Source organism: Ylistrum balloti, unplaced genomic scaffold (genome assembly GCF_031769215.1).
Source record: "Ylistrum balloti isolate Yb309-2 unplaced genomic scaffold, AGI_CSIRO_Ybal_v1 Utg371860, whole genome shotgun sequence".
Classification (NCBI taxonomy): domain Eukaryota; kingdom Metazoa; phylum Mollusca; class Bivalvia; order Pectinida; family Pectinidae; genus Ylistrum; species Ylistrum balloti.
Window position 1 is genome coordinate 79178 of NW_026782921.1, and position 62774 is coordinate 141951.

The 62774-nt window shown below is 34.1% G+C and overlaps 2 protein-coding genes across 2 annotated transcripts; both read right to left on the minus strand.

The window, feature by feature from the left end:
* Window positions 1–39832: 39832 nt before the first annotated feature.
* Window positions 39833–41491, minus strand: LOC132563786 (5-hydroxytryptamine receptor 1D-like). The gene has a single exon (XM_060228537.1). It carries the CDS (start codon window positions 41489–41491, stop codon window positions 39833–39835), a length of 1659 nt encoding a protein of 552 aa, XP_060084520.1.
* Window positions 41492–47545: 6054 nt separating this feature from the next.
* Window positions 47546–50096, minus strand: LOC132563787 (TRAF3-interacting protein 1-like). The gene is made up of 2 exons (XM_060228538.1): window positions 49997–50096; window positions 47546–48192 (listed from the first exon to the last, which is right to left on the minus strand). The coding sequence occupies exons 1-2, from the start codon at window positions 50094–50096 to the stop codon at window positions 47546–47548; spliced, it is 747 nt and encodes a 248-aa protein (XP_060084521.1).
* Between the last annotated feature and the right edge of the window lie 12678 nt (window positions 50097–62774).

Genomic DNA, 62774 nt, shown 5'->3' on the forward strand with positions numbered 1-62774 from the left:
TGCACTCAGGAAAATTAGGAGAGAGATGATAGAACTGTACAAAATAATAAGAGATGTTTTAGTAATGAATGTTTTGATGCTATCAAACTATGGAAAGATGCAGCTGATCGTCAAAGTGGCATTGGCACACAAAAACATTCCCTAAGTGATCCATAAACTAAGCTCAGAAACAAAAACAAACTGTTTTTTTCAAACAGAAGAGTAGGAATTTGGAATGAACGGTCAGAAAATGGTCTATCAGCTTCAGATGTTCTTGAAATATAAGCTAGATGATCACTTTATAAACCAAAAACTTCTCTTTAATTACAATTAAATATTAGACATCAAAGATCATATAACAGATAGAAGTGTTTAAAAATATATATCTATTTGCTTATTGCGAGTCTGGTATAGAGGATTCTGATAGTCCTGAACCACAAATAAACTGATGTATCTAACTGTACATGTTCTCATCACTTGTGTGACTTTTGTTAAATCTTCATATATCAAGGTAGAGTATTTCCACTGACATTTTGTCGATACTTACAAAGCTTCCCTACCCTCTTCATCAACCAGCGTCTCACGAATTCCTGGTATGTAGGTTTGTCTACTGTCGATATCTTACACAGAAACCGTGATATTTGTACAGAACAAAGCACAGGATGACTTGAAAGTTCTGTTATGACTTACCGTTAAAACCGCGCCTCATGTGCGCATTTACGTAACATGTACAGGTACATTATTGGACTGAAAATGGTAAAAAAAAGCTTCTACTTACACAATGTGCGCACCCAAAATTCCAGTCAAAATCGATATCCGAGAGCCAAGCAATAGATCGCAGAATGGTCAGCTAACACGTCAGACCAATGATGTGAAGTCCAAAACTTTCATTCTCATTTACTGACCTTAAATAACCTTCTGGATAATAATAGATACAATGCAAATGAAGAAAAAAATGCCTGATGTTTGTGCGTTTTGCTAGTTTTCTTTGACATCAGACACGTCTCTCTCAAATAATCCCTTATTTATCCTACGTACACAAGCACTCTCACACTAGCCCTAATCAACAGTGTTTAGTGTTGAAATCACTGGTACAAGTCATTATCTACCTATCCATGACCAAACCCAGTAATTACGATCTCCGCGAATCAACTTTTCTTTCATGTCTCCCTGTCAAGATTCTAGTTTTATCACATCTTTAGGCCTTAGACCCATCAGTATATATTACATATACATTACATGATACAACATAGAGAATGAAGACCGTTGGTACACATTCTATATATACATGTAATTAGGGATTTCGCAATTTACTAGCTTCATAAATAAATTTACCTAACACACAAAGTCTTTTTAATATTGTGGATACTCAATAATCCAACTAATATAAAGGCAGAAGATTTTCAGCTCGAATGGCTTAGAATTGTCTACATATTAGTAAATCAAAGTACTGAAAGTACTGAGAGGCTAAACGTATTGAAAAATGTTCACAAATAACCGCTAAGCTATATTACTTTCCCCATACTGCTACACTTTGGAATGCAAAAATTGCTAAAATAAGAGAACCAGAGGCTATTTTTCTTAATTTTAAGCAATTTTATAGCCTCTTTAATTCTTATTTCAAATTTGACGACAATAATGTGAATAAATCAAAATAGGTAAAAAAAAATTAACAAAATACATACAACCATATATTTATCGCCAACAAGCCGAATGATAAATAGCACTATGATGAAGTTGACTAAATGAAACCTTTGAAATACCCAAGATGTTGCAATTACTATCCTATCAATATGAGAATTTAAACAAATCGAAAGGACTTTATACCTACTTCTTTATTTTGAATGTAATGCAAAGTAATAGTCCTTACTTATTATAATTATATTTGTAGTTGAGGAAAGTAGATAAGGTATACACAGCATTTCAGATAGATAAAAGTGTAAGTAATTACATTAAATGTATTTAAATGCCTGTCTTCCATGAAGTATCATTGTTAGACTTTTCTTCCAGTAATTATGTCTATAAAGGCATAGTTCTATGAGATTAAATCAGACTTCCATATATATACAAAATTTACAATATTTTCACTATAGCTACCACTATTTCTGATCTCCAATGCATTAGATAATGTCACCATGACACACTAAATGAATAAACATGTTATGGAAATATTTCGTTTTAGTTCACTGATAATAATAAACATGAATATTTTGGGGTTTTTTTTCCGCGCTTTGTTTGAAGGAATATTTTCATTTCAAGGAACTTTGATACACATTAACAAACCTTGAGAAATCAGCACAATCAACCTTCATCAAATAAAACTAAAAGACAAAAAATATAAGTTATAACAAAGTCAACATCATGATCAGTACAGTATTAAAAATATAATTCATAAATCACGAGCACCAAATGTACCTTGCCTACGAAGCGCAAACTTTTTATCTTCAAAAACTTGAAAAGTGTCGTTGCGGTGGATGTGAAAATCCTGAACAAATGTCATATGGGCGGGTATGCGCCAGTCCAATTTTGTGACGTCTAATGAGGTAAAATGATGTTATATATTAAGACGATCTTTCCACAACGACAAGGATTAAAGCAAAATTGATGTTCTGTTTGTAAGTTTTGTTTGTTTTTAAGTGCTGTTAGTTGATAATTGAAACCAAGCTCCCAGACTAGCTTCTTATCATGGCGCCAACTCGCTCATACAGTGTTCTGTACGCTTACGTCATGTCGAGAATTCCGTAAAATATATTGTTCAAAATTTACCAATAGTTCAACCACACTGTGCTTCTTTTTTGAAATATATAGAAATCGTATTGTTATCAAAAAATAAACTAATTTTGGATGCTTTTAAAATAGCGATTTGAAACATCGCGGCATTATTTACGCAGAAAATTGCCACTAGAGGGCTCTAACTCTTTTCGATATTTCAGCCAATGAGAAGGCCAGGATCGGTAAATTTTGTCTGAAAGGCCGTCGCAATAGGCTATGCGTACTGAGTACGTTTAGCCTAAAAATGGAATTCATTCTCAACTTCAGTAACAGAGTTACACTGTTTACAATATATGTGTGCCCTTGGAATATTTCTATATCGTCCTGCCTCTATGGCAAGAGAATGACAATACCTACGGTTTCTAGTCAAACATATATAGTAGTTCTTTAGTATATATTCACTAACGTAGAACTGCAAAGAAAACGTTCGGACTACGAAATATTTATACATAAAGCATTTCGTTGAATCTTCCAATGAAGTCATGATCGATTGTTTTGCATGATCAATTATTCTTTGCTTAACCTCCAATAAAATTATATCTGGTCGAGTAACACTATTCGCATTTATCAATATATCACAAAAACCTAGATTATCTAATTCTTCCTTAACAGAAGTGACTCAATTGAAAACATTTGTTACACAGATTTTAGATTATATGATTTGGATACAATAGAGTTATCAGAAAGTCTCATCTTAAACCAGTACTTTATCTTTCTATATTTTCTCAAAAATCGTCCCAATTCACAACAAACCTTACTACTACACGCTGACTTCTATACTTTCAACAGATTTTTAAAAAATCCAAATGCACATGTTCTACATCAGGCAATTTACACGAACCCCATATTTCGCTTGCATAATAAAGAATACTACCCACATAAGTATCAAATAAATGGAACATGGTTTTTAAATTAAGGTTTAAACAAGAACACTTAGATAGTAAAGCAAACAAAGCTTTATGTCCTTGGACAGCCAGTTGCTTCTAGATACAAATTAATATTTATCGAATTGTTAGTAAAATACCTTAATATGATCAACACCAGAAATCATACAACTCTTGTAATACTGTTCCTCTTTACCATGTAATATTCCCCCTTTATGGAAAAATAATAATGTTAGTTTTATCTAGGTTTACAGTAAGATTCCATTCATTACAACAGATATTAAGATTATCAAGCAAGTCTTGACGGCCTTCCGCAGATTCAGAAAATAAAACAAGGTCACCGGCATACAACAGTAGATATAAGCTTAATTTTTTCAAGTCGTAACTAGACTTACATATTTAAATATAAAATATTACCCTGCAAGAGTCCGACATTATTAACGAAGAAATCTGACAGATAACCATTTATACACATATATATATGTAGATACATAGACGTTACAAGTTTAAGAAGTCTTCCTCTTAGTTTTTTGAGAGTTTATACACGACTTACTCTATCAACTTTATCAAAAGCTTTGGGAAAATCGACAAAGCAGCAGTATAATCTTTTATTATGATTCAAAGATTTAAATATCATAGAATAAGAAAATAACATCGACCAGGTCTTAACCGAAATTGAGCATCAGATATTATATAATATGTTTGAGAAAATTCTAATAATCTGATATTCAAAATAGATGTAAACTCCTCTCTTATGTTCAGGGTAATCACAGCAATTAACCAGACAGTAGGAAGAAATTCAAATGTTGTTAACAAGAGTTCACAAACTAGAAAATAAAATATGCTTACCCACCAAAAACATTCATTAATGATACCATCCAGGCCATGAGACCTCTTTTTTAAATTCTTTATAACATTACTTATTTCATCAAAAGTAATTGGAACACCTAATTCATCATATATAGGTATATCATCAACATGTTAACGTATCATCTGGGACTTTTCATTTTCATCAGAGTTATCGTTCTTGGTTAAAGTTTTAAAATGTTCATATAGTTTGGTTATATCCATATAAGTTTCTTTTAGATTTTTTAGAGAAAAACATTTTATGAAATCGCTTAAGAATATTTATTCTCATTTATTCCATCATGGCACCTTTATTTCTTGTATATTTTCTCTTTAGTGGATCCATGCAATTTATACAACCTTTCTTCTCAATCAAACTAGAATGATTGACAAAAGTTTTATCCTGATTGAGCGAGCGCCATCTGACATGCATTAAGGCCCCAACTCTGTATATGTGAGCAATCAGTATACGGAGCACGGAATGCAATCGCACAAAATGCGCTGTAGACATGCATATGCATTGTCAAAATAAAAACGGCGTTTCATCACGCATTATGGCAAGATAATCGTGCCATGCCTATTTCCTCTTTATCATTAGACGATATATGCTTCGTAAGCATCAATATGATCAATATTAATGAATAGTGTATTAAATCCACGGTCCTATGATAAGTCTCAATCCACACCCCGCATACTAATATGTCCAAGCATAAAACAGTTTCACTTTAATCGAAAATCACTATTTCTTTATGTTTTAATTGTTTCTCCACATTTAAACGATGGTTATCATTTTGTAAGGATACTGATATGACTTCAATATCTGTTATGTTTTCTTTAGAAATTGCCGCTCTAACATTTTCGTTATATCTCCTTACAAGCCATAATCGTTCATAAGTTCTTTAATGGACTTATTTCTCTTTGCTCGACTACTTTTAGCTTTGCTCCCACGCCTTACTTACAGCGTATCACATTGAACTTCGCAGAGGAAGCCATGATATACCTGATCAATAATATATATTTTTCACTACCACTGCTTGGTTACCCAATCTCATGGCCCAGCGTCCTTTGTTAGATTTCGACATTGCGCAGCTTTTACAGTCTCGCCTAACCGAGATCACTGACTTCTGCATACACGATCCAGAATCAACACTAAATGAAATAAATGATAAATAAGAACTGAAATAAGAGGACATATAGCAACAGAGACTCATGTTAAAAGAAAACAACAAGTTACAGGTAACAAGTCTTATCAAAGACTGAGATTTTCGAACCGTCGGAATTTACGTGAAACGACCCTACTTTGAAGAACAGAATACCATGTCTGATAAGTTCATTCTGCAATTGAATGGCATATGAACCCAACTGGAGAACCATCTTTAAAGGCTTAATTCAAAAATATATCTTAAATATTCGATTATGTAGAAATCTGAATATTGCTACTGTGTGTTATAGAAGAAATCATTCCACCAATAAAATTGTGACATTAATCATAAAATGCTTTAGTTGAAATTTTCTATACCGTTTATCAATATAGAATTTTCAATTTAAAACAAAAAACAATACTGAGACATATTTCACTTCCTGTTTCCACATTGGCAGGTATTAACAAGTGTTAATCTTAGAAGACGCCCTCCACTTGTATATCATTCAGATATTTCAATTTTTTTGCAAGGACAATCTCGATTAAGGAATTGTTCAGGTTAGTGGCACAGGTTCTCTTTCCTAGATAGGAAAGTACATTATGAAATAGGTATGACGCTTTTCCGTGACTTAGCATATATTTCAGTTTGTCGCCTTGGTCGGTATAAAAATACATTAATAATGACTAATGACGACAGGTAAACGTGCATTCAGAATCATCGTGTTTAAATATAGAACATCATCGCATGGTGTGTTGGCTATATATGTCGCTTGCGCTATTAGATTAAAACTGGGAAATGTACAGGCAGTAAAGGCAAGTTCAAACGGATTACTCCTTAATATGTGACGTTTATAATCCTGTAAAAGCATTGAACACTGAGATAAAATTCTACCACGTCTCCAGCATTATCAAGTAGGACTCTATGGTACTTCCACTGTCACATAACTCATAGATTGCGTTCATTATCACCGAAGATAACAAGTCTGGATTTGGCAAGCGATTGCCAAAATTCATAAGCATAGGAATAATCAAATTAAAAGAGAAATGCTGTTGACACTGATGCAAAAATTATCAACGTTTTAATATTTATTTTCAATATTGAAAGCATAAGCACCTCACATTTTTTAATTACTTTTTTTTTTTTTTTTTTGTATTAGCGTACATTTGTAGCAATTTTTGAAGATATGATTTACATTGTATATCAAATCTCATCACACTGGCTTTAGTTGCATTAAAGTTGGTACATAAATGCGTTGTTGATCAAAGTTGTATTTGAGGCCATGGAAACCCCATATTCTAGTTCATGCTTCTTCAGGAGGTAACTTTGACGACCTATTAAAAATAACACGACACATATCCAAGATATTGTTTTTGATATTGGTGTATTTCTTTGAAATTGTCCACCCGAATTCATTGAAATGCAAAATAAGTTCTTCATTTTATTGTTGGTCACATTTATTTCGAATCAGGCGGTTACACGTTATACCTCATTTCATGAAATGTTTCAAGGATTTACTTAAATGACAGAGATATATCTGGTTTTTGTCGGTGTGTAGGAGGGAAAGGAGCTGCTATATTGCAGATTGTGATTGCGTCGTCTCCGGTGACCCCTATGACCCCAGTGGTGGCAGCGACGTCTGCCGTTACCAGACCAATAATAAACCAGAGAAACAGTTGATTTATTTATGTTTATCTATCGCGACAGTTTTGTCAGACGATTGCAATATCAATATACAGTTCTCTGCGTCCCAACGGAGCAAAGTCTCCCAAAGGAAACCACTTCTAAGTGGCGAACGTTACTGATATATACAGTAGTTTACATCTATAGGCTCCAGTAATTCATCGGTCGATACGTGGTCAGGAATTATCAGTTTCTAAATCACAGAATGGTACTGCTTGGTGAAGCAAAGCTTTTTAGAAGATGTTTAAAAGAAATGTGTTGGGGCAAGAAATGGCATACACATGTTCTTATAAATGCCTCATTATTAGGTAAATACACGAGCTTTGTTGTTGTACTTTTAACCGTGTACCCGATTACCAGACATATTATGGGAGCTAGATTAACTCGACAGAAACATTTACAGTTGACTTTGCAAGGCAGGTTTGTATGCACCTAGGTTACTTTTACTATTGTTATAGTACATTCTGGTAAAATATAAGAAATGAATCCATTTGTAATATATGTAAATATACTATATATAACTATTCATCTAATATTCGAATCTTTGCAAAGCCAGTAACAACGAACCAAGGAACATGTCTGCCGTCGTGTTATGATTGAATATTTACCATTGGTCGGCATTACTACGGTATAACATTGCCAAAGTCAGTTTTACCAGCCCATGAACTTCCAACAGTAAATGAATATTACAAGAAGCTTGAGCAAATTGAGGTTGTATTCCCTTACGATAAGACGAAAATTGAAAATAGTAAATATAAGCATAGAACAGCTTTCATTTGACATTCGTAGGTTATGAATGACGACAGGATATATGCAAATTCAACATGAAGCGGTTAATTGGATTTGGCCTTATCATGTTGGCATTCATATGCCCGTAAATACCAAATTGAAAACAGCTCAAAGTTAATTTTATCATATGTTCATTAATAATTCCGTTGCCATATGTACTAGAGGAAATTCAAAAATGAGTATCATTTAATTATTCTATAACTACATTGTTATTTGTGTAAGAAACTCCATTACATATCTTTTGTTATGACCACACGTGGAATAATTTCATAGCAAAGTTGTATTTGATCGAACGATCCACAGTTTTGACGTGATAATTTCATGATGTCCTATGCATTGTGACGTCCACAAAGGATCATGATGTTAAAATATAGCTTATTAAGAGGTTTTTAGGCGATCAAAATACAGTTGTCGCGAGTGCTCGCCAAAGTATTAAATCAATATAACATAAAAAAATCTTACATAACATTTTATCATAATCTGTTCCCGTCTCATATATCTAATAAATTCCCCTATATTTTCATATTGATACATAAAATGGGTAACCATGTTTATATATCCTTGGCACATTAGTTTCGGAACCCTAGAAATCGTGCAAGAGATAGTGTTCATTCTATAAAATTTTTATTAAGAAAAAACTGACCGGTGAAACACCAGCATTTGTCTTAAAACACTCTCTACAGATTTGACCTCAAATTCGCTCATATGAAATGGCCAACATGTACACGTATTACATAAAATCATCATTTTCGTTTTATTGTTTGGTTCTTTTTTCTCAAATGAGCCATATTACAATCATAGATTATTTTCTCAAAAGCAAACTATTTGAATAAAATCTTTTTTCATCAAAAGCGATAGTTTTAAAATTATCATTTTTCTAATATAAGACGTGCACTTCCGAAGCAGAATAATTGCAAGAAGGTGTGGTCTATTATTCGTTGTGGATTTTGATTCATTTGACAGTCGAGAACAAAACACTCAAATGCAGCTATTGAAGATATGTGCAGATTTCTCCCTCAAGGGGAATTATTTATTTTACTATAGATTATATAAAGGCATTTCAGAAAAATATTAATATATCGTTTTGCAGATAAAAATTCCAAAATGTATGCCTCTGATCATTAGATCGACATTTTTTCGTTTCTAACATAACTACTTTTTAAATGTTTAGATGAAAATTAGTTGTGTTACTTTTAGTTGAAACTTGAACATGAATCTCCATCATGTCTTACCAAATTTTTAACAAAACGATTTTTTTTGGCAATTTCAGTGTGAAATAAAAGCAATATTACGTATAAATTTCCAAATGTATGCCTGTGACTATCAGATATAGTAACTGTCCAACACATTGATATAACTATGACAAACATTAATTAAAAATTAGTTTTGAAAAATCATTTTAGGTGAAAATGGCACATAATTTCGGTTCATGGAAATTTTCTTAATACCATCAGTGTACAGGTAAAAACGGCATCAATGTACATGTTGTATGTGTATCGATGAGACATTAAGACGGACTGCTGTTTATATATTTAGTAAATAGTTAAATTGTTTTTTTGTTTTTTTTTTATCAAAGTACATTTGATATCTTCGAAATAAAGGATTTCATACGTAATAAAGGAAATGAAAAATAAAACATAAACACATTTCCATATAGCGACAAACCTATAGCCAAAACATAGTTCAAAGTACGTAAATATCAACAATTTCTTCTGTTTATTCTAATGTTTCGGTTTTTTTTTTCTTTTTTGGGTTTTTTCCGCTTATTTATCTATAAGTTAATTACTCTATTCATTCCGTTCGTATATATGTAATGAAATTTCAAAGACATCTGTACAGTTTACGACTGTCATTTGTAACCATTGGTGTGAATATGTACTGACCGATTCATTTACAGTAAGTAAAACAATAATGACGAGTGTACAATGTATGTACTAGCTTGACGTTGATACTTACATTTTTAACGAGAAGTATACGTTTTCAGAATATTTTATTGTCTTGATGTTGGTGACAAATGGAATTGGGCAACAGGAAGAGCCTATGAAAGCCCTCTCCATACAACTTAAACAAGTACACAGACACATCAATCAAAATTTAAGATATTAAATAATAATGATAGCATTCCAGGAAAAGAATTTAGAATATAGATTCAGTTGAATAATTATCTAACAGAAATGTTAGGCAAGCATTACCATAATTTAAATTATAGTGTTAAAGAATATTAAGATTAGATAGGTAATATAATTATATATAACAAGATGGAGTCAAAGTTTGTAAATTGATCACGGCACAGGCTGCAGGTTCAGAAGTATACGATGCAGACATGAAAATAACAGAAACATTCATTCTTGATTTCATTTAATTTAGTTTCGTTCAGAATGCTTTTAGATACTTTCAGATACTTCCGAGAATTTTAAAGAGATTTGAATGATTGTTACATTATTTTTGTATGATAATTAAACATTTATATACATATAGTATCAGTATCGGCGCGTCACCAGCTGGTTGAATATCAATCCGACATACGTCTACTTACTAACTCCTTTCCTTGATCCCCTACTCTCTCTACCCCTCTACTCTGAACTGATAACATGATTTCTCTTGTTTTTCGATATCCATATGACGTTATTTCTTTAAACATTAATAAATGCTTACAGTGCTGTTAAGTAGAATCACATCAAGGAGACAGATTTATATAAGTGTTCATCACTTGTTTCTGAATCCTTTTCTTTTGCATACCTAAGTACTCTGTAATATGTTATGTAATAAGAAAGAAATAAAGTTTAAACTAAACTAAACTAATTTTAAAGAGGTAGGACGAGACGTCCATATAATACAATAATAAATGTAAGATTAGATTTTCAGAAAAAAAAGTGTTCGGACGTGAATACGAACAAGTTACGGGTAATGCTTTGTTGTCTGTTTGCTTTGTTTGTTTTCCTGTGAACCTTAGGCAAAGGCCGTAATGAGAATTGTTGTACTGTGCATAAGTACACAAACATTTGTACGTATACTAACTATGTAGGTAAATACTCAGTAAAATCTTGACAAAATCATTATATACCATATATATTTATGTCCCCTCCTATGAACATAGAGTATTAATTTCTCACAATATTCTCACCATCTGTGCACAGCTCATATTTCAGATGTTTGTCTACGCCACCTCAAAACGGCCCATGTACCACTTGGCTCATCATCATTAAGTTTACCTGTGTCCTGGACATAGGCACTCATTGCTATATGCCCCAGGGCAGTTACCTTTCACCCGCTCCCCATCCGTCCGATCAGAAATTACATGAGAGTGAATGGCCAATTATAAATTCACTATTAAGTGGTGTTGCATTTGGTAATTTCATTATTGCTACATTGTTTCAATTATTTAGGTAAACCACGAATTATCAAGTGGTACGGTTTCCTTCCAAATAAAAAAATTGTCCAAGGACATATTACAAGACAAATTTTTGCCAAGACAAGATTTATTGCTTCATCTCAAACACACAAGGTGTGTAACAAGAGGTCAATACAATTTTAACTTTTAAATTTAACTTTCAGGAGCATGAAAAACAAACGTATATAATACTAGAAACGTTACATCATTGCTAACTTAATATTATAGACTTACTGCATACATTGATGTCACTAATTACCATGACATCGATACATTAAGTCTAGATAATTATAGTAGTGTCACTAATTAACAACATATCAAATAATACCAACGATATCATAACATATCAAACATTTTTGTACAGATTGACATACATTCACTAAAATCGTGTTATTTAAAAATGTAAACGTACCTCACATACCTCCCATTTTATGCTAATTTGGCCTCGTGTAAAAATACGATGGAATAAAGATACGTCTTAATCGTACTACGTTAACACTATAACAGACATATAAATAATAGTATTCATTTCCAATACCTGCAGTACACACTGGGCATGCTTTCTCTTGCTGTTGGATCCCTGATGCATCAAAACAAACTTTAGTGCAACATTATTTAATATAATTTACCATGAATAATCCACTTGAACTCGATCTATCCAGATTCATGAAGGCTGTATTCCAATTTATACATTTGGCCAGACAGCATAGTTTCATTTTGAATTATTTGAATACCAAAACTTAATCATTCTTAACTTAATGTTAAGTTCAATCGGGTATCTTCCTGTTTCATAATATACCATAGAATTTGAGGTATTTTTTTGTAATCCAAGTACTAGTTTGCGAATTTGAAGGTGATATGTTTCCATATGACTTACATTCTCAAATCCCCATATTTCACTTGAGGATAACAAGATAGGAGCAACTAAGGAGTCAAATGATATTAACTGAAGGTCAATCGGTAATTTTATATTTCTAATTTTTCGTTCGACAGCAAAAAGTGTTTTTTTGGATTGATCGGACAAATGCTTTATCATGGTTTCCATTGTAATTGAAGAGCACGCCAAGATATGAAGAGGGATTTTGGTCGTCTGATTGCTGATTGTACAATAAAAAAATCTTTCTTATCGTTTCCTCTCTTTTAGAAAATATAACGATTTTATGATTTTTTGTGTTTACAATTAGTTTCTATTTCTGACAATATTCTTGAAATTCATTTACCATTGTTTGCAACCTATTAGCTGTCTCCAATAAGAGGACTGTATCGTCAGCATATGAAATAACAAACATTTGTACATACATATCAATATGATCATGACATAATACATCAATTTAAAGCACGCAAGCCACATTTTTTCCAATTCAAAACTGTTTCAAGGTCATTCCTTTACAAGGCAAATAAAAAAAGGTGAGCAAGTTTCTCCTTGTGACAATCAGGTATAAGATATGAACATTTGAGGTCGTTTATCATCTCCATTTTTCACACATGATTTGGTATCAGTATACATACCATGTAAATCCTTGAATACCAGTTATATTGCTTAAAAGGATCTTTTGGTATAAACCTACACGTTACACCGAGTCAAACGCTTTTCTAAACCCATTGAAGGCGCAATATAGTTTTTTACTCAAAGACAATGATAATGATATCAGTACATGTAAAATAGAAATATTGTCCATTGTCGAATGACTTTTCCTGAAACTCGCCTGAGCTTTACTAATAAGATAGTAGACATTACCTAGTAATCAAAATTGATGTAAAACCTTTACCTATTCTTGAAACATTTTTTACTCTGTAATTGTATAAATCACCTTTGTTTTTGAATACTGATTTAATTATTCCAGTACTCCAACTTTCCCGTATTAACCCAGTATCTACAGTAATGTTAAAGCGGTTAATGTATATAGGTAGCATAATATCCTCTGTACGTTTTATATCCTCATTACATACATCGTCTATACCGTAAGCTTGATTATTATCTAGTTAATCGATATTACAACTACTTCGGGAGTGATTGGACCATATAGTATATTGTCATAGATACTTTCGGTCTTAGTCGGTGTTTTAAAGACTTCGTCTCCACAATCTTGAAGATTCAATTTGCTACGATATTCACACTGTTCATCGACTGTCAATGAAGTATTTAATATTCCATTTATCCAAAACAATTTTGGTTCATAGGTAGAAAACTGTTAAGATTTTTACGGTTCGCATTAGTTTTAAAAACATTGGATCTATCCTAAGCCTAAGATGTTCATTCATGCAGGCAATTTTCTTATCTATTTCTTAAAACATTTTTAGAGACAATAAATTAATCACCTACACCGACATTTGTACATGTATTCGTTCCGATAAACCTGTCTGCAGTTAGTAATATTACATTATTCTTCCTACAAATTTTGCCTGACAAGGTCTTGACTGGTCCTTTGTAATGGAATCTTTTATAGCTCGTTGTTAATCAACATTATCATTTCAATCTCAGGAAAAGCTCCGTTACATTGTGAAAGCGTATTTTGGCGTTTCCGGTGGCACTTACACACAATATAATAGCATAGTAGAAGATTTATTACGTGAACTAACCTCTAACCACTGAACAGACTCTGATGAAGTTTGGGGAAATACAAATAAAGGTTTATTTTTGTCCTTATAGATATTAATTATTCCACATGATTAACGTTCAACATTTAATATATACTCTTAACTACATAACTTTATCCATCAGGTAACTCAAGTACGTCGAATTCACCAATTTCGGTTTCAGTAGAGAGTAGTGGAGGTATATCTGGTGTTAGCTTTTGTGTTTGACCATTTAGCAGTGAAAACCGCCCATTTGTTAATTACATGTGCCCCTTTCACTACAAAATATATGCTGTCTTTGCACTGACCCGCCCGAGAGAACCAGTTTATCGAACACTGAAAAGGGAATATCACATATCACATCAAATAACACTGATAATTAAAATGACGAATCATAAAAATTACATAGTCTAACAGAAAATTATTAAGATTTTCAATGCCGCGGATTTACAAATTACTTGCTTTGATATAGGATGATATTTCAGTTGTGAATAGCTCAAACGCGTTTTGTGTAAAAGCAATCTAAAATGATCAGAAAGTATTTGTCACACAAGTTAGTTAGAGCAATTTGAAAATTGAGATTTCTGTACTGAAAAGATTTATTAGAAACTTTTGGAGAAAAATGGTATTTAAACACGTCAACGCCAATCAACTCTAAATGATACCGTATTTCAATTCGGTATATTCCATAATACAATCATCGTACAGAAAATATCAATCTATACATTATAATTAGCACATTTCGAGACAATCAAAATGATCAGATATCAAAATAGATACAAATAAGGATTTTCTATCATTTGAAACAACTAGGAAAAGTTTCGAATCTCTCTATTACACGTTTTTGATTTACTTCACATACTTTCAAGACTTGGCTAAAAGAAGATTTCATTAGGTAATAAAGTGTACGAGTTCAATGAATTCGAGATTTTCTCTGCGCTATGTATTTGTATTGGATAGAAACATTGCCACGGTAGAGAAAGTACGTCTTTTTAAAAATGCTGTGTTTAATAGATTTCTAATCATTGTAATACTTTTCCTTAGTATAATTGATTATTTTAAGATAAAGATTATAGTTGTTAATCTTTAAATTTGTTCAATTCAAATGTATTTTCAAATTCTAGATCTTCTCGGAGTTTGATTTGTTTTCATAAAATCCAGGAGTGTCTTTATCATACGGTCCAGACCTAATTTCTTCCTATATTGACTGTAGAAATGAGTAAAATCATATAATACATAGAGTCAGATGATGAGAAATTAGCCCATGAAAGAGATGGCTATAGTTCACACCTGTCCAGATAAACCACAGGGGATCTCAGTTGAAGTTTTACTGGCGCGTCCTTCGAAATAACTGACCATATGCACTCTTTGTCTGTATAAGTGATTTGATAAAATAACTCGCTCATGACTGGCCCCATTCTACCTGTGTGCTCATGTGCCTACGACTCGACAAACACTAAAGTGACGTAGCCCACGGAATCCTGTAAAAATAGCTGCATATGCGGAATCTGAGGATGGATTGATGGGTAATTTCATCTTATCTTGTGATAGGTTTGACATGTTAAAAACTGTAAAAGGAATAAAAACACAAATTTTATATTGCAATTCATGTTTACATTATTTTATTTTGAACGGCGTTAATCACAATTTTTATTCTCTCTGAAAGAGTGACATGTTACAGCAACGAATGGCTCGACAAACTGGTCAGTTTGAAATACATAACGGTCCGGAACCAGCGTCGAGACGATATATATATATTGCGATTCAGGCGTTGATACCACGTAATGGAATATTTTTGCCATTATGGCAGTGTTGCTAATTTCTAGCTGAACTATTTGGTGTAATAGATCGTCAGTTTGGGGCTTAGATAGAGCACGACTCATTATTGTCTTTCGTCAGTTGTGTTAAAATGTTAAAAATTAAAATTTTAATGAATTAACACAACGAATCATATACATTGATTTCAATTACATGTCGTAATTTTACCCGAGTTTGATATATGTTCTTTGTACAGTTCGTATATATGTTTATACCTTTCGTGAATTCCTAGCTGTCTCGTCACAACTTCCAAAACATCAAAAATGTTTTTATGTCGCGGTGGTGTACGAGTAATTGTCGAGTTTATGGCAGGGCGATTTGGTACTCTGATCGTGAGTTCTAAAATGCTTTATCCTTTCTTAGGACAAAAGCACAAAATACAACTACAACATCACAAACAATCTGGAATCGATATAAACAGAATAACATAACATAAAATGTTCGAAACATTACACGTTTTATACCAGAACGACAAGGAAAAGCTTAATTATTTTTCTAAATTGATAATATTAGATTACCCTCTATCGAAATCCACAAATTATTTGCAAACAATACTGTCGAAGTGAGTGACTTGGTATAAGTCTCCTCGAAATGTTTGAAAACAAAAGTGATGCGTGTGATTTTTCCTTTCGTTTGCTTAAACTAATTTGAAAAAAAGATTGAAATATTTCTTTTTGAATTTGAGCGAAAATTGAAAATCTGCCTCGTGTTGAAAAGAAAGTTAGAATATGTCTCACGACGACAGCACCTGTAAATATTTCTAGGCATGCTTAATGATTAATTCCGGAAGTGTTACGCCTACTCTAAAAAATACTATTCACATTTGTTGCACATAACGCCAGCAAGAGTGAACCCGCTTTCCTGACTTGAAGCTTGAATTTGTTAACGGTAGAAGGGATGTGTTATTTCATCATGTAGCTGAAGATTTGTTAGAAGTTAGAGACTAGCTGTCTTAAAAACAGGATTCCATTACAAGACTATCATATAGAAGTTCTTGTAACAACCTGTAAACAAGACTGTCATATAGAAGTTCTTATAACAACCAGTAGACGAGACACTCATATGAAATAACAATTTTTTAGCATAACTAATAAAAGAAACTGCGTTATGGAATAACACTATAATTAAAAGATACTGTCTTAAAAACAGGATTCCATTACATCGTTCGCGCTTAAAATTAATCCGAATTGAAAAAAAATTAAGCGATTGAGATGATTTAATAATATTTATTGGTATACTTGAAGGAACACATTTGAACTCCTTGTTGGCACATAATGTACGTACTCCAATCCTGATATAGACAGTCCTGATTTCGTATTATTTCATCTTTCTTTTCTTTCACCCATTTTTTCTTCCTTTCCAGCCCTCTATGAACTCTTTGTAACTCATCTTACTGGGTGTGCTTCTTTAACGGTGTGTACATATGTAATGGACGGACCCGATCGCCGCACTATATCTGTAATTCTGTTTATATTTGATGACTATGGGTAATGATTTAGTGTCATATAGAGCGACGATTGGCTGTATTTACTTTCGGACACGCTGCGTTCTGACTCGGAAACAATGTGTTTTCTTTATTAACCTCATGAAATCGTTAAAAGGAGTCTGGTCAAGTATGATGTACACGATGATCAAGTTATCACATGTTGTTCAACTCCTCTTAACCAGTCTAATTGATAACCCCTATTTTTTATTTTACAACTACTACTTTTATCCTGCAATGACGTTCCTCTGAACCCAGGTCTAGGTGAACATAGAAAGACATTTCTATTTTTCATCTGAAGAGACGAAGTTTAAGAAACAAGTTATCACATTTGGAACACATAGCATCTGATTTTGATATCGTTTGTATTAAAAAGACTCGCCTTGATTTACATATAGCTGACGATGACATACTCTTAGAGAATTTTGATATGTACCGAAAGGACCGTGGAACTCCAGGAGGAGGACTAATGTGTATACTTCCAGTCTCCTGTGCACGTGTCGTAGAAAAGAATTTCCGTCCGGTGAAGTTGTATGGATGTAGGTCAAGCTTCCAAGTAGATAAAATCCTTTTATGGACAGTCTATAGACCACCAAATAGTCCTTACACTTTTTGGGACTTCTTTCGTTTCTCAATTGAAACAGCTTTGAATGAAACTGCACATGTAGTTATACTTGGTGATATTAATGTTAACTTTCTAGTATAAGATAATAACCACACACTCGTTGACTTAATGAAATCCTTCAATTTGACTAACGTGATTAACAGACCGACAAGAATAGGACCCACGCGAAACTCGCTTCTTGACCCAATTCTTATTTCTGACACGTGCGTTTTTACAGCGTCAGACGTGATCGACATAGACCGTGATATTTCCGACCATCAATCAACAACTGACGTAACTGTAGGGATTAACATTGTAAAAAGTTATGAAAGAAAAGTTATACGTTATACGGATGCAGATTATGAGCGTTTTAGCAATCGACTTTTAGATACAAATTGGACTGAACTTTTTATGGACATATATTCACCAGACGACATGTGTACTACTTAGAACTTAGAAATTACTGTGTATTTCTTCTAAAATAGTTGCAATTAGACCTAATGACAAACCGTAATTCAACTCCGACTTAAGACGAGAAATTTGAAAAAGAAAGAGATTGTTACAAAAATGAAAATGCAGTCGCACTCCTAATAATTTTGATAACGTCCGGAAACAGCGAAATTACGTTAACAATCTGAAGAAAAGAGAAAAGATTGTTTTATGCGGATATAAATGGATTTTAGGACAAGTTTAGTTACACAAATCCTGGACATTTTTGGAAAATCGTCCGCAGACTAACGAAAACAGCTGATTTTTCAAATATTATACTTCCTTTACAGAGTGCAACTGGAGTTAAAGAAGTGGACGATGACATTAATGATAACATACTTAACGACTACTTTGTCTCAATATCTACTATTGACAATGCTAACGTTGACGTGCTTGTTGTTGAACCCAGAACCGACACTAACATATCAGACATCCCCTTGACTATCGATAACATAATAGACAGTCTGAAGACATTAAAATCAGGTAAAGCAGTAGGTTTAATCACCAGTAGTCACACCATGTTCAAAACACAGCAAATACAGTTGCTTACCCTCGCTCTTTAATTTCCCGTTCATCTCTGGAAACTGAATTCTTCTCCAAACAATAGAACCATGCTTAAGTGGGGCATAATCCTACAAATTACAGACCTATCGGTCTATTAAGTATTATTGGTAAAGATTTTGGAAGGCTAGTTGCTAAATTGATAATTAACTATCTATTATAACTCACTTACAAATTTCAATCAGGTTTTCAACCAGGACATTCCTCTTTACATCAAGTAACTGCAATTTATCATAATATGTGAGTCAATCTCGAAAATAATCAGCCTACATGTTTAGTATTTTGTGACATTTCTATGGCATTCGATCGCGTGTGGAAGTGAAATTGGCTAGTTAAGGGATAATAGGTAAATTACTTGACTGGATACTGCATTATGTTAGTAATACATCACAACAAGTTTTTAATGGAAATAAATCATTTGTTAAGTCAATAAACGCAGGCGTTCCTCAAGGCTCTGTCCTTGGCCCTTTACTATTAAGACTCTATATTTTGGATATAATAGACAACCTGGTAAGTTTATCTAAACTCTTCGCAGATGACACTTCACTTCCATGTTCGGACAACTCCCTTCAAGTAATTGAATAGAATATTGATAATGCCCTTGTAAAATTCAAATATGGGCAGAGAATTGGTTGGTTAAATTTAATCCAGCAATACAGAGGCGTTGCTTATATTTATAAAACAGACTTGGATTATTTCATTGATTTAGTTTTTAATAATACTAGTATTGATTTTGTCGACTCTCATAGACATCTGGGAGTGTTCATTGATGCAAACTGTAAGTGGACTTACCGCATTGAGAGTGTTTGTAAACAAAGTAGAAAAACAATTAGGTGTCCTCCGTAAAAATGAAATATACATTAAACAGACGTACTTTAAGTAAAATAGATAGATACTTTATATTACCAAATATAGAATATTGCTGTGAAGTATGGGGACGATGCAAAATTAGAAAGGTTACAACTTGAGACTACCCACATTGGCACTCGTTTACCGTCATACACAAGTAGACAATCTTTATATAATGAAACAGGTTGGGAAACTTTGGCCGACAGGAGATCCCGTCAAAATTATTTTACAAAATTCATAATAACACAACTGCTTACTATCTTGATACTCTATTCCCTCCAGTTGTGGATAACCCTCACTATGGCCTCAGAAACGCTGAAAAGTATTCCAAATTATTTTCTACTCAGTAATAGAAAAACATCTTGCTAACCAACGACTGTTGTATATGTGGCTCTCCATTTAAAGATACCTATCATTTCTGTTTTATCTGTGATAATTATATTGACCGACGAATAAAGTTGTTTTGTTAACTTAATGATTACATACCCTTAAATTTAAATTTACTCCTGTGCCATGTCTCTTTCTGAACAAAAAAAAACAATCTATATTTTTTGCATATTCAGCAATATAACCATGAAATAAACAGATTCTTCCAAGCATATTTCTGAATTTCTCTATCCCGATCTTTCACATTCTTCTGAAGTCATTTCTTTTATTATCAATATTTGTGAATGATATCACTGATATCTGTATGAATGAAATGCGATATAACGTCTGAAATTAATAAAATTATTATGATAGAAAAGCATTTGTACGTGTGTACCATGTACCTGCTCCTACTCTTTGTAAGAGAACAAGCAGAAACGGATATTCCAGAAAGCAACGAGTGACAAGGAGGAAGTAAACAAAGCACAGGAAGTGACAGATATTGACAAGTTGTGAGTTTAGGCATGTGGACAGTGTATCACATATTTCGCTTGCGTGGAGAAAGAACAAATGCATGATCGACATATATACAAAGTATTCTAAACATACAACAAAATTTGTGTTATACCCCCCTCCCTCCCTCCCTCTCTCTCTCTCTCTCTCTCTCTCTCTCTCTCTCTCTCTCTCTCTCTCTCTCTCTCTCTCTCTCTCTCTCTCTCTCTCTCTCTCTCTCTCTGTATACATTTTTATTATTGTTTCTTACTATATGATACTGCCACCTTGTTAATATAAAATATACACATCGTCTATATCCGTTGTATATTAACAATGAAAAGCGTTTTCATGTGATTTCATAATGAAAAAAATGCATCAGTGTTAGTTTCAAATTTACCCATGTGTGTTTACAATGGAATTATTTTATTTACATGAAGTTCGATTTCTATTTTGTTCTTGTTATCGCAATCATTTTGTTTATTTGCATTTGAATTTTTTTTTTTTTTTTTTTTTTTTGTGCAAATAAAAATGTTTTTATGACAACTTTCGCATGACTTCCCCTAATTAATAACACATACTTACAAACCGTTACTGATATCAGGTTCACGAACTATTAACAAGGAAACAGCTGGACTTCTGCTGCAGTCTGTGAAAACAAACAATTTAATTGATACCATATGTTGAACTCTGCCATCTTCATTCCTTGGCTGTATTTTCAGGTATTTCTATTATTCTACTTTGGCGGGGTTTTTTCAATTAAATCGTGATATATCATATGTAATAGACTTTTTAGAAAACAAAAAAATCACACAAAACCAGCTTATCTTTATAGTTAATTATCTGTAAATAATCAAGAAAGAAACTCGGAAGATTGTACGAAAGACACAAATGTGATTAGCCCGTTTCAATCTAATTATTGTCATGGGGGTATAAGTTTGTTTCTACCTAAACTACTCAATGAAAATAAAATCAACGTAAATTCCTGCTTTTCGCCTAAACATTTTTTTACTTATTTGGATTTGTATTTAGTGTTTTGATATACCGAATTAACAAAAAGAACATCAGAGGGACATGATTCCTGATTATTGTATGTTCTCTGGTAACGGACACACGTGTATATAATTACTCTACATGGGTCATGATGGCACTAGATGTATCGGTATACGAGTTATGGATAATTTCTGAGGTGTGTCCTCTTATACCAACGTCATATATTTTTGGAAGGAGTCCCGTATGCCAAACTGTGTCGAACGCTTTGCAGGTATCCAGGAAAGCGGCAAAGACATTACCATGTTTTCCGATATTGAAATATTGAATTGAAATTCATGAAGGTTAAATGCAACGGTTTCGTGTCTTATGTTATTTTGACATCCTTGTTGTTGGATGGAAAGCTTATTTTCTGTTTATATAAAGCCGGAAGCAGTGATATTGGCCTATTTGAGTGTACTTTTCAATTTTGATAAAATATTTAATAAAACACAGAAGCACGTGGATGGAAAGGGAAGAAAAGCTTATATCAAACTGATTAACAAAATGAAAAGTTACCACTTTAATGTAGAAATTTTAAGCTCAGTTTTCATACCTATATTAGTAGTGCATCAGGCTAAGCTAGTGAAGTTTGGGGCTTTCATAAAGCTTTAGACATTGAAAAAGTGCATTAATGTTTTTGTAATATATTTTAGATGTTTGCAAAGTTACTAGCCATGATATAATGTATTATGAGCTGGGAAGATTTCTAACGCATCCAGTTAGGAAACTGAAAATATCTATATAATATTATCTCTACTCCAATTTTCGTTATGGACGTTATGAGACTTGTCCGGCTCCTCATCTAGACTTTGACATTTTTTTTCAACCACCAGATTTTCCTCAATTGCCTCATAGGCTTCCAGTGCTATTCAATTGTGTGTCTTTTGTGTAAAATCTTCAGTATTGTGATGCTAATACAACACAGTTTTGTGTTAATCAAAATCTGCCAAATGTTCGTTAGTGGGTTACCAAAGGCAGTGCCAATTGTTGTATAGTCTAGTGACAATATTTCATATGTCAAACAGTACATAGGATCGGTACCTTCTTACGTGTTCTTTCTTAGCACTCCCAGCCAGAACTAATTCTTCAACATAACAATACGCACGTTGGTTTCCTTATGAACATACAATTTGAATACATACCAATGGATCTAAGATGTTCCATTTTGTTCTGTATTTAATATGTTACTCTATTAATATAATCCGAGGAAACTCTCACACCGGAAGTACATTTTAAATAATGTCCAGGTGTCCGTCCAGTGGTCATTTGTGTGATGATTGATTATATTTGTACCATTTGTATCATACACCCGGAATGTCCACTTGACCGTTGGAATCATTTCCACTTGAACGTTCGATTCCCATCAATAGTTATTTCGATTAACCTTCAGAATGAGCAAATGTTACTGAAAGAGAATCCAAACGCAGCGAGATATCGATGTTTTAATTTATAATTACACTCTCTGCGCGTTTTTATCGAATTTTCGGCTTTTTTTGTTGGTCATTTTGTGCAAATGTTAACACTTTCAGATCGTTGATTCAGAAAGGTTTGTAGCTCGATTTGATGTTTGACGCCTGAAAGTGTGGCACAGTAGACAATCTTAAACCTCCAGTAAAAAGTGAACACAATATTTTGAATTGTTTCCATTTTACAGAGAGTGTTCCATTTTTCATGCACTCTTTGTTTTAATATGTAGATACTTGTTAAATATCCTAACACAGTTAATAATTCGTCTTATTTTCTGGACTGTCAATAGCCATGACACTCGTGTGCTTTTAATACACAGGATGCGAACGAGTTATTCTTTTATTACTGAATGAAAATCTTTGATCTGCTGATAGCATTCTTGTTGTCCTTCTGTTTGTGTTATTTTTACATGTCACACGTTTTTGATTCTGGTGTCGCTTTTATTTAACACTGGGTTAGTCGCTATATAAACATTAATTTCTAATATAGAAAACATTGTCTGCCTGATATAAAGTCATCAAAAGGACATTATTATCGATCCTATTTGGTTGAAGGTTTACCGGTATTATACCATAACATCGATCGAAGAAAAAACTCACAAACATGCAGTATCCTTGGAAAAAACTTGTTAATACCGAATGTTCTGAGAACAAGGCTATGGTTATCTCATCTGAATGTCTCATTTAAAAAACAACTATTTAAAACTATTTAGTTACTTAGGAAAACGTTTGTTATTATAAACTATGATAACATATATCAGAAGAGTTTAAATGTGGAGATCATATATAGCGTATTGGAAACCTTTACTGTTTGTCCTTTTAACCATTCATTGAATAAAATAACAACTGGGCACAAATCGAAGAGGAACTCTTAGCAATGGTGTTGTGATATTTTATACTATGAGTCTTTTAGAACTTTAATGTATGAATAGGCCTCGTCACTGGCTTCAACACGTTGATAAGATTTACTCATTGAAAACCATTTCAAGACTAATTGTTCTACAACATATTTCATTTTTTTTTTTTTTTTTTTCATTCTTTTATTTAACCTGTTTTTAGCTTTTTGATACGGTATAATAATGTTAAATAATGAGAGCTGATAAGTGAACTGAGTGCAATTATTGTCAGATGTATAAAAGGGCAGTGTAGTTGTCGGTCTCAAGTCACGTATATTCGACGGCTACTTGGTAAATCAAGCCAATGTAACCACATATAATACACAATTGTAGAACTGCACTCATTGTATGTAGAAAGCCGCGCATCATGACCTACATATATCCTGGTGTAAAAATCCATCCCGCTGATCACTTATCTGCTGGAGGTGACAGAGTAGTCATCGAAACGTCACACATACTTTTCTAAATGGTTGTTATATCAGGACACCTATTATATATGCATTACCAACATTTCAATATGATAAAAGTAAAATTGAATTAATGTCGAATATTGATAAAACTACAACGCCATAAAAGGGCCTCCTGTGCTGATGGGGTCACATACTGTAATTGTAGGAAGACCAGATATTTCCAATGTCGATGACCGCAGGCATGTCAAAGTTTCATCAAAGGTGTTTTATCTAGTGTAAACACTGTAGTCTTATTACAAGAACCGTTATATCTGTATGTGTTGAATTCATCCAAGAACTATACGAGAAACACACAAGAGATACACTCCCTTTAATGAAGAATTAGTATTGGATACAATAAGACAAAAATAATGAATTAAACTGTATTAACTGGTAGACACTGCGGATGGACTATTACTCCTCAAGGTTTTCCGTAACCTACATGCCATGTTTTAGTTATTCCAATAGAAGCATGGTTCCGAATACACACATGTACTTAACCTTCATCTAAAGTTATCTAATACGTCAAAAAACATTTCTGAATTATGGAGCTAGTGGACTTCTCCATCAGAGGAGAGGTATATTGCGACTGGAATTCTACCAGTGTTATATAAATGATATAGACAGAGATGAGTTTGAGCCACACAGTATAAAAAAAATATTAATTTGAATTATTTTTCCATTTAAAAAAATAGCATAAAGGTCATGACGAACCTTGGAGATTTAAAGCCACTAGGAGAGTCTTCACGTACTAGCTGTGTTGTGACAGGATCGTACAAAAGACACATGCAAGAAGAAAACAAAACATTTAGGGAAGTGTTGTGGTGTAGAGTCGTTGGGAGCAACACAATCACATAAACAATTAGGAAACAAAGGGAAAATACTGAATTGTCAACAGAATCTTATCCCAATCCAAAATCGATTAAACGTCTTCCCTCTTTAGAGTTTAACGGAGATCACAGGAAAAGTACAAGGTGAATAAGACCAAACGTTTCGGAAGAAAAAGTGTCTTCTACTTCAATCGACGACTCCCTCCATGATTCATGCGGTCATATATGTTAAATCGATATCAAACGACTAATACCATTCCGTCCAGTCAGAAAGCTTTCAACTAAATCAAGGTTAGTGAGAACACAAATAGACCACTCTCGTAAATGGGAGATGGATTCTTGCTGCTTGAAAGACTTTTATTTTTACTGGATTGCTGTTCTTAACCGATATCTGATCCACTGATCGGTGAAGCGTAAAGTCAATAACCATTCCGGAAATTCTAAACCCTATAATTAGCATTGACCGGATATCACATTACCAGTAAAATTTACATTGGTAGAAATAGTCATATATGTTCTAATCATAGTAAATATGGGCTTATCTTTTATCGTCGATGAAAAGTCTGGGTCAAATATCGAACTCTGTTTTAACGCGGGTAATCTTTCCGATATCACCAGGTCAATAGGGATTCTTCAAACAAAGCAAACATAAATTTCGGATAACACATCAACAGAGAATTGGATACTTGTTTTGTTAAAATAAAAACTGGATACTTACATAACTATGCTGTTGTCACTATAGTCAAATAAAAATCGGACACTTATAAAACTGTACTGTAACACTGTGGTCAAATACACAACGGATACCAATATAACCGGACTGTTGTTTCTATGGTCAAATAAAGCCTGATACCAATATAACCGGACTGTTGTTTCTATGGTCAAATAAAGCCTGATACCAATATAACCGGACTGTTGTTTCTATGGTCAAATACACAACGGATACCAATATAACCGGACTGTTGTTTCTATGGTCAAATAAAGTCTGATACCAATATAACCGGACTGTTGTTTCTATGGTCAAATAAAGTCTGATACCAATATAACCGGACTGTTGTTTCTATGGTCAAATAAAGCCTGATACCAATATAACCGGACTGTTGTTTCTATGGTCAAATAAAGTCTGATACCAATATAACCGGACTGTTGTTTCTATGGTCAAATAAAGCCTAATACCAATATAACCGGACTGTTGTTTCTATGGTCCAATAAAGTCTGATATCGATATAACCGTACCATTGTTAGTGTGGTAAAATAAACACCGAATACCTATATGACCAGCCTGTTCTCACTGATGTCAAATAAACACTGGATACCTTTATAACAGCACTGTTGTCACGTGATCCAATAAACACTGGATACCTATATAACAGCACTGTTGTCACGTGATCCAATAAACACTGGATACTTTATAACAGTACTGTTGTCACGTGATCCAATAAACACTGGATACCTTTATAACAGCACTGTTGTCACGTGGTCAAATAAACACTGGACACCTTTATAACAGCACTCTTGTCACGTGATCCAATAAACACTGGATACCTATATAACAGCACTGTTGTCACGTGATCCAATAAACACTGGATACTTTATAACAGTACTGTTGTCACGTGATCCAATAAACACTGGATACCTTTATAACAGCACTGTTGTCACGTGGACAAACAAACACTGGATACCTTTATAACAGTACTGTTGTCACGTGATCCAATAAACACTGGATACCTTTATAACAGTACTCTTGTCACGTGATCCAATAAACACTGGATACGTAATGCAATAACATTACATTGGTTATAAACACATTCTTTTTCCATTATTGAAGAGTGACTGTGTGTGATTGTCATTTGGCACATTTTTTTTAGTAAAAAATTACCATAGTTAGATTGTTTGTTTTTATGCATAAGCTGATGAGTTTTCAGTATTAGCCCTACAACTTCTATATACGGTCAATTGTGTCCATGCCCTCGGCTGTAAATTGTCACGTTAAGAAAATGCTCAACAATACTTGTTATTGATATGCGTAGATAGAAATAGATGTTTTGCTTTTCGTCGACAATTTGGGACAAGTAGGGCTTCTGATATTTTGAAAGCGTTTCCTGTGTTGATTGCATACCCAGTTTTTCACTAAGTACGGTGAGAGATTGTGCTATATTTACTGTATTTGAGTGTAGATTATCAATCGTATTATTCTACGTTGATGCTGTATGTCATTCATGTATGTTGATGATGTTGTTTAACTTGCTAGTTTTATCATTCACCTTAGGTTGTTTTTTATCTTGTTATTTGTTCTGGTTTGTTTATTTCGTTATAATTTTGTATTTTTCCTGATCTGTTGATTCTATTGTTTGTTCTTGTTTGTGCGTCCTGCCTTTCCGTTTTAATTTCCTATTTTTTTGTGATCTGTTAATTACATTGTTCTAGTTTGTATATTCTGCCTTTCCGTTTTAATTTCCTATTTTTTGTGATCTGTTGATTACATTGTTCTAGTTTGTATATTCTGCCTTTCCGTTTTTAATTTCCTATTTTTTGTGATCTGTTAATTACATTGTTCTAGTTTGTATATTCTGCCTTTCCGTTTTAATTTCCAAGTTTTTTGTGATCTGTTGATTCTATTGTTTGTTCTAGTTTGTATATTCTGCCTTTCCGTTTTTAATTTCCTATTTTTTGTGATCTGTTAATTACATTGTTCTAGTTTGTATATTCTGCCTTTCCGTTTTTAATTTCCTATTTTTTGTGATCTGTTAATTACATTGTTCTAGTTTGTATATTCTGCCTTTCCGTTTTTAATTTCCTATTTTTTGTGATCTGTTTATTACATTGTTCTAGTTTGTATATTCTGCCTTTCCGTTTTTAATTTCCTATTTTTTGTGATCTGTTAATTACATTGTTCTAGTTTGTATATTCTGCCTTTCCGTTTTTAATTTCCTATTTTTTGTGATCTGTTAATTACATTGTTCTAGTTTGTATATTCTGCCTTTCCGTTTTTAATTTCCTATTTTTTGTGATCTGTTAATTACATTGTTCTAGTTTGTATATTCTGCCTTTCCGTTTTAATTTCCAAGTTTTTTGTGATCTGTTGATTCTATTGTTTGTTTTAGTTTGTATATTCTGCCTTTCCGTTTTTAATTTCCTATTTTTGTGATCTGTTGATTACATTGTTCTAGTTTGTATATTCTGCCTTTCCGTTTTAATTTCCAAGTTTTTTGTGATCTGTTGATTCTATTGTTTGTTTTAGTTTGTATATTCTGCCTTTCCGTTTTTAATTTCCTATTTTTGTGATCTGTTGATTACATTGTTCTAGTTTGTATATTCTGCCTTTCCGTTTTAATTTCCAAGTTTTTTGTGATCTGTTGATTCTATTGTTTGTTTTAATTTGTATATTCTGCCTTTCCGTTTTTAATTTCCTATTTTTTGTGATCTGTTAATTACATTGTTCTAGTTTGTATATTCTGCCTTTCCGTTTTTAATTTCCTATTTTTTGTGATCTGTTAATTACATTGTTCTAGTTTGTATATTCTGCCTTTCCGTTTTTAATTTCCTATTTTTTGTGATCTGTTGGTTACATTGTTTGTTCTAGTTTGTATATTCTGCCTTTCCGTTTTAATTTCCAAGTTTTTTGTGATCTGTTGATTCTATTGTTTGTTCTAGTTTGTATATTCTGCCTTTCCGTTTTTAATTTCCTATTTTTTGTGATCTGTTAATTACATTGTTCTAGTTTGTATATTCTGCCTTTCCGTTTTTAATTTCCTATTTTTTGTGATCTGTTAATTACATTGTTCTAGTTTGTATATTCTGCCTTTCCGTTTTTAATTTCCTATTTTTTGTGATCTGTTAATTACATTGTTCTAGTTTGTATATTCTGCATTTCCGTTTTAATTTCCTAATTTTTTGTGATCTGTTGGTTACATTGTTTGTTCTAGTTTGTTTTTGCGATCGTGTGCCCCTCCGTTCTGATTCAATAGTGTTTTGACAGATAAATTCTATATTTTGTTGTTGTTTAACTAAATCCTTGGTGTGTGTAAATTGTATATTTTGCTGTTCTGTGTTTATGCTATATTTCGATTCTGTATGTTCATTTTTGCTTTTCCTTCAATATCTTTATCCGAATTTATATTGATTTGATATTTGAAATCTGGAATCTATTCATTTATTGACTCAATCGTTTATTTTGCATTGACTCAATAATTTATTTTCCATTGACTCAATAATTTATTTTCCATTGACTCAATAGTTTCCATTTGTGTATTGACTCAATAGTTTATGTTTGTGAGTTTAATAAATAGTTAAAACTTGAGGGTTGAACCTACATGTGTGATCACACTGTAAATATCTATTATCGTAAACTTCTGACGTAACAAGCAGAGATGATCCATTATCAATATTCTCGGTGTTAAATACTGATTAATTATTCATTGTTCGTCGCTCGTAACTATGCCGATTCAAATTCTTCTGATTTGGAAGCTAATTGTAGACTTAATGGCATTAAATCAGGTAAATGCAATCTTCCTGACTGGAGGAAAAAAAAGAAATTGTTTGTTGACAATACTTTACAAATATTTTGGTATTCCTTTATAATATTATTCATGCAACATAAACATATTTTTACCCCCTAATTACACTCGTCTGATTGAACTAAAGGAGGCGTAATTTAATATGTGAGTTTGACGTCATAGGTACGACTTGGTGGTGGCGGGATATCGCTAGATACCCTCTAACATCAGCTTCTAGGAAATGCGAATTCTATCATGCAGCTACACGATGCCATGATGAAGTCTGACAAGCGATGTGTATATGTAGACAAGGTTTCACTAATCACGTTAGTGACTGGAACTTGGCGGTTCGTAACTGTCTACACTCGCACAGTTGGGCGACTTCTCCTCTCTACTGATTAACCTACCTGAAGAAAACAATTTCTCATGACGTCATCACTTTTGATGCAATTTGGTTTCATTTCCTCGGTCTCAAGTAAGATCGAAAAGGAAGAACGAATGAATCTGTAGCTTAAAATCAATGAGGGCGGCCAGCGAAATCTTACGTCTTCAATCAGATGAGGCGCCTGGCGGACTACCGTATTGATCTTGTAATGACACCTTACGGCATGTCTGAACAGGATTGTTCACACTAACATATCATTTACCTTGTCATTTCTTTGTTGTATGAAATTGAACATAGCTGATCCAGATGATGAGATAACAATCTAATAAGACAATGTTTTAGCATTGAGATTTGTTAAGGTATATGCCTCATTTTCTGCTATTTTATTGGAGTGAATTGGTAACTCTTTAATAGGCAAAACACTGCTTGATCGAGTCTGATGCCTCTAAATGCTAAATACTTATCGATTTTCTGTTGTATTTGTGGCTCCTAGTAGTATCATCTCTATCAATATTCACGATTTAATTTGAGTCAGTTTTAAAGTTGTTATGGAGTTTAAAAAACGGACACATTTGTATTGTTGGTATAAAATTGTTGCATTTTGATAAGATTTTATGCTTTCCAACCAGTCTTAAAGACCACATTTATACAAAGGCTACCAGTCTGTATAGATCGCGTTTTTGTTCCAAATATAATGCAACTCATAATTATATAAAGAGCATCTTTGTATAAAAGTCACTTTTTCTCTGCTCCCTTCATCGACCTTTATAGACAGGTTTGACATGTATATCGTACACAAGTCTCCGATCATCATATTGTATTGTATTTTACGTACTTACGAATTGAAATCTGGTGATATGGTAGCCATGGTCGTTATAAATGCGCTTGTGAGGCGGAATATACTTGCCTGCATAACTCTGTCATTCATAACGACAATAAATGCCATAACATGACAAATCGATGCTTATATATACATTCTTTGTGTTTTCATCTCTTTCTCTCTTTCGTTAAGACGACTTTGATTTAGATGTTTTGCTTGTTTACATCATTTATATTGTCTTCATGCATTCGAATATCGGCACACATCAATATATCCACATGTACTTGACGTTGTTGTAAAATCATCAGAGATATGACAAAATACGAAATTTATCAACTTATGGGGCTAATGCACCTTCCAATTTACGTTTTGACGTTTCTTTCGGTCACTTGGAGCTTCTGTCGTCGCCTCCTATGCTTTACAATTTAAGGTCCTTAGCATCACTGACAAGTCCTAAAAGGACGAAACAGCTGAATGATGCACTTTAATTCACTCAATGGCTCTTCTTTATCTACATTTGTTTAAACGACTCTCTTTATTTATGTGTCTATATAACATTGTATAACTTGTTACTTGTTATATTTCATCGAATGGGATGGGCATTTTTCACGAGTGGGCTACTTCAGTGAAAAATATCAAAAGTTTGTTCCGCACTGTGATAAATTTAGAAACCTAAAACGTTCTATTTGATATATTTTGACAGCTATATCTACCTTTGTGCTCTATCATCGGTTACCAGCCGGATGTTATAGCTTCACATCTAAGATACAAGCCTTCAACTAATAACAGTAGATAATTATAGTAAATGAAGAGTTCCTTGTGACTATATAGGACTATCTTCATTAAAATTAGCATTCCAGATATCCACAACACATCTTTGAAAAATTCATGTTTTCACAGTAAATGCTGTGAACTCGTGGTCAAAAATGATTAAAAATAGCAAAAACTTGTTTATGTTTTCTAGATTGATTGGTTACCCGGAATTTCAATTATAATGATACAACATTTGTTTTTAGAATCTACGACAAAGTGTTTTAAAGAGTTGGAAGAGTTGAGTCTTCTGCTTCATCGACGACACCCGCCATGTTAATTTTGGTCAATTCATGCACGATCTCAAATGAGATAAAAAATATACAAAAACGGAACCAACATGCAAACTAACGGGCATCACACACCTTCAGCTTCATATCACACAAAGAAAGAGAATTTTTCTCAATGCGATCACTATGGAGACCATAAAACTTCAACATAATTTTCATCAACCTGCATCTTTTGAACCCATGTGTTACGAGTTTGTCCGTCAGTTGATGACTTCTTGCACGAATATCGTGAGAAATGGGAACAGGCCCTTGAATATCGAATCAGCTGTGACATGTAATTACCATAAGTTTGAGATGCAGGGATATTGCTACATAGGAATGGAAAATTCCCAATAGGGATATTGAAATCATCAAGTTTATCATGAAGCTTGTGATTGAAAGACAAGACGTTATCAATATATCTGAAAGTGAAATCAAACGACTTTGCAATGTCTTGTGACTTAGTTTGATAAGCTCTTCAATAAATTCAGCCCCGTATGAAAACAAAACTAGTCAGCCAACAGAGGGACGAAGTTAGTTCCCTTATCTATGCCACTAGCCACAAAACAACACGACGAAGATGTTGTCAACCAATAACCAGATCATGTTTGATTTGGACGTATTTGTGTCCGAGATACGCTTCAGTAGAGTCAGCCAGAAACTCGGCCTGCTTTAGATTTCGTCCTCCAGACATTTCTTCTTTGACTTTGACATATTTGTATGATCTTTAAGCTAAATAAGATCAACACTGACTATTTACTAAAGTATACGACATGTTGACAAGATCTGAATTCAAACTCAAATTCAATTAAACTTAGAGGGAAAAGTACAATAGACAGATTTACATGGAGATTTCTGAAAAAAGTACAAATAGGAAACGACATCCACCATATAGATACATTGTAATGGTAATTTAAAGGAAGAAAATACATCTTATTTATAATCCTAAACTGTATAAATACTGAACAAGATAAATACTTTTTATGTAGAATTCTGAAAGATCAGTGAATACATTACACACCCATTCCGAAGCACCCATCAACTACCCATCTTATATTTCGTCCATGTCTTAAATAAAACCAAAAAAACCTAATTTGTGGTGGATTGCCATCGTTGATGACCACTAACTGTAAGAAGTTGTTTTATCGTGTATAATGTTTTCGTTTTCGTATATAGTGTGTTGATTTTCTTTCCATTCACTAAGATTTTATTTATTCGTTTAGCATCATTTCGCTGAGGTTGACAACCAGGTCTTATTCTTCGTGTTACTTTTCGGGAGTCTCTGTTTCTTTTCTCCATATGTTGCCATGGTTTTTATGAAATTTGAGTTTGAATTAAGGTTATGTTCCCATGTTGGTATTTTCTTGGGTTTCTTTTGTTAAACATTAACTTTGATTCAATCGTCAACAGCATACTTGCTTCATTAACCCTGAACATGTTTATTCGATATACCACGCACGTGCTTCGTCAATGCAGATGTGTTTTTTCACTTGTCTCATTTAGGTATGCTATCTTAATGACTTTAAATTTTGTCAGTGAAACATGGTCATTTTATTGAATATTATGCGACGCTGTCAAACTAGACCACTCAGTGAGAAAAAAGAAAAAAAAATCCTATATTTTTACTCTTGAATAAATCTTGCTTGAGTAGAAAACATGTGATCAATATCTGAATCTTTCAGTTTTTACGTGTTGTTTACCTAGAGAAATAAAACTATAAACCCTGTGCGGTATCTACTTAAACGACATGCGGCACAAATCGTTTCCATTTACCGCATAGAAATAATCGGACACATATCTGGTCTGGTCTCCTTTAATTTCCATGTTGATTGATGGTCGGACGAGACCTTCGTTTTCACAGTCCTTCAATAAAAGCATTTCCGAAAAACGATTCTTGCGTTCATTTCTTATCCGGTGCCAAAGGATCTATATTTGAAATAGCTGTAAAGGAGTGTATATATGGTACAACACACAGCGCAATTAGCCGTTTTCAGAACAGTTCTAGCGAACGTAATCTTACGCAATTACACACTTAAATCTAACGCAGAGTGGGTATTTATAGATTGTAAGCTAGTTGTAGAATTGTGTCAGATAGTCGGCATACTAGAATTTAAATAGGGGTTTCATTTAAGAAACAGCAGCAGAAATGCATGGTTGTGTCCGATCGGGCACAGAAAATATTCATGTTATATTGCTAAAATACATGTTGAATAAATTCAGAAAGAAATTTCAAAAATATCTTTATTGGTCGCCTGTAACTTTACAATAGATATTTTCACAAACAAATCAATTCATGACAAACATAACTGCAGCTGTCAAGAAAATAGAAATCTACAAATTTTAGTCCTCCATGTTTTCCGTAACATGCATGCCACACATTAATCCATTTGAATATAGGTAAGGCCCGGTATCTACAAAGTTTTTTTCTAAAATTATCAGATATATAAAAATCAATGAATTTTTTTCATATATGGGGCTATTGTACCTTCCCATTCAGATTTTGACATTTCTCTTGAGTAATATTCGATGATTCTAAGTCGCATTTTAGGTTCTATGCATCACGAAAAAAAAAAGATTTTGGGAAGTAAATTCAAGACGGTCGTGTTATGAAAGTAGCAACGCAAGCGCTGGTAAACCAGGCGTCTACGTATGGAAAGTATTGATGTGATCACTTCATAACAATTTTATCATTCATAAAACACTGATGTTCTTACTACGCAAACACAAAATGACAATGCATATACATCAACAAAATCGTTATTCTATCTCAAAATCGATAAAATAAAGGCATTATACAGCTAGAGGAAAGAGACAGAAGAAAAGGCAGATGCAGAATTATTGCGAAATGGCTTTTGATAGATAAAAAGACTTTAACTAATCTCGAGTATCCGCTCCTGAACCACAGCCTTCCCTTCTATAAATATAACGAAAGCTTCCTCTTTGTACACTACATTATCCCAATTCAATCTAAAGGAATGTCCCTCGGTATGAGAATATCCTTATCAGAGAATGGTGACTGGCAGTAGATTAGAGCGTGATCAGAAATTAGACTACTTCCTGAAAAGTATGTCTAAAGCGAACAAGTATAGAAAATAAAAATTGTGAAAATAATCGTTTTTCTGGCTGATTTTATCCGCGATGATTTAGGTGGCACTAGGTTATCCTTAGGAACAGATCGTAACAATTCTTTTGCTGACAAGACTGAATTTATTGAAGTTTTTTAACCTCTGTCGAAATCACCACGGGAAGCTTTCAACCAAGCCATATTAAGAGCTTAATGGCCTCAATTTTCCTACTGTGCATTTTCCATTTCAAAATACTAACATTCCTGTTTCCCTAATCTTCGGCTTTGGATCGTAGCTTTAAATCATATAGCCTGTAGTAGTTGACGTCAAATCGACAATACAACAGTGTATATATAAAGAATACCATTATATTTTGTTTCGATTATTGGGGATAACTACAACTGAACCAAAGTAAATTAGAGTGAAACTAGCTATATAGTTATATCCCCCAAAAACATCAACAAAAATCAAGATTTAGTCCTTATATTTGCAGTTTCTTTCTTTATCAAACAGTTTTTTTTTTATCTATTTCAAAGTTTACTAATACAAAAATAGTGAAACGCTTGTTTGCAGGCTGAAAAACTGCTCTCCTGGAACAGACTACTGTTTTATCTATTTTACATTTTTCATTTTTTTTATGCCAGAGCCAAAAACAATCAAAACAAACAAAAAAAAACACGAACAACGTCTTATTTCAATATTTCACATGTATTCATCTATCATTTGTTAGATATGGAATTCCAGTGTTAGGATTCTTGAGAATACCTCACGTGAGATTGATGATAAAAACAAGGATGTCATCATCACGTGAGATTGATGATAAAAACAAGGATGTTAACATCACGTGAGATTGATGATAAAAACAAGGATGTCATCATCACGTGAGATTGATGATAGAAACAAGGATGTCATCATCACGTGAGATTGATGATAAAAAAAAACATGTTAACATCACGTGAGATTGATGATAAAAACAAGGATGTTAACATCACGTGAGATTGATGATAAAAACAAGGACATTAACACCAGAGACTAGTATTGATGTGATGTATTATTTTCTAAGGAAATGATAACGATGAAAATCTGAAATATTTTAACGTCCATTTATTTACGAAATCTATGTGACGATGTAACTATAACAACATGGTATCATTAAACATATCACAAAATAGAGCTATCACATCTGTAAAAATCGGCACAGGTAACAAAATATATAACATGAAAAACTTTGGCAAAATGTAGGTGATGTTACATGGCGCAAAATTTAATAAAATGATATCCATGGAGATACAAAGACACGCATCGTTGATTTATAACATCATGTTCATTCTATAAGGAAGCTTACGGTACACACGGTCAGAGTATTTTAAGACAGCATGTAGTGTTTCTGGAGTAAAGAGTGCCAATGTATATATAATGAGTCTGGAGTAAAGAGTGCCAATGTATATATAATGAGTCTGGAGTAAAGAGTACCAATGTATATATAATGAGTCTGGAGTAAAGAGTACCAATGTATATATAATGAGTCAGGAGTAAAGAGTACCAATGTATATATAATGAGTCTGGAGTAAAGAGTACCAATGTATATATAATGAGTCAAGAGTAAAGAGTACCAATGTATATATAATGAGTCTGGAGTAAAGAGTACCAATGTATATATAATGAGTCTGGAGTAAAGAGTGCCGATGTATGTATAATGAGTCAGGAGTAAAGAGTGCCAATGTATATATAATGAGTTCGAAATAAAGAGTGCCGATGTATATATAATGAGTCTGGAGTAAAGAGTACCAATGTATATATAATGAGTCTGGAGTAAAGAGTACCAATGTATGTATAATGAGTCTGGAGTAAAGAGTGCCAATGTATATATAATGAGTCCGGAGTAAAGAGTATCAATGTATATATAATGAGTCCGGATGTAAAGAGTATCAATGTATATATAATGAGTCAGGAGTAAAGAGTATCAATGTATTTAAAATGAGTCTGGAGTAAAGAGTGGCAATGTATGAGTCTGGAGTAAAGAGTGCCAATGTATATATAATGAGTCCGGAGTAAAGAGTACCAATGTATATATAATGAATCAGGAGTAAAGAGTACCAAAGTATATATAATGAGTCTGGAGTAAAGAGTACCAATGTATATATAATGAGTCAGGAGTAAAGAGTGCCGATGTATATATAATGAGTCTGGTGTAAAGAGTACCAATGTATATATAATGAGTCTGGAGTAAAGAGTACCAATGTATGTATAATGAGTCAGGAGTAAAGAGTATCAATGTATATATAATGAGTCTGGAGTAAAGAGTGCCAATGTACATATAATGAGTCTGGAGTAAAGAGTGCCAATGTATATATAATGAGTTCGAAATAAAGAGTGCCAATGTATATATAATGAGTCTGGAGTAAAGAGTGCCAATTTATATATAATGAGTCCGGAGTAAAGAGTATCAATGTATATATAATGAGTCCGGAGTAAAGAGTATCAATGTATATATAATGAGTCAGGAGTAAAGAGTATCAATGTATTTAAAATGAGTCTGGAGTAAAGAGTGGCAATGTATGAGTCTGGAGTAAAGAGTGCCAATGTATATATAATGAGTCCGGAGTAAAGAGTGCCAATGTATATATAATGAGTCTGGAGTAAAGAGTGCCAATGTATATATAATGAGTTCGGAATAAAGAGTGCCAATTTATATATAATGAGTCTGGAGTAAAGAGTATCAATGTATATATAATGAGTCTGGAGTAAAGAGTATCAATGTATTTATAATGAGTCTTGAGTAAAGAGTGCCAATGTATATATAATGAGTCTGGAGTAAAGAGTGGCAATGTATGAGTCTGGGGTAAAGAGTGCCAATGTATATATAATGAGTCTGGAGTAAAGAGTGCCAATGTATATATAATGAGTCTGGAGTAAAGAGTGCCAATATATATATAATGAGTTCGGAATAAAGAGTGCCAATTTATATATAATGAGTCTGGAGTAAAGAGTATCAGTGTATATATAATGAGTCTGGAGTAAAGAGTATCAATGTATTTATAATGAGTCTGGAGTAAAGAGTGCCAATGTACATATAATGAGTCTGGAGTAAAGAGTGCCAATGTATATATAATGAGTCTGGAGTAAAGAATACCAATGTATATATAATGAGTCAGGAGTAAAGAGTACCAATGTATATATAATGAGTCAGGAGTAAAGAGTACCAATGTATATATAATGGGTCTGGAGTAATGGAGTCCGGAGTAATATGAGTCAATGGGTGTTTGATGTATCCATATTGCTGAATGCATGTGTATTGAGTCTGGTGTTATGACTACCATCGTGTAGGGAGTAAGAAAAGGTGTACCAGTATATAGCAGGATTTCTGAGCAGAAATCCCTCATTGTGTGTATATCCGTACTCCATACTCGGGATTTCTGGTATATCAACATGGATTCTTGGAAGAGAACACTACAGTACACGCGTCCGGAATGAGGAGTATCAAAGTGGAAGATTTACAATTAAATTGCAGAATGGAGTTTCTGAGTCAAGAATATATAAACTCTTATTTTGAATGATTCTAAACGATTAAAAAAAATAGGTATATACTCTGAAAGCATCACTTTATAGACAGTGCTTCTTTGTCATATTGTTATGTAAATCATCAAACCTTAACGACGACGTTCAGTATATACAAGTATAACGGTGATGCTACTTTAAGTCCTTACATCTCACCTAACCATCATATAAAAATACATCAGTATCATATCGAAAAATGAACTAAGGATATCGTGTATATAGCACGAAGATATAAACATTAATAATCACCAGGGTTTGATCCATTCGTTTCAGTATAACAACATGTAGGATGCATACAGAAAAGAAAAAGACATTTACATATAATTACCACGAAATAGACAACTATAAAACAGGAATAATTATGAAATAAACATGTAACCTCATTAACTGTCATTAAAGCATTTAAACTGTATATCCCTAATCACATCACGTCATAATGAACTCAATTACATATAATAATGCGAAGACATATTTTACGTCATATCAAAAAAATATACAATTTTTTTTTTAAAATGATGCTTTTACCCATAACATGGAAAGGTAACCAGTTTCCTCATCGTAGAAAAAGTGATGATTCCTACAAAATGTATACATATATCATGGCATTTCAGTAAAATGTGTTGAGGATAGACCTAGCTTCGACCTTCCTCATAGTTCGTTTTATCGTCACCAAATACAATTGATTTGTACATATATATATATATATATATATATCAATACTACTTCCTACTTGGAACACATAGCATCGCTATTCCAGAGATCAGTATATTTGTGAGGTTTACAAACAAATTATGAAAAAAATATGTCGAGGATATCATCATAAAACGACTGGCAAGCTGAGTTGTACGTAGTGTCAACTGTTGCAATCATACATCGACACTATCAATTCACAACATCCACAATGCTATAAGTAAATAAAACAGCTCTTTATTATAAAAGAATAAAAATACGTTAAAGAAATAAAATTGTTGTCTAACTCTAATCAATTTATTGCAGTACAAACCATTACTTTTCCTCAGTTCACCTCAGATTCCTCATAAATATATAGGCGAGGACACTGAATTTCCACACGTTGTCAGCTTTTTGAAGGCACGTCTAAAATCCTCGTTGAAGAATGTATATATAATAGGGTTACAGGCGGAGTTACAATAACCTAACCACAGGACTATACCGGTAATCATTGGGCTCACAGAACAATTTTGGCACAAGGGTATAATAACAGTAACAACAAAGAAAGGAAGCCAGCAGAATATAAAACAGCCAACAACGATTCCTAATGTTTTAACAGCACGTTTTTCGTGCGGAAGTGACAAGTTCTTCCGTTTCCGGCGAGTTGCTCGCGCAGTCTCTTTAGGAATTAAAGGTTCCGGTGTGATCTCTTCTTCTATTAGTAAAGGTGAACGATGTTGAGGCGCAAATTGTACTCCTTTTACACTGTCCCGGAGAATCTCGGCAGCCATAATATTAGCAGCTAATAAGTTATATATTACATTTGAAGCGCGTCTCGTAGTTCGAGTGTCTGAACCAGCAGACGAGGATTCCGAAAACGAAGTTTCAGCGGTGGTCGAGGTTGTCGTGGACGTCGTATAACTTGAATCACTGTTTGGATTTGAGATCTGTCGATAAAGACGACGATGAATAGTCTGTTTTCTACGTCCCTGTGTGATCTCGAGCACGACCTCGCCCGTACTGGTACTCGCCGTACTAGCACGTGGGGAGAACATGACAGCTTTACGATGCAAGTCAGATTGAGCCGTAGACGAATAATCAAATGTACTTCTTCTTATGCTAGAAGAGAGGGAAAAGTTTCGAACTTGAGACCGATCAGTCTGAGTTGTTACCGATTTACTTCTTTGACTTTCCGGTTTAGACTTACATGGCCAAGGTAAACAACATACCGTATTATTACTGTCGTTATCCTTCTTGTTACGAGATCTACGGCGTTGGATTCTGCAGCTTGAACCTGGACCTCTCACCCACTGTTTGCCCCGGCTGCTAGTGACCAAAAATATACGTGTATAAAAGAATACCATGATAAACAATGGCAAGTAAAATGCTCCTATTGTCGAATAAAATGTATATCCCACATGCTGAGTAATTCGACATTTTTGAAGACCATGTGACGCCATTTCTGTAGCCTTTCTCCAACCAAGTAAAGGAGGTAATGCAATGCCACAAGCATATAACCACACTAACGTTATAAGTGTAAGCGCACGTCGGGTAGTCCTGTGTTTGGCATATTTCAATGGCTGTGAGATAGCGTTATAGCGATCATAACTTATAACACAAAGATTAAGTATACTAGCAGTACAACATATGATATCCACAGAAATCCAAAAGTCACATAGTTGCCGTCCAAAGGGCCATTCACCCGTTATCTGATAAACGAGCGATAGAGGGGACACGATAGCACCAACTAAAATATCACTCACTGCTAAATTTACAATAAATATGTTTCCAACACGTCGTAACTTTTTATCGACGATTATGGCTAATATAACGAAACTATTGCCTAAAATGGTCGCCGAGATAACGAATACACCAAACACTATGATACCATAGTTAATAACCTCGGATACCGATGCCATGCTGTCATTCCGGTGACTGTGGGTATCATTGACAGCAGTCTGGTACGTTACCTCTCTAGACAGCACCCAGCTGCTATTTATCACGACATTAGGTAAATTAGCCATGGGAACAGAAATTACAAGTCAGTGTCGAACCTTTTAGTCAGGATCAATCTTCAACAGTGTCATAATCCTGTGTCTGTACTGCCATTCACACGCGCCGGGGGCTCCAGAGTCCTCTATCAATCGATACTACTTTACAACCCAAATAGCGTATTCGGAAGCAGCTTTCATTCATGTTTTCTTCAAGTTCGTATCCAATTTGTTTTCATTAATGAAGAAAATGTAGGCGGACTAGCAAGTGCCTTGCGGTCATGAATTATTTTCTTCCTCTTATCTTACTTTGGTAATCCATGGAAAGTGCTTGTTTCTTACAGGCACTGCCTTACCCGCTGCATTTCTCTTCCCCTCGCCGAAGCTCCCAGCACCAATCGCCTCATAAACAGTATTGGAGGCTCGCGACACACTGACACTTTATACAAAGCATTGCGATACTTAAAGGCCAAACTGTCGGATCACATGGCGTAAGATCAGCCAATGGGGAACACTCCTTATCATTTTACACGGTTTCTTGTGTTCTTATCAGATACGTCACATTATGTATAGTTCGATAGTTTATGACAATCATTTTAACAAAGAAGTATCAGCGAAAAGCGATCGGCATGTTTTTTCGAGACGCTGCACGGAAGTTATAACGTTAATTAGGGTAAATGGTATATCTTTAATAACTTCTCCATGATAAGAATATTTTGGTTATTTTTATTTCAATATTTTCCTGATTGAAATTGCTGTAGTTCCTCAATACATTGTACCAAAGAATATGTGACTAATCTTTCTGTAAAATATAATGACTAGAGAAAGTTCTACACCAGACCGAAATGAGTCAACACAATTTATAATCCCTTCTAACCGTTTTGAATAATCTCTATCTCTCTATTTATATTTATGTTTACATCAAGAACCCTTAGCGGATGTTATTGGCGTGCACGAGTACAACGTCCAATCAGTACGCTTTTGGGCAATCTTAAAAGCAGTGAGTCGGTCCGTACTCACAACAGCTCTTTAATTGCAGCAGCGTTAGAGAGAATTATACAAACAGTTGTTTAAACTACTTCTAACACAGATAGATCGAACTTTATATGCCCTAAGGGGATCGTTTAAATCTTACAGCTTCAATTAGAATTTTATTGAATACGCTTAAATTGAAAAAAAGCATTTTGGTGTGAGGCTAGCTCTGTCCCGATTTAAGGACCGTAATAGGTAACTTCGAAGGCACCTTACCGTAAATTTGACGTTTTCTACGAAAAAAAGACATGTTTATCAATGTGAGCGTATTGAAAAGTTGATTCGATAGTCAAGGGTCCATTCTCAGTATCATGATTTTCGTGCAAGAATCTGCAACTGACACACAAACTTCGCAACACGGAGTTTTGAGAGACGCAGATTAATGTAATAATACGCATTTTACGCAGTGTTACGAAGATACAATGAATTATCATCACCATGTTTCTCTCGAAAGCCTTTATTGTGAGTTTATTTGTAAGCTGTACACATCTTATATGAAGTTGTTGGATAAAGGTATTCAGTGAACTGTTCAGGAAAAAAACCATCAATGAACTGTTCTAGCTATTGTTGAATCAGGGAATATACCTTGTCAGTCAGGAATCTGTTTTCTCCCAAATAGTCAAGGTATCGTCAATTAGCTAATAGGACCAAAGAGTCAGGGACTTATTCAGACAGGGACCTATTCAGACAGGGACTTATTCAGACAGGGACCTATTCAGACAGAGAATTAATCAGACAGGGACCTATTCATATAGGGACTTATTCAGACAGGGACCTATTCAGACAGAGAATTAATCAGACAGGGACCTATTCAGACAGAGAATTAATCAGACAGGGACCTATTCATATAGGGACTTATTCAGACAGGGACCTATTCAGACAGGGACCTATTCAGACAGGGACATATTCAGACAGGGACCTATTCAGACAGAGAATTAATCAGACAGGGACATATTCAGACAGAGAATTAATCAGACAGGGACCTATTCAGACAGAGAATTAATCAGACAGGGACCTATTCAGACAGAGAATTAATCAGACAGGGACCTATTCAGACAGAGAATTAATCAGACAGGGACCTATTCAGACAGAGAATTAATCAGACAGGGACCTATTCAGACAGAGAATTAATCAGACAGGGACCTATTCAGACACGGGGCTATTCAGACAGAGAATTAATCCGACAGGGACCTATTCAAACAGAGAATTAATCAGACAGGGACCTATTCAGACACGGGGCTATTCAGACAGGGACTAATTCAGACAAGGACCAATTCAGACAGGCATCTATTCAGAAAAGGACCTATTCAGATAGGAACCAATTCAGACAGGGACCTTTTGAGATAAGGATTCAGATTAAAGGAAATGTTCTGATATTCTCTCAGTAATACTGACAACTGTTAATACCTTACAACCTAGAACAGTAGTGCTTTTATTTATTTGACATCTTTTTTGTGAAACTGTTCTAATCTATTGAAACAAGATGATATTTTGACCTAGTAATTCACTGTGACTATTCCGGCCCTTAGAGTCAATTCACTGTTGTGACCTAGTGAGTCAGGAAACTAGGGCAGGGATGTCCATGGAAACCTAACTGCACTCACACTGATGGTAAAAGAAATGGACCAATATCGTTGTTATTGATTGAATGGGAAAAGCATACATTTTTTCTCTTCTTCTTCCACTTCCTACATCCAGCTTTATGCTATCAATGCTATTTTAATAATAACTTGCCCCTGTCTTAGAGTTTCTCCGGAAATATAAAAGACTGCAAAAGAAAACAACCACAACACTTACATCCGTTATATATGTACACATTCCATAGCAGTTGATGGTTGGTACTGGTGCATTGTTATCTCTGTAGGATGACCATGCTGAAGTAAACTGCCTCCAGCATCTTATAGATAACAGCATTAGTATTCTCTCTGCCAGTGATTAAGTTAGGACCTGCGCCGTCATCGGTAAGTATGGTTTAATTATCTTAAATTAGATAGTAAAATCAATCATTACCCTCAAAACAAGTACAGCTTCAATAGTGCAAGACGGTCGGTTTCAAATAGTCGATATAAAACGTACATGCCACGTTGATCCCATAATGATAATCAGAAATCATGATAAAGCAAGTGTCTCTTCGACAGTCAACATAAAGGATTTGCCGTGTACAAACATGTCGACATGATCCAACAAATTCATTTTTTAATTTTATCATTATATCAACTATCATTGAAGTCTTATCACCCAGCCTTATCTTTTCCTGCCTTTACATTTCTAAGAGGTAATATCCAATTGGATCCTTATTCTTGGTATCGCCTTTTGATATACCATTCGATTTCCGATATATTACCTGGTACTGTAAAGTAATAGTGTCGCTGTTATTTATAATTATACTCATGGATCCTGCCTGTGTGATAGATTTGTTATATTCTGTTGTTCACACTGTTCTCATTTGAGTAGGTAACATTACTTACTTACGTCGACGGAAATTACATTGCTGGAGTAGTCGATGAAGCAGAAGACGTTTATCCTTCCGGAGTACCTTGTTTTATTCTCGTTGTACTTTTCAGGAGTCTTCTTGTAATTTTTTCTTTTGTTCATATTTTGCCAGAGTTGTAACGGATTTGAGTTTAGGATTCTGCTGACATTATGTCTGTATTTTCTATGTCTTTTTTTAACCTTTATATATGCACTAAATCTTCTTTGGGTTAATATTATTATTCTGCTTCAAATATTAGAAAACAGAGTAAGGTTTGATAAAGGGCAAACAATGAACACCTACCAACCAAGGTATGAAACAATTAATTTGACAGTCAAACAACTTGTATGAATGTCTTCATATAGCAGAGAATTACTGTTCACTGAATTCACTGTTTGGATCATGATTCAGTTCACAGGTTGGTAATTTCTTGTTGTTTTAACCTAGTGTTTCTGATACCAAATCATCTCTCTGTAGTCTGACACCATATAGACCCTCTGTATATATCAATATCTGGCCGTGTGTGTTTTCCTTATACTAATGCTGTATCCGCCTCTGACATCATGACCCATAAATTGCAATTATTTATATTAAGATTTTGTTGTTCATGCTCTCTTACCTTCAGTGACTCGCGAATATTTCTTATTTTCGTATCATTAATTATTGCTATATTATCTCTAAGTACGGGAAATAACTATAAAGGTTATTTATTTCCGTGTACACCGGATGTGTACCTCCACACTGATTCTCGTTGATTTTCTAGGATAAATCTCGTCCCATGTCGTCTTGTCGGTACTTTGATGGTTTATTTTGTAATTGTGTTAATGGATGGTTCCATTCAAGCGTTACGTAACGAAGAATTTATAGACGATCACATTCTTATTTTGAAGTGGGGCGATATTTTCTAGATCTTCATAATATCGTATGTGCATCATTCATGTACACTTTGTTGCTGTCTGTGACCTTCGACGACAAGCTCATACTTCCCCGACAGTGCATCAGGGCCATGTGCGTACGTTTCCAAGAGATACAGTTTCTAGACCTTTCCAGAAGATGTCTGTGTTTTTTACGTTCAATAATATACTCTCCAGGAGATCTTCATTTGCTGTTTTTTTTTTTTTTTTTTTTTATTCTCCAGAAGTTGTTTTTGTTTGGAACGTGGCAATTACTCATTCACGTACAAAATCGTCAAAAATAAAAAAAATAATAAACCTTAAGGTTCACTACATTTACATTTTCCGAGGAAAAGCTTATCGGTGTGAGGAAGTAAACATTATAGGAAAGAACATGTTGCTATGATACGCCACTCGGTACACTCCCTATTTCCGGCTCTCTATATATACTACAAGGCGACGTCATCAATCCGCTCGTTAAATACGAATAATGGTTCCGAAATAATCACAATCAAACCAATGATTTGTTATCAGGAAGTTTCAATGCGAAAAATACATTACAGTAATTGTCAGAGAAAAAACTAGCCATGGGCATTTCACAGGAGCATGAATCGTCAGATACTCCAACCAAACACACGAGTATCTATAGCAGTGCTTATGATGTATAGTCACACCATTGTAAGAAATCTGGGGAGCAATAAAACTCCTACGTCTGTTAAAACGTCAAGATGTACGTATATTGCAGTGATAAATACTTACTGGGGTAAGTCAAAACAACCACATAGTAGGCGTGAATTTTTTTTTAAATCTTTACGGAGCCATGAAGCCAGGAATAGTCCCTTTGGATATGACGAAATTGTTTCATAGACAAAATGAACTGGTATTATAAGTTTGTAGAGACATATAAAAGCCGTGTGTAGTTCACGCCAATCACGAGTCTTCGAACGAAAGGGTCGTATTTTGCCCTTCAAGTCTGTGTTATTATGACATTTGAACAACAGGCATGTTTCCAATTCGTTTGTCTGTATAGAGGACTGTTTTGCTTGTAGCAATCGGTTTATTTATAATCTAGCAGATATCTCTTGGCTGTCAGATTTCAAGCCATATTTTATTAGTGTTATGTCATACTTGTCTGCCTTACACCTTCCAGACCTTATTTTCCTCCCCCACAACACCTGACTCGAGAATGTGTACCCTTATGGCCTAGAACATATCCACAATAGCTTGTTACACAAATCACGCGCGTCAGTCACATAATTCACGTGCGTTTGAAGGATAATTCATGCCTTACAGGCGAGTAACTGTACTGACCTTCTTAATGACTCGAACTTAATTATACTGGCATGTTTTCAGTATTGAAATTATGACGGACAAATGTACTTCAGTTTACTGGAAAGAAATAAGCAAATAAGCTTGCTCATGAGGGAACAAATGTTTGCCCACTATGGGCGAACTTTTACCTGTTTCCATATGATACTTATTTAATAGATTAGAAAAACATATAATATAGAACGTGCCAGGTCTTAAATTGACCACAGTGACCAGATGTATCACTAAGAACCCGAATTACAGGACACTGCATACTTCATGATAACCTAGTTGTACTTTTTGTATTTTATCAACCCTGTGCTATATTCTTTGTATTGTCTTTGATTCTTTGTTCAATCATATTACTTGCTGTTGTGGTGTTTATTCAGTGGGATGATTTTTGTTGCCTTTCTCGTCTGTTATGTTCTCATCAATATTCTTTGATTCTTTGACTCTTGACCCCGTGGTATTCTTTGCTTTTGACTCTTGACCCCGTGATATGTCTTGCTTTTGTCTCTTGACTCCGTGGTATATCTTTGCTTTTGTCTCTTGACTCCGTGGTATATCTTTGCTTTTGACTCTTGACCCCGTGATATGTCTTTGCTTTTGTCTCTTGACTCCGTGGTATATCTTTGCTTTTGTCTCTTGACTCCGTGGTATATCTTTGCTTTTGACTCTTGACCCCGTGGTATATCTTTGCTTTTGTCTCTTGACTCCGTGGTATATCTTTGCTTTTGTCTCTTGACTCTGTCGTATATCTTTGCTTTTGTCTCTTGACCCCGCGGTATATCTTTGCTTTTGACTCTTGACCCCGCGGTATATCTTTGCTTTTGTCTCTTGACCCCGTGGTATATCTTTGCTTTTGTCTCTTGACCCCGTGGTATATCTTTGTTTTTGTCTCTTGACTCCGTGGTATATCTTTGCTTTTGTCTCTTGACTCCGTGGTATATCTTTGCTTTTGTCTCTTGACTTCGTGGTATATCTTTGCTTTTGTCTCTTGACCCCGCGGTATATCTTTGCTTTTGTCTCTTGACTCAATTATACATGTACATTTTCGCTATTGTTATTTAATTCCTCGGTATGTTTTCGTCATTGGTCTTTGACGCCGTTGTATATTTTTTGTTGTCTCTTGGCTTCGTGATATATCTTTCTATTGTCTTTTCACTTCATCATTATTTTTGACTCCTTAGTATAATTTTGTTGTTTTCTCTTGACTACATGAATTATTTTTCTTATTTTCTCTTGACTTCGTGGTATATATATTTAGTTTTCCTTCGCTTACTTGTTTAATCATGAAGATCTCCAGGGCAGCATCCGAGAACAACACACCATCAACCGCAACAGTTTTCCTCCGTTAGAAGGCATCTATTTGAAGTAGCAATGACATCCTATTAACTTCAGTGGAAAAGGAAATGTTGCACATCTCCCTTGTCAGCTTTGTAGAATGTATCTAAAGGATGTAATGGAAACTAACATACAGAGAGGAACACATTTTATACAAATGTTTGTTTAATTAAGATATCACTTGATTCCCATTTACTCTTAAACGCCAGCGGCAATCATTTTGACAACAGAGAGTCGAGACGATAGAGTAGTCATTGGTATTTCGTACCATGACGAGTGTCCTATTTGAATTTGTTACTGCTCGAAGTACGCAATGCCTGTAGTTGACAACCCGGTTTATTTGTAAAATAACTATGTTTTGCCACAACCTTCTGGCTCTTCTAGAAGTATTCTCAACTAAACATTCAGCGCAAATCAGGCTGTGTCTCACAGACATGACAACCTGAACTCTTACGGGTTTCAATCATGAACTAGTGGTGGAAACCAATTGAAATATCTTCATGTAAACAGAAACTTTTATTCAAACACACATGTGATGAAACTATGGTAAATTTAGAACAAAAGAAGACTTTCCATTGAAACTCATGAAAAAGTAAAAAGGTAGTAAAGTGTGCGATACCATAATGTTGAACGTGATAAACTGTGGTTTGTTAATGTCATAATATTCTGGAGATTTAAGGAGCTGCGATCGTATGTGTGCTATATCGTCAGTCCATGTATGGTTAAGACTTTGTACATTTTGTTGAAGACAATTTTTATTAACGCTTCCTGAACACATGAGCTGAATATCGTGAATAAAAAATTCATTCGACCAGCCTAATCAGATGCATTCTTCTAATCTGTCACAATTGGTCCATGTTTTTGACTAGCTTTATTGACAGTTTGTCGTGTCCACTGGTATTAGCAGTAGTTTAAAGCTTCTGTGCGAAATGACGCTTGAAAAATCTCGATGCATCGTGACAGTTTATTGTGAATCTAATGCATATCACCGAATACTTCCGATCCTCTATAGTGACATTCCAGGGGAGTTCTCTCTTATAAAATGTATATAGAATGAAGTGATATATGCGTATTACTGCAATCATCTATACCAGGTGTCCTTATAGAACTTGAAGACTTCAGGTGTAAAATATATATATAAATTATCGACATGACTAAAGATCATGCGCAACTGAATGCCAAGTCACGGAAATGTATCCCAAATGGTACAGGAAGGAAATTAAAACGATGTGTCCTTACGGGCCTGAATTTGGCTTTCATCAGATTTAAAAACTGTAATTCAGTGAAGTAATGTGGTAATTGTTTTTTGCAATAAACATTTTTTTTTTTTTTTTTTTGCAGAAATTTCTCTTTGCTAAAGTTTCCCTTCATCAAAATCAGTTTCAGTATTTGCATGCTTTGTAATTAACCATAAACCGTTTTTAAATACTCGTATGTTAAACTGTTAGCACAGTAACATGTTTGCAACTAAATTTTGACATTTTTTACCATCAAGTTTGATTTCCTCTGTCTCCTCTAAATTAGTCTCACAATGTGGACCCTTAGCATCCCTGACGAGCACTTGTACGACAATCCCCCACATATACATCGATCAAATTTTAAAAGTTGATAAAAAAAGACCGTAAGACATTCAAGAAACAAAACTAGTATTGAATAAATGGAGATGATTAAAGGAAACGTTCAAGGAAAATAAGAATATTTTGTCTCATTAAAAGCAGCTGCCAATATGACGTTCTCCAAAATATAACTGAGGATACTAACGAGCATAGAATGATAAAACTTTAACTTCTAAAGAAAAAGAGATTGAGTCCTTCCAATATTATGTATCCCTTGAAACACTGAGAGACCCCATGTCGAATTAGTTACGTCATAGCACCATTGAAGGTTTGGAAGGTAGGATCACTATGATATAGGTATGGACACAGCACAATATGGCCATTTTACTAAATACATAATAATATGCTTACAATACCTATCAACGTAAAATATCTTTTGATGAGCTCTTTCAGAAAATCAGTCAGGGAACATTTTTTTTTTTAAAGTCGGTCCGGACATAAGTCAACAGTTTATACATTCAGATATCTCACCACCATATCTAATAGTTATCTTGTCACCTAGAAATTCATTTATTCTTATTCTCATAATATTGTCGTCACATGGATTAGGATGATTTCAGTTGTCCTCCTTTGCATTTCTTATTTCTGGATAGTAACACACCTGCTTCTCAAACATACGATGCTTACATGTCGTAAATGATTCATTGTCTAAAGGTTTGCTACTAGTTGCATGATTTCATTGGAAAGCGTCGTCAACCAACGGGTAAACTCACAACACCATTTGGTGTCGAAAGATTCAGATTGATGAAAACTATGAGAAATTCATTGATATGGTCGTAATCATGATCTCATTTGAAAATATTTCAATTCCCTCTGAGCTACAAAACGTTTGTGTGTTTGCTACTCTTAGCGTACCTAGTTGCCCATCTCGTTCTCATTTGAGACATGATTACCCTTTCAGAACTCGTGGTCATATTTTCCCTGTAAATCTTTTCTTTTTTTTAATTTCACCCTTAATTAACATTGAGTTGAATTAAGATTTTGTTAACATGTTGATATTTTGTTTGTTATCATGCATTTGCCTTTGAAAGGCTGTGTAAGCCTATACAATTCATGGGTCAAGTCCATATCAGATGCTTGGATAATGCGTGAGGTCATGTATATGTTCAATCGTCAGATAGCGTGATTTCATTCCCAGAGCCGCTTTATAACAAGAATTTAACGTAATTAAATGGAATTTTATAAAGCGATAGAGGAAACATTAATTTCTACTTTTATAAACGATCGTGATGAGCGAATCACTGTATGAAGTGCAAATAAAATGAAGGAGTGGAGAAAGGTATAGCAGCCTACACCGGCGACAATAAACAGTACAGTACGCTAAGTGATGAATGATCATTATTCTGTAGCCGTATCAACACACCTAGAAATGTAAACATATTAAGCATTGTCTAGTAGAAACACAGATCGTATTAGGTCAAATGAGAGGTATAAAAGGTGCAAACAATAAAGCGCCGTAATGGCTATGACACCCCCACATAATCATCATGAGTGGAAGCTTGACATTTCCGTCAGACATAAAAAGGCCTTACGTAATTCATCTGACTCTGATTCGAGCCGGAATTACCGGAGGTGTTAACTGTTATATTTCCCCACATTTATATCAAATCTACTAGAATTAGAAATGAACTTATATATTGTTGCAAATATTTAGACTGCGTCGAAGCAGTTTCCTTCTTCCTGAATCAACACTGGTACAAATGAATTTTAAAGAAGAGACATTAATGAATTATGATGAGGAGGAAATAGACACATTTTTTCTGTATTCAGGAAAAGAACGATGTAAAGGTTTCGTTGAAAAAAACCTGCTAACCTGGTGAAAAACATATGTTTTTACAATAAAACCAGTTAACATAATCATATGATTTCATCGTAACCTTGGGTATAAAATGTAGGAGATAGAAATGAACTGTATTGGCATCCTTCTGTAGGTACATAAAAGCCGTTTGATTGACTGGTGATTCGATAAGAGTGAAAACAGGTCAAATTGATGACTTATACCCCTGTTACCTCTGTAAAGACACCATTGGTTAGTCTTTGATAGGTAATCGTGGCGCATTTGACACTTTACTTAAACCATGAGTAGAAATCGAAACCAATGAAACACTGTCAAAATATGAATTAGATTTTTGTGATTGAAAATTGAAAATATACCAAATGTTACAGAATAGTGATATTAAAGCAAATCTGCACAATATCACCATTACGTCTATAAAGTAATCAACGCTGAAGCACTGTTAAAAAGGTATCTAATTAATTTCAATTACATGTAGAAAACCTCTGGAAAATTCACATGATGACAATAAAACAAAAAAGGAGTTGTCAGTAAAAAGATAATATGTTGTGTTTCCCAAGATGAAGAATATTATTGCAATGTTATACCATGTGTTTATCACAGATTTTTTCACCTGTCAGTCATAGTGAAGCCAGAAGTTTATTTGTCATACCAACTAACTGTGAAAGTTCAGCAATATGATAGGGAAATACATGTTAGCTTCGCCACATACCAAATTATATGATACTCAGGGCGGAAGAGAACTGTATGGCTTGTGATATTACCACGTGTATCATTAGGGCAATGAACACATCTGGCCGTCAGCAAATCAGTCTGGTTGCTTGTCAACGGTAAATACCCATTAAGTAAACCCGGTTGGGTTAATAGAATTCAAAATAATGTTATTTAGGAAAGCAGTCTCGAGCATATGCTTTATAAGAGGAAATGCCACTTTTTTTTTAAACCGGGTCAAACGCGAATAGGGACCTAGTTTTAAGAAATGAAATTGATGGTACAAGTAACTAGTTGGTCCTTGATAAAAAAAAACTTGAAATTTCTAATCCAAAAACGAGAATATTGAATTGATTTTATAACAGCAACAATTTAATTAACTATCTAATTAATTTTCAAAAAAAGCTTTTGTGACCTTAGTGGTAACAGCAACGTGTGTTACAGTGGTACCTGGTGAATCAAATATTAAAGTTTGATTCAAACGTTCCAGCGTGGTTGTAACAGTTCTGGGAATTAAACATGCCTTTTAGTGCAATAAGATGTTTACTCCTATACTATCCTTATTATTTTTAGATATTATTTGAATAATAACTAAGAAAGACACAGATGTTAGAGAGGTTTTCTCTAGGCATTATGATGTGCCAAACACAAACATTCTATATAAGAATTAGGTTCTCTGACAATTTTGGATTCGAGCTTTTAAATCGTGATACTGTTTTTTAAGTGTTCTCTTTTGCGTGGCCTGGGGACAAGTAATTATTTTCTGATTGGCGATGTTTTAAATGAGGTGAAATTTATTTGAAACCTTTTTGTAAAAATATTCAAGGATGTGAAATGCACTGCTGTTGTGTCGAGGAGGACGGCAGCCGACCTAGTGACACAGATTCCTTTAAGTTTTCCGTCCTCAACTTAGGCATAATGCTGATTTCCTAGCAACACCGATTGTTAAGACTGTAAAGCCAGATCAATGTACATCGATAAAGATTGTCAAACATCGGAAGGAACACACTAATGAATACTAGGAGAGAAAGTTTTATCAAACATGGTCAGCTTAATGGAGGAACACAGTAATGAATACTAGGAGAGATAAATCAAACATGGTCAGCTTAATGGAGGAACACATTAATAAATACTAGGAGAGAAAGTTTTATCAAACATGGTCAGCTTAATGGAGGAACACATTAATGAAGACATGGAGAGATAAATCAAACATGGTCAGCTTAATGGAGGAACACATTAATAAATACTAGGAGAGAAAGTTTTATCAAACATGGTCAGCTTAATGGAGAAACACATTAACGAATACTAGGAGAGAAAGTTTTATCAAACATGGTCAGCTTAATGGAGGAACACATTAATGAAGACATGGAGAGATAAATCAAACATGGTCAGCTTAATGGAGGAACACATTAATGAAGACACGGAGAGATATATCACACATGGTCAGCTTAATGGAGGAACACATTAATGAAGACATAGAGAAGGATACATCGAACATGGTCAGCTTAACTGAATAAGTGACATCAAAGGTCTACCGTCAATAGTTAGGTCAAGATGTACCATTACTGTGACTGACCTCAAAGGTATACCATCAATAAGTAGGTCAATATGAACCGTTAATGTACTTGACTTCAATGGTAAGACATTAATAAGCATGTTGTTATGTACAGGTGGATTGAAATGTACAATTATTGTAACTAACCTCAAAGATTCAACATTTGTTCGTAGGTTTAAATGTACCATTGCTGTAACCACCAATGAGTAGATAACCATTACTATTTGACAAAGCTAACACTAATTAGGTATACAATTAATCTCTACAATGCCAAAGCACTATACTCAACGTGATATTACGGTTCTAGATCCCATAGAAATCGATACACTGTGTCGACATGGTACAAACAGAAATGCCGTATCACGTCACGTCATCAAAAATCATAACAAAGTAAATGAGATGAAGTTTCATCTGGTGATTACGTTGTGCGAACAAATATTAACTTTGAAATATGTGTTTTGTAGTTTGTTATGATTACCTATCAGTTTAGTCCCTCTTGACTGGTTTGATTTATCGTAGAGATTATCGATTGTCTTTTTCGGTGTTCATAATGATCCAAGTGAGAGGTATCCTTTTTATTTGTGCGATATAAAGCTGGGCGTGTTTGGTACTTATTAGTATACCCGGTGTTCCTTCGTTGATGGTCTTACTCTCATTTAGAAAAGTTGTCATTACTTCCTTGCTTCGACCGAAATCTATATGGCTGGTGTCACAGATGAAGCAGGAGACTCACTTAGGGCAATTTTCATTTCTTTATGTTGCTTTCTCAGTTTTATCTTTTTAAGCTGCATTTTTTTGTTATTTTGTATCTTATTAGTTCCCTACCGATGACACTGGAGGGGAGTATAATTTTCCTCTTCGTCCGTCCGTCCATGCAACTATGATAAAATGTGCCAGCGCTCTAGTGGTTCCACTTCTAAAGTGATTTTTATCAAACTTGAGACAACAATAATGCATCAAAACATCTTGACCATTTTGAGTTTCATGGTCGTTTGGTCAAAGTAAAGGTCGCCATTACTATTTCTATGTTTTTTTTTATTTTCATTTTTTTTTTCACTATAACATTTGAAACTTTACAATACATAAACAAAGTAACACTCGTACAGGTATTTATAGGTGATTTTTTAGCACATTCATTCACAAGTGCATTATCATCTTACACGCATGATAATCCCAAGCCATCATCATCCTCGTCGTTATCATCATCGTCGTCGTCGTCGTTGTCGTCATCATCACCATCAACCCTTACAAGTATGCACTTCATTCATTTATTAATTTATTTATTTATAAATCATAATCACCATCATCAGGCCACACATTACCTTCATCAATATTTAATCCTCGTCTTCATTATAACATCAAAACCATGGCTTTAATGTATGAACATGATAACATCAGTCACATCAGTATACCATTATCATAAAAATATCATGTCATCTTCATCATTCATCATCAACCTTTTCATGTATGCACTACAAAACTTCATCAAAATCTCTTACAATGCATAATCTTGTACAAGTTAGTCTACAATGGATAACTTTCTTCATCTTCATCATCATCATCAGCAGCAGCAGCAGCAACAACAACAACACAATGCACTTGTATCCTATTTAGTTACAATCACATAAGACACACACCACTCATACATTTTACAAGCAGGATTTATGTAACCCTGAGACAGGGGAAAACAGTAAGATGAAAAAGACAGGTAGGCAGACATGCAGGCAGGCAAACATGCCTTGATATAGTAACTAAACGTAAAATATAAGGAATATTGACTTTTTTCTATAGAATAAATGTTTCCTCTCTACCTTCTTCATTAAATGAGAGATTCTCATCAGTCTCCAAACACTTCTAAAGCATCAAAATACCTGGAACAAGTTTAGGTTTCGGGAAGGTTGGATCAAAGTAAATGTCATTATTCTCTTTTCCTTAAAATCGTCACTTCTCTATCAGCTTCATTCCTCGAGGGATTCTTATTAAACTCACACACTTATAACGCAGGAAAATGTATTGATTGTGGTGAAGTTTTAAGGTTGTTGAGTAAATGTCAAGGTCATGGCCATTGGTACCACTTTTAGAGAAATATGGACAGCTTCATACCGTGAAGGATTCTTATCAATTTCATATATGTATTAAACGTCAAAAGGTTTTAGGGTTGTTTGATTTAGGTCAAGGTCACCGTTACTGTACCAAGATAATTGTTGTTGCAAACTTATGGCTTCATAACTTGACAGATTTTCATCAAACATCACATACTTATAAAACATCACAATACATATATCCTCTAGCGTACTTCATTGTCTATTTTATTTTGTTGCCAACACATATACAATCGACAGCAATATTTTGGAAAAGTTCGAGTATTAGGTTAACTGGGTCGAGGTCAAGGTCACTTACCACTCTATAGAAAATCATTGTCAGCACTCTGTTGGCTTCACTAATTGAGGATTTTGCAGGAAAAAATTCGTTTTAGAACATAACTTCTATAACAAATTTAAGATTCTACTTTAAGAAAATCGTTAGAAGTACTTAAGTTTAGATGATTTTGAAAAAAAACACACATAGTTATTTATTGGGTTTCCCCCACACCAAACAGAAATATCTTTATGAATCATTCAGTGGGTCCGATCGGTACTCGGTTTTTTTGTTTTTGTTTTTGTTTTTGTTTTTGTTTTTTTTTTTGTTAGTAGCTAGAGTTTCGATGTCACAGTTGATTATCTAGATTGCACATGTAAGTGTTGATTCACTGCTCCATAGTCTGTACGAAGTACCTACAGTTTATATTTCACAGTTGATTAACTACCAGAATATCAAAACGTTACTTTAGTCTTCCGGATCTGGGTTAGGGTACAAGTATGTCAACCCTAATTTTCCGAATAACATTCATCAACATTTTGCACGAAAATTATTATAACTGGAATAAACCAATTAAAGGACTTTAAAAAAATAGATAAATATTGTCAACCAGAATATCTCTTTTTCAAATTTGGTCCACCTTTTTTCTTTAATTTGGACATATAACTTGAAAAAAAATAAGATGATAACAAGTCTTTGATTATTCGTGCAATTTCTCCTAAAAGAATATTTAATGATTAACAAACCTTGTCAGTTGCACTGTATCGTCTGTTCATGTAACATGGCTAGCAAATGTTTATAGTTTCAGGAAATACCAGAGCCAAAAGAAAATAATGTAATGTGTTTAACATGGGCAACAAGAGCAAATACGGTTATGTGTATGGACAACGAAAAAAAATACTGTTATGTTTTCCGGATGGGCAATTAGAGCAGAGCAAATACGGGTTATTTGTTCCAGATGGACAACAAAAGAAAAAAATGTCATATGTGCTGAAAGAGCAAAACATTTAAAATAAAAAAAGGTTCCGTATGGAAACCTAAGGAAAAAGTCATGTGCTCTGAATGGGCAACAAAAAGGAAATAAGATCATATGTTCCGGATGAAAACCTTAAAAAAAATAAGGTCACGTGTTCTGGATAGACAACTAAAAGGAATAAGGTCATTTGTTCCGAAACTTTAGTATCTGAATTTGACTGAGATTTACCAACCAGGTGCTGTGAAGTAAACCAATGACCTTACCCCTTTTCAATGATATCTGTCAATTTGCATTTGTTTAATGACATTTATAAATGAATTTGTACGTTGTATTCTCGTGTGCTTTATAACTCCTCCTTAGAAGATGAATATATAAATATATATCAAATGTTCAAATTAAAAAACTTAAACAGCATAGCTTTTATGCCAAAGCATTTTCTGGTGCGTGGTCCATATTTTGTGAGAATGATCCGATTGGAAAAAAATCAAAATGTCAACGTGTCAACAGAATCATAATCCAAATTCTAATTCCATAAAACTAAAATATGAACAAAAGAAAAATATACATTGAGACTCCTGAAACTATACAAGGAGAGTAATAGTATGCGTCTTCTGCTCCATCAATGACACCCATGGTCAACCCAAGTAAGTAATATCACATTATCAAATGAGAACAAGGTATACGGCAACAGAACCAACTGGCAAACTATCGAGTATCAAATACGTCCAGGTTCATAGAATATTTCTCGCGGAGATCACCATGGCGATCGTAAAACTTAAAAACATACTTTTCTTCAACCTGCATCTTTGAAACCCTGTATTGACGACTTCTTGCAAGGGAATCGTAATAATGGATACAGGCGCTTGAATATCGAGTCAACTGAGACATGTTAACACCATAGGTTGGGGATGCAGGTTACAATAGGGAAATTGAAATAATCACGCTTATCAAACAGTTTGTTTAAAGCTATCAATGTTAGGTTTGTTGTAGGAAAAGATAATCGGCTGATGTAGAAGACGTGTACAATCCACATCTACCTTTAGATTAAGTCCCAGTAGTTCAGTATACGTAATACATATGTAGTAACATTTTAAAGCAGATTCTGACATTTTAAAAGAGACAACACCGACCATGATTTCCTGGATTTTTGTATCTTTTAGTATAGGGATTAATAATCAGGTGCGATGTCCAAAGGCCCTCTACTACAGATCGATTAATACCAGAAATGCCTAAAGAAACCCGTTATTACATCTATAGTTTTATCTGCCCCTCGGGTTAAGGCATTACGTCATGAATAACCAGGTTTAGTATAGAAATCTGTTTTTTAACACCAATCCTATCGCAGACTTTCATGCCTCTGGCAAGTTCCACTACCAGTATCTATTAATGATCGGGTTCTATACGTAAGAATTAGATGTTTGATCGTTCGAGGCGCATCTTCAATATAACGGTTGTAATAAAAACATTTTCAGAATAATAAAACAAATCAGGGCTTTAATAAATAGGGGGAAATGACGATATGAATACTTTAATTGATTAGAAATGTTCGGTGGTATTTATCAAGAGATTTCTTCACATGGAACGACGAAGACTTTATCGATGTACTTATTACAAAGGGAGGTAATACCAAAGCAAATGGATCGCAAAACAAATTGGCATGGACTGAGTTGTCTGAAGTTCAATGGAACCTATATCCAAACTTTTTACAATAATTGTTTGTTTTATAAGATCAGAGCTACATATCTATTGGTATACTCTGGTGAACCCCAAAGGATTTTTGATCCACCTCTTCATTTGCTCCACAAACCACAATTGCATTCCAGAAGAAACGAAAGCCTTTACTCGCTGTATTTATGAGAGTTTCTTTATCAAAGAAGGTTAACGGCGGGGCAAGCATCTACATGTAGTTCTGAATTACAATGGAAAAGTTTGCTTGAACCAAGGATGATATCATGGAAAAAGTTGCATGTCTGGATTAAAATAATTTGTTTTAATATATTCAAGCAGATTAAAAATAGCATATTGCATTTGGAACAAGCCAAAAGGATCGAAAGAAATATCAAAATCTAGATGGGAAGGTGCAATGACACAATAATTCAATAACTTGTGTAATTTTCTTATCTGAAAAATAAGAACGTCATTCTGAACTGTTCCACTATCAGAATGAATAAAACAAAAACATATAGGTTTTAATTAGTATTTGGGGAGAACATATAAACCTCTTGTTAAATCTTTTTTCTTCATCATATTTTGAAATAAGATGGAAGCCCGATAATGAACATATTAATTGCTGATTTATCTACATGTAGCTTTTTAATACAGAATATATCAGTGTGTGTCTGTAGCTATAGAAGATGTTGACTTTATTTTGCTCATATCTTGTTTTTGCCGTCTGAAGTTAACTACTCGTGTATGTAATAAGTGTTACATCGCTGCTGATTTGCAAAGAGTTCTTAACATGTTGGAGACATGAAACGAAATGCCCAAGAGATGTAAAATGAAATAAAGTAACTTCTATTGTTAACTTCTTGTATATGTAGAAAAAAACATCAATAAATACCAACATGCCAACAGAATCATAATCCGAACACAATTCAATAAAACTAGGGCAAAATATGAACGAAAGTAAAATTTACACTGATGAAAATTACAAAGAGAGGAAGACCGAGTGTTCCGAAAAAGTAAACGCCTTCTGCTTCATCGACAACATTCACCATGTAAACCTTGGTCAATCCAAGTAGATGATGTCACGTTCTCAAATTAAAACAAGGTAAACAACAATGGAAAGAACAAAAAAATACCGGAGAACTCTCGAAATGAGACACTGCAGCATTCATAAGATCATCAAAACAACTGATCCATCATACCTTAATATTAGAGCCGAAAATAACTAGTTACTGGCATTTTAAGACATTCAATTATTGCGTCATAAAAGGCCAAATTAAGTTTAACAACAACTTGTTCCTAAAGAGGTTAAACAAATCCAGTTTCTTTATAATTTTTAATCCTATATTCTCTTCCTAAAAGCTTTAACTTCTAAGTCAGCATGAATTTCATTCATTTAACATGTTTCTCTGTCTGTCGCTTTCTGTGATCAATACCAGAACTGATTACGTGAACTGCTCATTTAACTTCTAAATGAATCATTGTCTAGCACTGAAATGCTATGCAGTAAAGCAGGAAAGCAGAATTATATTGGTTCCATATTTGCTCACATTCTACAGATTACAGTATTGATCCCAAGGATACTTGCTACTGTTAAGGCTGATGGTTCCAATGCTACTCGTACGTATCTTCAACGAGGAAGATTTCGAATCATTTACTCTATATTGATCATTCACTATAGCGATGGTTATATACGAATGAAGTATATAAATTTGTCACATAATATTTGAGCAGATACGTAAACTTCCATGTGATATTCTTAGTATGAACTCGTGAACCGATATCACGTCACATACTTACAATTACCGACAATAACATTACACTGTTGATTTGATGTCCAAGAGCGTGTTTCTCATAACATGATTTCTGTCATAGATGTTTAGATTCGAGAGCGTGATTCTCATATCATGATTTCTGTCATAGATGTTGAGTTTCGAGAGCATGCTGATTAATCATGATTACTGTGACATATGACAGCGATACTCTCGCAGACGTTGTGGTGGATGAAGACTTTGTGAAGTACTATAGCCGCCATTATTGTGACTACACCGGTACACATTTTAGGAACCTAAAACTCTTGATGTTGTCAAAGAAGTAGGAGACTTTTACCGTTTTGAAACATCACTTGTTTGTCAATTAATACATTCTTATTGGTCTTTTATAAATCTTTCTTTCGTTCATGATTTCGAGGATGTGTTTAAATTACATTTTTGTTTACATATCCGTTTAATCATAATCAAGGGAGACGATTAGGTTAAGAGGTTTTGTGTTGCTAGGTATGTCATCAATAATGATAAGTTATGTATAAATGTTAACTGATGATTGGTAATGGAAACCTACTAGGCGTTCTCCTATCAAATGGACCCATAGTAAAATTCTCAATATTGTCGAGCCAAACATCAATGGTGGTAACTAGGAGCTGAATGATTACTTGACAGGTATATTTGTTACAAGACTACCCGAAGCAATTTACTGTTGACAACAAGAGCGTGTGATAAATTGTACTATAATAGTAGAAACCTGTGATTCGTTTTCCTTTTAAAGTCCCAAATCGCTAAACAGATATTTTCATTTTATAACTGAATAGCAAGATATTGAACCAAACATGAAATTGTATGTTAAATTAGATTATTCATTAATTTCCAATTATTAGAACATCACTTGAATGTATTGTAAAGCAACGAAATCAATTATTCAACATTCCAGTAACTTAGTGCAGAATGCAGTAAATACGTCATAAGTTGAATGTTGATGGTACTTATCTTGTGTAAGATTACTTGAGACGATAAAGAATCACATTGCTCATTGCTTACAAAGTGTTGTTATGTTTAATTGATTTATTGAAAGCATTAAGGAAGGAATTTGTGACGCCGTCTGTAAAATGTAAATGTCATTTGTTGAATAAAGAAAGTAACGATGGTTTTAGCTATCAAGAGTTCTAAGTAAGTAGTGACGACCTGGAGCACAGATTAGAATAAGCTAAGGTGTGCATTTCGAAATATGTAAATACCGTAGAGGTTGAGTGTGAATGTTTGCACGTAAGAACGTGTTAAGACCTATATGCATGTAAGTGCGACGAACGCATGTATGATAAGACTATGTACAAAAGCATGTGTAAACTTATTAAGGTGTGAAAGTAAAAAGATACGAAGAGTGAAAATAAAAGATGATGTATGTTAATGAGTGTGAAGAATTAAAGCCTGCACGGGGACAGCAAATTGTATAAAAGTATAAGGGATGGACTTTTGAATGAAATTTGATTGAGGAAAATCATCATACTCTATAAATTAAGCGATAGAATGTTTTAAACAAGTTATTAACAACTTACATAGCAAGCCGTAACAATATGTTTAATAGTGAAAGTGGGGACGAGGAGAGAATAACTTGTCACGTTTCATCGTAGACATTCACAATCTTAAATAACACTCTCAGAAAGAATATATCTGGGCCAAATACGAACACTATATACTTAGGAGTGTACCGGATTCACCCAGATACAAGATACCCAATATAATCAATATTGTGATGAGTCAACCGTGAAGATGTAGTGAATACGTATACATGGTCATAAACTGACTGTAGGCTATTTT

What these genes read in the sequence shown, in the direction of transcription:
- LOC132563787 (XM_060228538.1), bottom strand. Translation starts at nt 50,096, where the DNA reads ATGTATATGTGGGGGATTGTCGTACAAGTGCTCGTCAGGGATGCTAAG. An exon ending in AGAGGAAATCAAACTTGATG is followed by an intron (nt 48,193 to 49,996) that starts GTAAAAAATGTC and finishes AATTGAGTCAAG; the next exon opens with AGACAAAAGCAAAGATATAC.
- LOC132563786 (XM_060228537.1), bottom strand. Translation starts at nt 41,491, where the DNA reads ATGGCTAATTTACCTAATGTCGTGATAAATAGCAGCTGGGTGCTGTCT.